The sequence below is a fragment of the Lagopus leucura genome, unplaced genomic scaffold, assembly GCF_019238085.1.
Source record: "Lagopus leucura isolate 7727_CA_CO unplaced genomic scaffold, USGS_WTPT01 Super-Scaffold_100002, whole genome shotgun sequence".
Lineage (NCBI taxonomy): Eukaryota > Metazoa > Chordata > Aves > Galliformes > Phasianidae > Lagopus > Lagopus leucura.
The window spans coordinates 31,209,258-31,281,346 of NW_024962263.1; the positions used below are offsets into that span (position 1 = coordinate 31,209,258).

The 72,089-nt window shown below is 38.5% G+C and overlaps 2 protein-coding genes across 3 annotated transcripts in view; one reads left to right on the forward strand and one right to left on the reverse strand.

The window, feature by feature from the left end:
* Positions 1-4,149: 4,149 nt before the first annotated feature.
* On the reverse strand, positions 4,150-42,889 carry ANKS6 (ankyrin repeat and sterile alpha motif domain containing 6). Of its 2 annotated transcripts, none has more exons than XM_042869842.1 (17): positions 42,543-42,889; positions 39,187-39,686; positions 35,564-35,608; positions 31,809-32,013; positions 30,195-30,301; positions 28,389-28,537; positions 22,856-23,060; positions 22,137-22,186; positions 20,917-21,120; positions 19,012-19,177; positions 18,250-18,431; positions 15,797-15,881; positions 14,366-14,479; positions 12,696-12,763; positions 11,379-11,495; positions 10,386-10,482; positions 4,150-4,806 (listed from the first exon to the last, which is right to left on the reverse strand). In XM_042869842.1, exons 1-17 carry the CDS (start codon positions 42,887-42,889, stop codon positions 4,757-4,759), a joined length of 2,691 nt encoding a protein of 896 aa, XP_042725776.1. In that variant the 3' UTR covers positions 4,150-4,756. The 2 variants fall into 2 exon arrangements, with proteins under 2 accessions (XP_042725776.1, XP_042725775.1); XM_042869841.1 differs by having other exon boundaries at positions 15,797-15,986.
* Positions 42,890-51,513: 8,624 nt separating this feature from the next.
* The window catches only part of GALNT12 (polypeptide N-acetylgalactosaminyltransferase 12), a 45,165-nt gene continuing 24,589 nt past the window's right edge, over positions 51,514-72,089 (forward strand). The window contains exons 1-5 of the mRNA XM_042870215.1: positions 51,514-51,896; positions 64,844-65,013; positions 65,687-65,876; positions 69,080-69,265; positions 71,535-71,652. Of these exons, the coding sequence (XP_042726149.1) occupies positions 51,514-51,896; positions 64,844-65,013; positions 65,687-65,876; positions 69,080-69,265; positions 71,535-71,652 (1,047 nt within the window). The remainder of the gene's footprint in view (positions 51,897-64,843; positions 65,014-65,686; positions 65,877-69,079; positions 69,266-71,534; positions 71,653-72,089) is intronic.

A 72,089-nucleotide genomic window follows, 5' to 3' on the forward strand; every position in this document is an offset into this window, starting at 1 on the left:
TTAGAAATGATGCAATCCAAACAGGTAGCTATTTCTAAGTTATCTGAGCCCAGATTCTCTCACCATTCTCTGCACTAAAATCCAAAGAGGCTTGAAGTTGATGGAATTGCATGGCATAAATCAAGCCAATATTTGGCTATTTACTACCTCAATTATTTACTGCAAAGTATAAAAACATGTTGCTTTCATTAGAACTTCTCAGTAAGTATTTTTCCAAAAGTAGCAAACTATTACTGTGTTTAAGCTGTGCTATCACAAAACCCAGCACATGCAGGAGTGTCAGAGGGGCACAGCATAATCTGAGAACATCATTGTCTTCTAAATCTGAAGAACAAAGGCACAATAAGAATGTTAGACGTTAACCTTGGCTAGCAAGGTTAAAATTTCAGGATACTTCAGAAGCTGCATCTCTCCTCAGGGAGGGAATAAGAAAGAGCTTGGCTGCAAGTAATTATTGCCATGTGGAAAACAGTATCTAGAGTCATTGGCTTGCTTGAGAATTGGATCCAGGTCCACTAGTCTAATGGTTCCTAACTTCACTGTCTGTTATCTGAAAACACCTGTGGCTAAACTAGTAAAAGACATTCTATTGTTTCAGGCTTTGCTATCTGTTTCTAGATCTTATAGCTCTTTTCCTAACTCTGAATTCATTTGAATAAATTTATTTTTATTGTACTTCTCAAAGTGGTGTCAAGAATGATAATGGGAGTAATGGGGCAACTGCAATCAGTTTTCAGTTTGTACTCTGCTTTTTCTCAGAATATTCAGAGTTCACCAAAGTCTCAGCATTTTAAAATAGACCCTCACTTACTTCATGATGATGCTTGTGTTCAAGATCAGGTTGGACTGGGGCCCTGGGCAACCCCGGTCTAGTACCAAATCTGGAGGCTGGAGGCCTTGCCTGTGGTAGGAGGTTGGAACTTGATGATCATTGGGGTTTCTTCCAACCCAAGCCACTCTACGATTTTGTGATGATTCTGTGATGTTCAGCTAGCTTGAATGCTAATAACACCCCCAAAGGTTAGCTGGAATTCATTCACTCACTTTGTCCAAGGAAATGGGAGGAAGTCCCCAAAGTTGATTGATTGCTGTGTAGGCTAAAAAGTAACTCATTAAGCCCTAAGAATGAGAACTACAAGTACAACAGTAATGCAATTGAAATGATAGGAAGCTCGGACTGCAACTGATTAACAGCCATGAAATGCACTATAAAATGCTGTCTATGAACCATCGAAGGGCTAACAGAGACATATGCAAAACCCATGGACATGCAGACCACAAAATATCCTTACAAGTTGATCCAGGAGTTATAGAATGATATACACAAATCCATGGGATCTGATGCACCCACAAATACTGATGGAGCTGACTGGTCTAACATTTTGTGATCTTTTTTTCCTTTCTGAGAACAAACTGGCAGCAGAGTAACGTGAAAAAGAATGTACATGAAGAATTTACATACAGAATTCATATGTGAACCCGCTGAGAGGAATTAGAAGCAAGCCCATAGTAATCAAATCCATAGCACTTACCTAGCTGTTCTATGCAAAGTGATTTTGTTCTGAAGCTCAGCAAAATGGAAAACTCTGCTTCATCTAATTGTAGGCCACTGATTCTGTGGTGCTACAAATGGCTTAGGCTTAATCAAAACAAGATCTTATAGACACATATGAGGTAAATGCAAGAACACAGAATATTTTTAAGCCATTTATAAGGAAGTGTCTTGAATGGCCATTTTCCTACATTCACCTTTATCTGTTTATTACCTTCAAGAACCATGCCTCAGTTCACTCTAACAGACATGGTATGGCATTCTCAAGACCAGACAGACCTATTTTGAGAGAGCTGTATGTATACTTCAAGGAGGACACTGCATTAACAGTTTATTTCAATAATACAAACTTTTGAAAGACTGGAAATTAAGTATTCCAAATGAGCTTTAAATATAGCTGAAGTTGTTTCAGGTTTAATGGACAAAGCCTGTTCCTACTACATGTACTCTTGTACTGCCAAGAGGGCTTCGCAATAAAATAAAATCTAGAAGTGGCAAGTTTGGGGCTATTAGTGTCAGAGCCAGACAAGCCAAGCAATTCCAAACTAAGATGATCTTGGTAGTAAAGATTTCTGTTTGTAAGAACTTTTATGTTTCCCTTCACTCTGGAAACCAAAGTTGTTCCCTTGAGAAGCTACCTCGCTTCTGAGGCATTTACTGAAGCATTTGCTGAAGCATGAAAAATACTACAGATGACTGTTTGAATCACTTCCAGATAATAAAATATCTCTATTTAAAATTTGATCTTGATTAATGCTCAAAGTGTAGGAAAAAAGAAAATGAAATTCCAAGTACCTTATAAGAGCTGTCTGCAAAAACACAGTCCTACTCTGTTAAATAAGACATCCTATGATTATCGACTACAGATTAGTCAAGTTCATAATCCTAGGCTAATCATAACAAGAACTATTTCTTCTTCTGTTTAATTATTCTACAAATCTTAGAAGATGTTTTTCATTATTAGGTAAGCAATCCAAACTTTGCTAACAGAGATTTTCATTTAAACTACAAAAGAAAACACAGTAAGTGAACAGCAAACGGGAAACAGCCTTTCACATTTGACCAATCAGGACAGGTCAGTGAAATGATGGTTGTAGTCTCTCAGTTGTCTTTTTGTTCAAGCAAATGCCTGCAATGAACAAATTGATCATAACCTTTGTTTTGCACCACTTTTTATAGGTAAAAACCAGGGTCAAGACAAAGGACATTTGGTGGTTGGGCTCTATTACAGGCTGCCTGATCAAGGGGAGCCTGTGGATGAGACCTTCTTGCTTCAACTACAAGAAGTATTGCATCTGCAAGCTCTCTTCCTGATGGGAGATTTCAACCCCTTGGATGTCTGCTGAGAAAGCAACACCGTGAGCTGCAAGCAATCCAAGAGACTCCTAAAGGATAATAATAATTAATACTAAAGAAATTAAGAATGGAGGCAATTTGGTCTGTAGTGACAATGCCCTGTAGAGAGGGAGACCTCTCTATCCCACCAATGCATGACAGCAGAAACAGCCAGAATTAGCACTTGTGAATGTGGACTGCAGCACTAGTATAACATTTTGCAAAGAAAAAAACCTTACTAAGCCACAAATTAATACCGAAGACTGACATAACAGGATTGGTAGCTTTTGTGTCACATGCAACCAATGGGAAGCATTTGATGTTTCAGAATTCATTGGACCCTTATTTGTTATCAAAGGCAGTTCTCATTTTCATATAGATACATACAAGCACAGTTGACATACTTTACCAACACACTTTTCTTCTTTTTCTTTTCCCTTCCACTTTTATTCCCTGCTATTTATTCTTTCATAAAGTCTCTGCAAAGATACCATATCCCACTTTTCACTTATCTTCCTCTAAAGAGCTAGTAGTACAGTTTCTCCTTAATAAAAATACTTGTTTCCCTTCTTAGCTATCTCACTTGACAGATAAACATATATTTTTAAAAAGGTTTAATTTCTGAAGGTTACTCTGTTTTGACATTTTTAATGTAAATAACACTGTAAGTAACAAAAAAGCCAAATCAGCACTCATCATTGACTTTTCCCTGGCATGGCTCAGCTGTTCTGCTGTTTGCTCTTGGCGCCTTGGCACAGTACCCCAGGTGGCCAAATCAATGAAGCCATCACAGAATCAGCTGCCCAACCTGGAGCAACCTTAGGGAAAGCAGAGCATCATTGCTTTCACTGCTGCTGTTATCTCTATTTATCACCATGCACACCTCTACCTATTTTTTTTCCAAACTCCACTAAAACCTGTACAGTGAGGAGGAGGAAGGCAGGACCTTTAGATGTGGAGGGAACTGAGATTAATCTTCTGCACTGGATGTTCTTGACTTTACCTGCATTAGTACTGCCACATTATATATACTGATCTCAAACAGTGGTCAAGTAAAATATTTATGAGTTTTCAGAAAAATGGAAATAGAATCTGAGTTTTCAGGTAACTTATACGTTAGTTGATTAATAGAAAATGAATTTACTAAACAGAAAATTACTTCCACTCATAATTTCTGTACAAATCCTTTCAAACATTAACAAAAAGTTCTCAAAACACTTTGAGGATCTGCTAGTGTTAGTGTTCAAGAAAAACGGCCAATATCACTTAAATGGTTTTATTCTCAAAACAACACATTGGCAATATAAAATATTTTAACAGTATTTATATTTAAATATCCATAACATATAATGAATTTTCTTAAATAAAGTGCTATTTTTACAAACAGGTATTTTGTGTTTACATTTACTGTTCTAATCTCTAAATACTGAGTAGATAAAGTGTATTTCAGTTAATGAAGAATGCAGCATTACTTTCCCTTTATATTCCTTCCCATGAAGCCATTACACTTTCTACATGTCTTTTTTCATGGTTTTGTTGCTCTTGATCTTGTCTACAGGGGTTCTTCATCTCTGGGCACTGAAGACTAAGTAGAAAACAAACATCTTCATTCTTCCCGCTTTCCTTTCTTATCTTAAAATCCAAACCATGGAAGCTTTGAACAATTCAACTCTTAGGTTGAAATACAAAAGCAATCTTTTCATTACTTTCTTTGAGGCCTTGTAGGACTGGAATCATTAACATTAATTCATAAAGTTCTATACAAGTGTACCAAGGACTAAAGTTTCAAATTTTCATTTGTATGCTTGGATTTACTCATCTGCATCCCAGACTTCACTGTAAGATCAAAATCTCTTTTTATTCCAGTAGCTACCTCTTAGGAGCAACAGCTTCTTGTGGTTTTATGGAGCAGCCAGGAGCTGTAAAAAATAAATAAATAAATAAATCTGACGACTTGCAGCCAGTGAGATTCAAAGCTTTACTCTAAAGAAGACCGACAAATTCCACAGTTACCACAAACAGGTTCACGTTTCCCAGTCTCACTGTTACATCTGACTCCAACAGCTTGACCCTATATAATTCATTTTACTCATCTTAAGCCTGCTCCTGTAAGAAGAAATCATTTTATTTTAAGTTTATTTTCAGTTCTTTTTCTTTTTCTTTTTTTTTTCATGCAATATCATTTCATCCATATGAGCTTTCTTCATCTTTTTATTTCTGATTTGGCATGTTTTAGATTCAGCTCTCCCTCCTTTCATGTCATTTATCTCTATGAACCTGCGGATCAGTGTCAGCCACATTCAGCCCTTTGATGAATGAGTGGATCTTGACCAACAAAAATCCCCTAAATATCTGTCCTGGCAACTGGGTATTCAAAAAGTTCTGATTTGCTCCTTTACTAGAATCATCTAAGCAAACACATTGCCTGAACATACTAATTCAAACACTTCCTGTGACAAGTACCATTTCTTCAATCCGGAGTTTTCTAAGAAAATCAGACTTTATACTGCTGCTTGCTATCTCAGTGAAGCAGAAATTTTTGTATTGCAGAGCAGTTCATCTTTCCTCATGCCTCCACTGCTCATCTGCTCTAAATCTGAACAATGAAGCAGAAATCTAATAGAGTGGTTTTATTTGTTCTTTTTGAAACATTCACTGGGTTATTAAAAAGCAACATCATCCTAGTATGCAGTTTCTCTTGTCAGGAACAGAAACCTGTCTGTTGTGATTAGAACACAGTGGGAAAATGTTAAGCCTTTTCTCTTCCTTGGAAATTATAAAGTCAAAATTTCTTTGAGGTTTACACTTGGAAAGAATTAATTTCAGCAGAATTTTCTGAATGTCATCAATTAAATTCCATTAATAAAGATACTAAGACAACTCTTCATGCAAGTACCGTTTGCGTGTTCCGAACAGGGATAAGAACCATGGTGTCCTAAATCCTACTGGCTTATATATCCAGAAGCCACTGCATTATTTATATCGAATAATCATTTGCCTTATGTAGTTCAGGAACAGATTTAAATGTGGAGCTTCTGCAGCCTGGACAGTCAGCCTGATCTGGTATCATTGGCAGAGGCAAGAAGGGAGGTCTCAATATCATTCTGACAGAAAACGATTATATTTTAGAGCCTATTGTTTTCTGCAAAGAAGAAACATCTCAGTGCCAGCCCCAGGGATAACACAGAACCTGATGCACAAAGTAATCTCTCTCCCAGTGGTGAACTTTACTAAAATTGAAACAGCTCAGCTGCCAAAACCCAATATACACTTGACAACTTTTCTACTTTCTTGTAGTGAATATCACAGAGAGCTCTGAAGCAGAGGCCTCAGCAGGAGGTGCTCAATCAGAAGGTAGCTGAGGTTCCAAAAACTAGCAATGGAGTATGAATGGCCAAAAATCCTTTAAGAAGAAACTGCAGTATCTTCTCTAACTAAGCCTGTTGCATGAAATTAGTTATGCAGTCAACCCTTTATTGCTAATGGCACTGCTTTTACCTTTTCTTCCTATTGTTTTTTTTCCTTCTACTGCATTTCTTAGGAGTGTAAACACAATTACTGCTGTTCTATTTTCCGTTCTTGAAACATTCATATACATGTTTTTCTGTTTCTATTGCTTGATATATTGAACAAGGCTGGAAAAGCACCAGCAGTTCCTACACCAGTGGCAGCAGAAGAGGAACTGAGCCTGGGCAGTGGGGAATGGGGCATTTTCTGGGGAACTGAAGCTGGGTGGGAAGAGTGTAGAAGTTGTAGAGAATCACAAATTTGGTGATGGCAGTTGGTCTGCAGGCTTCCAATAATTTTGAGCTTTTTTTTTCCTCAGGAAGTCAACAAAAAGTTAGTTTTGTTCCCCCACCACCACCCCCTTTTTTTTTCTTTTCTTTTTTTTTTTCCTAAGCCTTATGGATATGCTCAGATCGCAGTGCATTATCTTCATTACATCCCTAAAGGCTTCACAAAAGCAGAGCTACACTTGCAGCCACTCCATTTTAGGTACTAAGCTTTTAAAATTACTCAAAATACTGAGGAGGTCACAGTGATAAGTATGAAACAGTGACACTGACACAGTTGAAAGAGTAGGATACTACTATTACCACATGAGCTACATCATGAAAGGGAGAATCATCAAGCAGCTTTTCTTCTCATACAGCTTGATGTATCCGGAAAGAGCTCTAGCAAAAGCAGTGGTGGTAGGCCGTGCAAAAAGCATATTATTGTTATGAATATATTATGAAAAATATATTTCATATATTTTTCAAACATTTCTGAGGAAGTAACCAGTTTCAGATGCAATTATGCCATCCAACTATTAGATAGCAATAAGAGCAACAGAATTAAGTTAACACCAAAAACTAAGTGTAATTAATATGGAGAAGCTTGTGAAAGTTCCCATTTCACATAAAGAAGCCTTCTTTATGTGGGATTCCAAGGTCTCTTAACTTAAAGTACTGCTAAAAAAAGGTTATGAAAGAAATACACAAAGCAAGTAAAAAACTGCTAAGCCACAAGTTCTAGAGGAAGTCAATGATTAAGCAGCTCAACTTCTGAGAACAGAGAGCAGATTCTTGTTTATATTGCCAGGTAACAGAACTGATAAAAAATGATGCTCATCTTTTCAAAGATTCCAGCGGAGATCCAGGGAAACACAGACCACAGAGAAGGCAAGTAGTAGGAGGAAGGTAAGCATGAAAAAAAATTGAAATAATGAACCTCTGAAATGTTGGAAAATGTGGAAAATGTGGAAAAGAATCAAAAAAAGGGAATTGAATGTCTTGTTTCACTAGCCTACTGGAATTTCATGAAGGAGCCAACAGTATTGTACACACAGAAGAGATTCACTTGATGCCTGAATTTTTAAAAGGTGTTTGGCAAGTTCCAAGGCTGGCTTTTAAGACAAGGAATCCAGAGAGTAAAAACATTTCTTGTGTGGATAAAGAATAGATATGAAGGCAGAAGACAGAAGGTCAGAGTAAACAGTGACTTTCCACAGTGGAGAGATTCACCAGTAGCATTTCACAGAGGACTACATGGCCATTCGACTTATGACTCAGGAAAGGGCATATAAGGAAAATTTGACTCAAGTTATTCACATAAACAAAAACAAAGGCAAACAGTGTAGTGGAAAAAGGACTTTGTGAGACTTCAGTGACCAGACAGCATCAAGGTAGATGAAATCAGATGAAGATAAAAATGAGCTAATATGAAGTTAGGCATACAGGAAAAAAACCAAAAACGTATGAATGGTTGTATAAAATGCTAAGCTCTCAGCTCACCCACAGTAGGTGATCTACCATGTAACACACAGTTCCAATGAGTACCAATTCAGTCTTCCACTGTACTTAAAAAAGCAAAGTACTAGAAGCAACTAGTAGAAGTAACAGAACTGAAAAGGTAAGATACTTGAAAAGCAATTACTGTATCAAGTGTAAGTCAACAGCATGCCTACATCTTGAGAATTTTACGTCAGGCTGGTATCTTCAAGTCTAAAAGGATATAGTGGAAAAAAGAAATGAAGACAGAAAAACTATGGTATAGGGTATAGCCTCCAAGACTTCCATCTGAAAAAAAGAAACACAGCTAAGGAAGAATATCACAGATATCTATAAAATCATCTGTGAGATGGAGGGAGGCAGTGAAGAAGGAGCAAATCATCTGCTGTAGCTTCTGATCTGATAGGATAATTGGAAATGGACAAAGGACATGGTAAGTTCACAACAAATGAACGATGTGAAAGCAAGTAGCTCTTTACACAAATGTCAGATGAGACCAGATGATACAGCTGTACGTGACTGTGAATTTCAGATCTCACTCAGAACAGATGCTGTTATGTTCTAAAATATTACACCTTCCTAGAAATCACTTCAAGTTCCAGAGACTATGTAAAGGTCCCACTGCTACTTTTTAAAATAAAAAGCAGCTTACCTGGTGTGGAAATTTCTTCTACCTACATGTTCACTTCCTCTGCTATTGCTTCCACTGCTGTATTTCAGCCAAATCTACTTCATGGAGCTCTCACACACAATAATCCAAAAGCGAGATCTCTGATGAGCGGGAGTAACTGTTGCCTCATTCTTACAAAACAACATTCTCCCCAGCTCTGTGCCACAATAACTGTTTTCTGCTTACCAGCAAGTTGCTTGAAGACAATTCACATCTATATTTTTTCAGCTATTGAGTAATTCCTGTTCAATGCATCATTTTATCAAATTCCAAACATTGGCTTCTGCTCACCTAGTAGTACCTACAGAAGAGGCTCTTCAAGTCTGGGATGTTATCAAGAGACATCCAGAAGTTCCCACACATCCTGACTACTCTTTGAATGGGAAGAAAGCTGCACAGTGCATTCATTGACACCTGACAGTGGCTTTCAGTCATGTGGACTACACGGAATTCAGGAAGTTGCTCACATTGGCTAATGACCTCAGCAATGACCAGTTTTCACAAAGACAGCAGTGTAACTAGAGTTTTAACTTCCTTTCACATATTTAATGATATTCATCTGAATGAGATTGGAACAACTGGGACTCATTCATTACATAGGCCTGCTAAAGAACACAATACCTCAAATATTTAGCATAACCACAAAACAAGTGTTGTAATTTCATGAGTGGATGCAAGGTGAAAAATAAGCAACTGAAGGACAGTAAGAGGTACTTAAGTTTCTTAAAAGCCATTCATTGTCTCTATGTTCTTGCTAAAATATAGGTCCAGAAATACACATAGGAATAAGTTTCGTCCTATTCCTCGACCTCGATTGACAGATGTGTATCTGTCTTTGGCTCAGACTGCTAGCAGGGCAGAAATTTAAAGCTTTAACATCTAAGTGTGACTGTGCTGAATGTATTTAGCTGATGTAGGTCAGAACACCTTTCCATACATTTTGATTATATATCTAGAATTGAAAATGCAGTTTTAGTTTTTCTAGCCATTGCAATAGTTAGCAGTTAACATTGGGAGTTGGAATGGATGTATTCTAAACAAGGCACCTGCAGGTAGTCATATAAAAATATTACCTATACAAAATAAATGCATGCATACAGAAATACATAAGTAAAGTAGCTGTTAAAGCCATTATGCTAAATTTCAAACCTCAAATACGTTGGATCTACTTGATCACACTGAAGGAAATTGACTTATATAAACATTATGAAAAAAAGAACCAAATACCCTATATCATGTAGAAACTCACCTCTCACTGCTGCTCTTCAACATATACTTCACTTTGCTATACTTATGTCCATTTTCTGTGTTCAACAATAATAAATGCAAAACAAAAATCTTACACTCCTTTCAAATACTACTGAAGTGTGTGCACAGATCTTATAAATATCTCTTCTTTTTTACCTTGAAATCTTCTCTACAGTCTCAGTAAAAGACACAGATGCGCATCAAACACAGAGAATGGTTAACTAGCTTGTTTTCCACATTCTGTCCTCCAACTAGAATTAATTAGAAATAATAATATGCCATTCAGTTAATGTCAGGAGGTACTTACTCTGGGAATGACCAGGAGGCCGTGTGTTACTAACACTACTCTCAAAGGAAGAGTGGAAGTTGTGTATAGTTTCTTGTAAAATCTGTCTCTCTCGTCCCTGGGAAAACAAAACAAAACCACATTAAATATTTCTGTTTCAGGAAAAAAATATTCCAAGTTCACAAAAACATGGAAAATATGCATTTCTATGCCCAGAGAGTCACAGTGCATTATGAGGAATAATATAAAATCCTTTTCCACCATATATATAGAAAATTTTGCAGCCTCCTGAAACTGTCAGACATCAGTAAAAGCATTTTCAGGATTTTCTTCATGACTATAGCAGCATGGGAAATCATCGTTCTCTCCAAATTTGTAGCTTTGTCTCTGCTGCTTTTGATCTCACCTTGGGGAATTATCTTTATGTTTTGTTTATGTGAGCTTCCAATATCAGAGAGAGAATGAACCCTGAAACTTTAAAAAGCAGCTGAGTAGTTTAGCAGTCCAAATTAAAGAGATTCTCCAGTCCATAATCTCTTTGACATTAACAGAGCTTCTTGTACATCATCACTAGACCACAAATATACGTGACAAGGCAGAAAGAAAATAAGTGAGAAATGAGAGAAGTGATCATTTATCTAATTACAAAAAAATAAACGTTAGTGGGAAAAATAAAGGAGACATTTCACGTCACGTTCAACTTAGTGTCACTGAAATCACTGCTCACTAATCGTAACGTGGCCAACATTTGTGTTAGTGTCAATTTTTAATCTATCTGTCTTTGTAAAACTCTGTATAAGAGCAGTACAGTTACTGAACTAGGGAGGAGTTTATGCAATAGAACAGGTGGTACCAGAAAAGAAGGTATTCTTCAATAAGTATGTTAAATGTCTTCTTTGGAAAACATTTCTTTCACTTTTCCAGATAACATCTGCAATTTAATTTCCAAATATATATTCAATTAACAATACAAACGTGGAATTAACTTATTAAGTAACATATTTCAAAACCTACCTTTCCTGCATTCAGTTCAGAAATAGCTGCCAGAATTTGCTGCCTTGAACCATCAGTTTTAATACCCAGTTCTTTCAGATCACCATCAGTAAGAGTAAGGAAGGCTTCCATATCCACCTGCATGTGAAAAAGGAAAAAGTGTTTACCTAGGTAAGATTCACTGCTGAAGGATAGATTTTTTTTTTTTTTTTAATTATATAAAATTACTGGAAATATATTCTATATTGTGCATGCAAAAAACTTTAATAAATTGACAACTTCAAATGGTACCTACTTTTCCACCCTGCTGTTGAATATTAAATCTGCTGTTAATACTTCAGTTGTTTGTTATGACATAGTTTAAATGTTCATGGATTTTATTGGTCTTTAGAAAAACACAGTCTTTTCCTTACTGCAACTGTTTGTTGGTCAGACTAAGGTTTTTCTCACCTTTAAAAGCACAGCTGGATTTTCAGAATACTGTGTGTTTTTTTTCACTGCCTCCTAAGGAAAATTTAGGGTTTGTTCATAAATCAGTTACACTCTATCAGAACATCCACAAAGCTGTGATAAAAGCAAACATCTATAACTTCATATTGAGAGAAACTTCACACACAAGCATTTCTACAAAATGCTTTATTCCCTATCACTCTAGAGAACAATAATAAGCCCAGAGTACATGGTGCTGAATTTTGAACTCCACAGCAATAGCAATTTATTACATGTCCGTTCACTGCCCTCTGCCTTCCAACAAATAAACATGCAATGATTGTTTGCATTTGTTGATGCCTTAAACACTGAAATGAACTATTTTCATTTTCACTAATTATTTTTTTTAATTCCATCCTTCAGGTAAGTCACTGTTGCAGGTCTTATCTACAGCAACACTCAAGTTCTCCAGTTTAAAATCACCTTCTGCTTATTCATAGTGGATAAAGTAGGGAAAGCAACCATCTCAGCGACTCACAGCCTGCTGTTCTCTGGCTGCAAGTAAGGTTCCAGCTGTGATTTCAGAAGTAGTACAGCAAGTCCTATAAACTGTTCATCCCCATTGGATATGGACATATATAGAGAAAGTAGGAAGCAAAAATGGAAGAAAAAAATATCTGAGGCATCTATAACCAAAATGTAGATTCAGTGAAAAAAGCATTGATATGTTCCTGGAGAATTCTAGGAATATGACTTTGGTCCATGTTTCAAGGTCCTTTCTGCAACTAGAAATGGTTGTAAAACTTTAATTTTTAAGTTGAGATTTTGGATCATAATTTTAATGCAATGTGTGTCATGTCATACTTTTTCTAAAACAGCAAAAAAATAAACCTTTTAAAAAATATTTACCTCTTGTTCCTCAAAAATAGGTTGATATTTCTCAAGGGACAATTTTTTAAGGATGCCAGTCAGCTCATCTGTAATGTCAGAAAAAAAAAAAAAAAGAAAAAAAAAAGGGTCAGAAAAGATTAATTGTATTGATCTTTGCAATGTTAACTGCTGAGGATATATTATCAAATGATATATTCCACACAATGACATACTGCAAAATAAAACCAATAACATTTACTCTGCACCAAAAGTAAAAGTACTGTCTTATTGTAATTCTATCTAGTCATACCTTGGTAGGATAAAATCCTTTTGCTGTATCCTCCTTTCTTCCTCATAAAAACAATCTTTAATAAACAAACTTTTGAGGACAGCTTTAATGCCTAAAATGCAGGCGCTTGGCCCTGAAAGGCTGATTCAGATCAGGCTGTCTACACATCAAAACTTTTCAAGAAGGCAGTGAACTGAATGAGGAATTTCCATAGCATGATTCAAGAAAGTAAAATGTAGAGCAAGCACCTACCCACTCACTTATTGAAAACATTGATACAACAAGGGTACATGCAAATCTCTTCTGCTCAAGCAGCTGACATCCAGTCTTGAACACAGATAGCTGATGTCCAACTAAGGTGAAACTTGAGCAGAATTTAAGTTTCATAAGGTTACCTTCCCAGGCTAACAGGTCTGGATATTGGGCCTCCTCTCAAAGTCCGATCAACTTAAAAGCTGGAGGACCTGATAGCAACTCTTAAAACACTTTTGAAATATGATTACCTAGTTAAAAAACAAGTGCAGTTTTAGATTAACTCACCATTACCTCTCTTGATTACACAGTACTTCTCTGAACTCAGGATTCTGTTTATTTTTACTGTTATGGTGTCACAAACAATGCATGTATTACCACAATTATCATCTGAACTAAAAAACTAATGTAAAATGAAGAACATATCATAGAAAAATATCATAGGATCATAGAATGGCCTGGGTTGAAAAGGACCTCAAAGATCATCTAGTTTCAACCCCCTGCTATATGCAGGGTCACCAACCACCAGACGAGGCTGCCCAGAGCCACATCCAGCCTGGCCTTGAATGTCTCCAGGGATGGGGCATCCACAACCTCTCTGGGCAATCTGTTCCAGTGTGTCACCACACTCTAAGTGAAAAAACATGACCGAAAACATTATATCATGAAACTATATTATATTATATATATATATTATATATATATATATATATATATATATATATATATATATATATCATGAAACTATATTATATATATGTAAACTTGCTTTCATTGCAAAGACATAACCATTCTATTTTCAAATATACTTTGGTTTTATTTCCTTCTTTGTCTTTAAAAACAAGGACTTATTTTGACAACTTGTTTGATATGCTTAACTTGTAAAGGCATACCAATCTTAGACAATATTTTCAAGTTTTCCTTTCCTCTTTCTCTCTTCCTGTATTATACAGCAATTTCGAACAAAACCAGAAAGATGTCTCAATTTTGTAATTCCCACATTGAAAGTTGTTTCACCTTTGCTTTTTCTCTAAGTTTGCTTTACTTACACTTATATCTAGTCTCCTTATCTGCATGCCTGAACAAAGAAGCATAGGTTCTCTGAGCTCTGCTACATTTAGCACCTCTTTGGCACTGTTCTATAGGAGTAGAAGTAGGATAAAGTTACCTTTCTCCAAGTTGTCACCACCTCCTTTTGCTCTCATGTGGCTTCTTCTTTCATTATTCTCTACATCACTGGTTCTCAGAATAGGAAAAAGCTGATGGTCCACCAAGTGATTACCTAAGAAAAAACCATGCACACTTCTGAATCACGCTGCCTACTGGTCATTCAAGCCATAACCAAAGAAAATGAACTGATAAATTCATTTCAGTTTACTTGAAATAAGAAATAATTAACACTACATAACTACTCTTCTGATTACTGCTGGGCCTCTAAGCTGTTACTGATGAAAAACTAACAATAAGAGAAGACCTTGAAAGAAAGGACCACTCAAGTATAAAAGCTTACAAGCACAGTGAACCCAGAACTACTTCAGCTTCTGACAATCTATACCTCTGCAAGAAACTTGCTGTATCATAGCTCTAGTGGTGCTGTCATAAAGCGCTGCTTCTCAAGGTGAGATTATAACAGCTGATAGCTTGGGGAATTCCCTTTCTTTTCCAAGAATCAGTTATTTTCCTCTCTATATATTTCTAACCTGACAACTTTTTTGTTATCAAGTCGTTATTGTAAAATGGCACTAACTGAAGCGTGAAAGGATTTTCTCCAGTCATCAGTACAATATGTTACAGCTAGGACACAATAAGAGGATAGAAAGTGGGTCAAATAACACCTCCCTTTAGGGTAGACAGGGAAGTACAGTGCCAGCAGAAAGTTAGCGTAAATGAAAATAAAAATCAATCCTGACACTTTCCAAACAAATAAACAAAAAACAACCACAGCGAATATAGGACATCTGCCTCTTGCAGAAACTAAATAAAAGTATCCACATCTCTTATTTAATAGATTTTGAGTCATGTTATTTTTCTCAATTTTTGGAATGTTTACAGAAAAAAAAAAAGTAATTGATATTCTACTTCCAAATATCCTGTAGCAAGAGGACTTTTATATGTAGAAGTTGTAATTTAGACCTAAAAATTCAAGTTAAAAATAGATGATCTCACTGGAAAAGTATGAATTGTTATGAATCAAAAATTGTCTTTCCATAATGATGTGTTTCATTGAATTTATTAAAAACATTTTCATTTCAAATTTGGGGAGAAGTTTTCTACCCTTAGTAAGTGATGGAAAAGCATATTTAAGCCAGAAAATGGAGGAAGAAAGGATATGCCATAAAAGTGGCCTACATGCTCTATGATAGCTTCAGAATGGTAATTATCTCCCTCAAACTGGAAGCAATCATAGTTTTTGGACCATAAACACCCACTATTACTGCTGGAATGGAAATCTCAAAGCAGAAAAGACTAAAATATTTTTTTCTACGTAAGAAAATGTTCTCACTTTCATGCAGACAGACAATAGATCAGTACAATTATAGTTTTAAACACTATGTACTCTTGATAAATGAATCACTTGTAATTGCAGTGATCTACTCACCATCTTCTGTAATAGTACCACTGCTGGAACCATTGCTCTTGGCCTGTCTGTGAGAAGAGGAGAGAGAGGACTCCACGTTGTGAACCTTAGGAGACGGAGAGGGTGATGGGGAAGGTGTGAGAGTTGGTGATGTGCTTTTAGATGTAGATGAAGTTCCAGATGGAGGTCTTTTGTTCATCTCTGCTTTTTGCTACAGTTAATAACATAATTATTTAGGGAAGAAAAATTTTAAAAAGCATTTACCTATACATGACCTATATATATATATATATATACCTATATTATTCAGCTTTTAGTTTCCTTTCTTTAAATCTTGTACAGTCCCTCCCTCTCATGGACAGCATTTGCAAATTGGTCAGTGTAACTTCATGGCACTTTTTAGATCAGTTCCAAATTTAGACAACATAATCTTAATGGGAGGACACAAGAGTTTCCAAAATGGTTACAGACAGTACTTTTCAGCACTTATGCTGCTTATTACAACAAAGTGGGCTGCATAAGGTCTTGCAGCCAGTATGGATCCCTATGTAATTGTGTATTCCCAGCAGACACTGCTGTCCAGAAAATCATCCCAGAGGTGATATGTGAACATCTATAGTGAGATGCACACCAATAATATGTTTTATTATTGATGGGTAAACCTAACTCAATCTAGACATCTGAGCAAAGAGCACTAAAGAGTTGTTGCCTTTCTAACATACTAGTGTAATTTCTATTTGAAAATCTTTTCAATAGAATTAGGAACTGCATTCCCATGAGATTATTTACAGTGCATTATTACTCACTACTTCTTTATCCCCTAACATCTTCCACTGTGAGTGTGAATAATAATTAAACTTCTTACTGGCAGCAGTGTTGTAATGACAGGCCTTAAGATCAGCAGGTCAAAGCTCACAGGCACAGATATTATACCTTAATAGGCCAACTAATGGAACTAGGAAAAAAAGTATGATTTTTTGGATGTATAAGCAGTTCTGAAATTATTTCCAAGACGAAAATAAGCTGAGAGCAACTGCTGACAATTTAATTAGAAATATATTGTTCAGACCACCTCTGAAAGAAAAAACCTTTTGATACCTGTTCAGCAGGGGAGACTTTAAGGGGGGAAGAGGATAATAAAGTGATATTTTCTACTAGAAAGAAAGAGACAGATCATTTATAACCTGCAGAGTAATTATGTGGGGTAGAAAGGAAGGAAAGATTATAAGTCCATAGCTTTTGGAGTCCAGCAGAGTTATAGATTTTTAGTCTTAATCTTAATTTTAAAACATGACTGGTAGTCCATTTAGAATCAGGGCTGACAGATCGTACAGTGACTGTTCATGGAAACTATTTTGGCATTGGTAGTTGCACAATTTTCTTTTTCTGACTGTTGCCCTCTGAAATTTCACTTTTTAAATCACTGAAGAAGTTTGTGACTTTGTTTAACATCAAAATTTCACTTATTAAACATGCCTATTCCTTACTGTTCCCATAGAAGACATCACAGAATGAGAGAGCAAATGTAATTTTTGTTTCTTCAGGCAAAGCTCTAAGAAGAATCAAAAACAAAACAAAACAAAACAAAGAGTTGTCTAGAGATTACATAAGAAAACGTTGAGTTTTTCTCTTGGTCATGCGTACTAACAGTTGCAGAATAAAGGACTTCAGAACTAAAACTCCAAATTTCGTGCTTTCTTTCTCTTGCTGTCTGAAATTTAAACTTTTCCTGTGTGAACAAACAACAGTATATAACATCTTCTGCAAGGATGCTGCTCTCTAGCATGCTCCTGTGCAGAGTCTGAAGATTTTACATCTTCATCCTTGAAAATTTTGCTTTATGCAGCCATTAGCTGCATAGTCCATACACAGAAATGGGCGGGTCATGAGGGTAAAGCTATTTCAGGAAATCCACAGAAAAGTCAGCACAGATAAGATATCCAGCGCTCGTGAGCAAAGCCTGATTTTGATAATGATATCTTGATGTTCATGCTGTTTAAAAACAACATCTTGTGGACCAGTACCTGTATAATATTGGGATGAGCAGATCCTGGTACCCATTATCTAATGCTTTTCATTCAGGTTTGGAAGGAAGCTTTCCTCAGCTTTAGAGGAATGTTTAGGAATAACTAACACGTAAAACACAAGCCTCAGTTATGAGTCAAGGATGGAAGTCATAAGAATTATGAATTCAAAATAACAGAAAATACATGCCTCAAAATCAAGTATTACATTTACTGCTTGTAAAATAAAGTGAAAATAACAATAAAGCAAAATTGCATTTCATTATTAGGTTTGATCCTTTGTGTATTTGTAATTACAAGAAAGGTTTGTAAAACTGTGAAGTTTCCACTACTTTTGCAGTAAATTAATTAATTTTAGGCTTTGCAATGTCACACAGCTGTACTTATCAATCACTCACGACTGACATGTGACCTATTAAAATAAGTTAATTTAGAAGCAGAAAAACTTACATTCATTTGTATCTTTACTACGTGTCCATTACCAGCTGTTTGAGCACACTGCATATCAGACAGGGTGGATGAAGGAGTTGCCTGGACTGGACTATTGTGTTGGCTGGGCTTCTGTTCAGGTAAGCCTGCTGCTTTTCTTCTTTGGGCTGCAATCTGCGATAAAACATTGTCTGCACTGCCACCTAAGGAAAACAAACAAACAAAAGAAAAAACAACACACAGAGTCAAGGAGATCATCAGTTTTAAAGGTCTGTTAATACTCAATTCACCTGTTTTCATCATTCACTATCACTTTAGAACTGACTGTGTATGAGGGAACTTCAAGGTTCAGATCTGTTCCACAACTTTCAGCAAAGGAGCAAAAAAACAGCTATGAGAGGAGAGGAGCCAACCTTGTTTACGTGCACACACACATATGCAGCTGACTTTCATCCTCTTTGGATACATTTCCTGCATTGCTTCACCATATTTTCTTTACAGTTGGCAGATACAGTTCAAGCCACATATGCAAGCTCCATGAAATACATGCTGGAACATCCAGCTGGAACAAGTATACATCTGAATCACCATGAGTGGATTCAATAAAATAAAAAAGTTTTTCTGATAGAAGAGTTAACCTATGAGACTTCTGCAACAGATGTGAGGCTTTTGCTTCCTTATGTAGGTGTCCAAAGTTCACTTCTGTTCCAACACTTCATAGAAATGTAGATTGTGCATCAGGTTCAAGTGACTTTTATATTAAAAACGATAGCAGCATGGTACCTGATCTGTTATGCAGTTCTCCTCCATGTCTATTAATTCCTGCAATGTTATTGGATCCACCAGAAGAATGAGGAGAATGGTTGAAATTGGTAGAATTTGAAGGAGATGCAGGTCTTCTTGCAAATGCTGGTAATTTGACTGGTCTCGTACCTTTACTAACAGATGTCTGAAAAAGAAAAAAAAAAATTATCTTCCTCAAGCAAAACAAAAATTAAACTTCAACAGCTATTTTACACATTTTAAGTTCAGGATCTTTCAATGAAGAAACAGAAGGATATACAAAATATTCTTTCTTTGCATATACATGTATATTTATACAAACATATTTAAATCTCTATTTATATAAATGTATATAGTATATTGAATATGTCTTCAATGAAAAAAAAATGACATCATAATAAAGGTATTAGTCCTCCTTAACCTTTTGCCAACATGAAATGAGCAGATGCAATGCACCTGAGAAATAATATAGAAAAAACTGTGATTAGTGGCAAAAAAAAAAAAGTAAAACTTCTTTCATGCAGAATCCTTTTTTGTCTCTCCCATCTTACAGAACAGCTACCACCTCCTTCTCAGTCTTAATATCCTTCTTTCTTACTAATGAAGCTGCAACAAGCAACATGAACTTTCTCTCCTCCAGCTGCATATTCATATTCTCCTCAATGTAAACATCTACCTGCATCATTTTACTATTTCAATTGATGCAGTAAAGATATACCTACATGCTAGCCAAATGCTCAACCACGTCTGCAACTTCCTTGAATTCTCCTTACACACTATTGGCCACTGCTGACCATTTGATATATGACTCCTAAAGCTCAGCTTTTTTGTGCTTCTTAACTTGTTACTCAAATAACTTCTTCCAGCTCTGACTTACAATATCTCTCTCCCCTGTTCCTATTCTCTGAGTAACACATTTCTCATTTCTTTTCCTACAGAAATGTAGCTAGTGGCTAGTCCTCCTTCACATGCTTTGCTCGTCTCTTTATACATGTGAGCCACAATCATTTTTAGGATGATAAATTAAACTTTACCTTCCTGAGATCAATTCCTTCTAATCATAGAATGGTTTGGGTTGGAAGGTACCTTTAAGATCACTTAGTTTTCCAATCCCCCTGCTATACGCAGGGATACCTCCCTCTAGACCAGGTTGCATCCAGCCTGCCCTAGTGCACCACATTCCACTTAAACCTCCTTATTGGTGGTATTAAGCTAACTTTCACCTAGAACAGGAAGACAGAAAAAAAATCATTCTAAAATGTCTTCACTGTCACATTTCTAGAACTGACAGGAAATACACGTCTGGACTAATAAAATGAAGTTTACTACGATATTAGAGTCCAATTTTCAGAAGTAGGATCTTCTCTGTGAGCAACTAGGAGAGCAAAGGTTGTCAAGATTGTTAAGGTCACATGATCATTAATTGGTAAAACATTATCACTTACTAAACTTCCCAGCATATTTTTGCATACGACACATCTCAGCAGTTTTTCTTCAGTTCCTTCCAGTTCCTAAAAAACTGAGAAACCTTCTTCTCCCACAGCTTGTCTTCAGAATTAGAGCAGCTTCAGATATTCTAGAATGGCTATGCCTACTTTGGCAACTAATACATAAGGGTGGAAGCAATAGTCACTTTAGCAGTTTGCAGCAAATTCCTTATGTCTAGTCATTTGTTCCAATGAACATCAAATAAGACATTTTATTTCACAGGAAACTTCCACACCATTTACATTCCTCCCACAGAGGTATGTATTATTCCTAAAAAGCAGACCTTAAAAGGAGAAGACATTGCTAAGACAATAGGTTCAAAATCATTTCTAAACATAGAACTGATATGGTTCACCAGCCAGCATGCCCCAGACATAATAACACACAGTATTATTTTTACATATTTCATTTGCTTACTACATCTGAGTTCCCACTACTGTTAAAATCGTGCTTGATTGCTCTCTGTGGCCAGGCAGTTCTCATCTGTTCAGCTTTGCCATCTTTGCTGATTCGTGTTCGATCAGAATTCCAAAGCTCAAAACTGGAGGGTGGTAAGAAAGGGGGTATCACTGCTTTCAATTTATCGCTAGGCAGCCTGGTAAATGGAGCACTGCTTCTCAACTGAGAGAAGGAAAAATAAGAAAGGAAAACAGAAGTGAGATAGATTCTTCTTAGAATGTTACTGGGTGCTAACGATGCTGTTTCCAAGTTAAATAAAAAGATGGAGACAAATGCATTTTTAAACAAAATTAAATGGAAATGAGACATAAAAGTACCATCTGTGAAGATGCATAGCACATAATAACAGACAGAGTCCAAGGTGCATATTGGCATGAGGAAGTTCATTCACTCAGTACAAAGAAGTGGCACAAACTGTCCCTTTCTTCATCAGTTTTAACAGGAATGTTAACAAGCAACTTCCAAAGAAACAACAAACAGGATGCTTGGTAAAGCTGTCCTCTCTGATCTCCTAGATAAGACACCTGGAAATACTGAAAACCTGTTTGTTCCTACCCTACATGTATTCACCAGAAAAAAAAAAAAAAGAGCAGCACAAGTGATACTGGCTCCCTGGAGTTCTGTCAGTGAATCCTATCAAAATTTACTCAATCTTCTTAAAACAGAAAATAAAAGATCACCAACCAAATTTAATGACATCTCCATGGAGTAACCTGTAGGAGAACTTGAAGATAAAGCACAACAAAAGAAGAAACAGAATAATATAAATATACATCCTAAACTATTTTACGGTTTACTTTATTTCTTACTTTCAGATTGCTCTGTTTCATGTCTTCCTCACAGTGTACCACTTGTCAGTGAGTAATCAGCCATTCAGTCAATCTATTTTACTAATTCGTTGCTGATCACACAAAAGGATAGCTCATGAAAGAAGTCAGCATTCATCAAGAGCTGTCATACTGTACTATTTGTACTACTTCCTAGTCTATAGAACAACATATGTATCACAGCTTGTCAGTTCTGCTCCACTGACTACCAACCAGTGATAGTTCTATTTGTAATGTATATGAGTTGTATATCATGTAAAACAAAAACAAAACAAAGCAAAAGTAAAACAAACAACACAAGGAAACACTAACTGCATTATCTTCTGAACATGCCAAGAATGTTTAACATACCATGGTTGTCAATAATTCATCATCCTTCCCTCCTTTTGCAGTGTTTACACCTGAAAAAATACATAAATGAAGTTTTATTTTCTGCATGCTCCTGCTTTTTGTTCTTAAGGATAGCTTTTGTTTGCACAGAACTATAGAACCATTATGGTTCAAAAAGATTTCTAAGATCAGCTAGTACAACCATTCTAAAACATTCAGCAGCTGTAGCCTCAGTAAGCACAGAGAATCGCGTTTTCCACTGATGCCTCATATACCTAAATTAAAGTGAAGTCAGTAGTCTTTCTTCACATTATAAACAGTGGGACTTTTGCACAAAGAACTGTACAATTTCAATAAGTGTTCTTTATAATTTGGGCTTTTCTGAACTTTTCTTCTCAGATTGCTTTTAAACATACTGATTTTCACAATATAAATTATTTTATTGAGGATAGGAACAACTCCTGAGTGAGCTGTCCATTCCTTGACAAATTTAAGAGTTCCTGCTACAAAGCAGTACCAGTGTTACTGTAGCATTTTCCTGCTGAAAGAAGGTTGCCCTCAACATTCAGCACCATCAACAGTCAGGGGTACAAATGTATCTCTTTCTATACCATACAGATACAATTTGTGACCTTTCAGCTACACTAAACTGAACAAGAACTAATAAACCAGAAATAATATAATCTCAACTATCCCATAAGAGCTTACTTCCTATCAGACAACTCCAGCTTTATCACTACCTGTGTTATTTGTGACCCAGGCCATAGGAGCATCAGTAGTTCCAGAGGAGTTTGTGTCACTCTGTGGAACTGCTTTCATGGTGGAATTTAATGAAGATTCAGGTTCATCAGGAAAAGGCCCAAACTGATTGGAAGAAAATCCATGGCGCAATGTCTGAGTCAGCTTCAGCTTGCGGAATCGATTGGACATCCTGCTCCACCAAGACTGGATTGAGAAGGAAAAAAGAACAATTTAGTTCCAACTAAAATAAAAGCACGAGGAAAAGAAATGTACAACTAGGTAATCCTTACTGCAGTGACAAAGGAGTTCCAGAGTGAAACTACAAATGCAATCTTAAAATGATTTGCAAATATCAACAGAATCCTTCTTCATCAGGCATAGGTAAGATTAATCTTTGTCCTTATTCTTCATTTGGAAAATAGCTTACAATACTTTTGCACACTAACTCAAAAAATGAAGTAGACAACAATATTGTTTTAATTTGAGCCAGAAATCTTTACAGCTACATGGCAAATACTTAACCTGACAATCAACTTTCAACTTTACCATCCATTCCTCTGTTCTATGGCATCAATGAATGGGAATGCATATTTTCTTCTTCTTAGAGGCATACATAGAAATTATTGGAGCTGCATGGAAGCCTCTCCTTCAGATTTTGAAAATTAGTGGCAAACCAACAGAGTTCTGACGTATTACTGTCAAAATCAAGATTCACAATACATATAGTGCTGCTGTACAGGTAACTTTAACACTGTCAGACTGAAAAGAGACTATAGGCTGCCAAAGAACAAGGCAAGGAAATAAAACAATACAGAAAACAATACTGCCTAAGCACTACTGCACCTGGAGCCCCTACCTATGTAGGTATATCATATATAAGGATAATGTCCGAACTTTTCTCAAAACAGACTTTATCTAAATAGATTACAGATTTCTGTATTTTTGTAGATGGATGATGCAAGATGCTTCCAGTATGGAGGATGGTTCCCCTGTTACATTTCTCTAGGCTACACAGGGCTTACAGTTTATATTAAGAAGACCCATACAATTTGTATTAAACTTCATGTGGCTTGGAGGCAAATAAGTCAAGATTCTAAAGATGGTCTGATTAGATCTTAATTCTTTGCTTTCTGAACACTTAAAAAATTTAGTCATTTAAAAATTATAGTACTTCATCAAGACTGCTTTATATGATGTCCAGTCCAGACACGTACTTTTGTAGATTACTCTTTATACTTAGCCATTACTCTCACCATACATATCCCTCTCTCTCCCTGGCATTTAATAATTTTTAACTGCTTATTGATATAACTCTTCCCAGCTGTCATAATGTAGAAATAAGCAATATAAGCTGTAAACTTATTTCCCATAAATCAATCATTCTAGCAAATGATCATTAAGATGATTTTAAAATCCACACAGGGTATTAGTAATGGACAAAGTACTCAGACCTTTGTATCTCTTTGGAGCCATAACTAATAAAGATTTACATTACTTTCAGCAACAAAGACCTGAAGGAAAAAGGCAATGGAGACAAATGGTTCTGAGAAAGAAACAAAAACCACAGAGTTCAGCATTTATTCACCTGCCAAAAGGAAATCAAAGATTGAAAAAATCTCTCTAGTTCTAATGTGGAGAACAATGAGCTTACAAAAGGGATTGCTTGTACAATGTGGTTTGCTTGTAAAGGGATCAAAATAACTTCACTGAGCAAAAAGATCACGTCAGTTCCTCTCATATTTGCTACTCTTTACAGTGCTTTTGATTTCTTAACATATGCTCTCATCACAAAGTCACCTGAAATAAAGTAAGAGCAGCCACTACATTACAGTACAGAACAGCTGTACTACTCTCTGGTAAGAAAGGAATTCTAGCAGAGAGGTTCATTTGTCTTCTGGGCTTAGAGTACACTCATCTGAGCTTTGGAGTCTTCAGTGTGCTGCTGCAGCAGTTGTGGCCTGTCCATAAACCTTTTGTCTCACAGACATACAGAAGCTGGAATAAAGGGTTTTAAACTAGGTTGAAAAAAGCCAAGTAACATAAATGTATTGACAGATGAAAATAGCATCTGTCAAAAGGCCAAGATCTAGTAGCAATGGGAGAATGCAGTGGTATCAAAGATTAGAAAAATGGTGCTGCCACTTGAGAAATACCTTAGATGTTTATAGCAATATTAGAAAGTTAGCATGAGTTTGTCAGAAATAAATCACACCAAATCAATCTTTCTCTTTGTCAGGATAAGTGGTTAAAGTGGGCTGAAGGGAGGAGAAAATTTGACAAAGCTTGACATTAATAAAGCTCATCACTATTCCATGTACAACACTCTAAATGAATGAGGGAAATATGCTCCCAGTAAAAATAATCTAGGGAAAGCAACATGACCAAAAGACATACTAAGAAACAAATTGGCAACAATTTACTCTCAAACTGGGAGAAAATATTTAGTGGAATAAAACATGAGCTTGGAAATATTCATTAATAAAAGCAATGATGAAACAGAATTTATTTTGTATAGTTTGTGTAAGACATCTGAACAGATGCTCTAAATAATACTGATAAATTTACATTTTTCAGTAGGACTCAAGGTGATAAGTAAGAAGAGAAAATCAAGTGTAAAATACATAAAAAGGAATAAGCAGCAAAGCAGCTGCACTGTAGAAAAATGGAAATCAGAGCTGCATCATCCCACTAAGTATAGGTCCTGTAAGAACAGATCTACAGAATTCTGCTGCTTGATAAGAGGTATGTTTCCAGCCATTCAATGAGATACACAACTAGGACCCTAGTTAGAATTTCATGACTTGTTTTGGATACCTCATCTTAAAACAGATAAAGACATACTAGAAATAATATGAAGTTTAGGAACCATAGCCTGCAAACAAGGAAATTTGAGTGAGAAAATAGTAAATAAGAGGATGAAGAGAATTTGATACCTAAATATTTATGTAATTCTTCTAAAGATGAAGCTGGACACTTATAATTGAAAAATAATCGATCAGCATAGAACGTAGCAAGAGAGATTTGGATTAGATCAGGGGGAAAAAAATCTGACTTTAGGAATAGACAAGCAGTAGAACTAGGTGTGGAGGGAGATCATGAGATCATCACAGTGAGAGAAAGGAGACTAGAATCATAGAATCATAGAATCACCAAGGTTGGAAATGACCTAAAAGATCATCCAGTCCAACCGTTCACCTATCACCAATAGCTCCCACTAAACCATGTCTCTCAACACAACATCCAGTCTTTCCTTGAACACCCCCAGGCTCGGTGACTCCACCACCTCCTTGGGCATCCATTCCAGTGCCTGACCACCCTTTCTGAATCGTAGAATCATAGAATCATAGAATCACCAAGGTTGGAAACTTTGTAAGTAAGTAAGTAGAAACTTTGTCAAGGAAGCTCCTGTCATACTCATTTGTTCTCCTTAAAAAAAGGCAAGTGGGCCCCTGAAGCTCCCTCTCATTCTTCCATTTCCTGTGATTCAGAAGATTCCATGTTTTGTCATTTGCATTGACCTAGATAGAAAATTTATGTTTTGGTTGAGTCACCATAAATACCTAACTGAAAACTTCTGGGCAATTTGTTTTACAATCCTGGCTCCATGCAGAGAAGTTGTCCACAGGGAAGAACAGCTGTTGCAAAAGACAGATCCTCACTTAGGCATTCTCCTTTCACACTGGTCAAAAGCAAGATAAGTTTGATGACCACCCAGCAACTCTGAGAATGTCATTTTTACTCTCCAAACACTATAAGAAGAATAAGATGTGGAAAATACAATCAGACAAAAAAGTTAATAAAGCATTATAAGCAAGAGGAAGCTATCTAGGCTTACAGTTTTCTAACTATCTATCTGTTTAAACACACACACAGGAGAATTATATAGAATACAATTTCTGCTGGAAAAGTACTTGATTAAGACTTGTAGATAATATGAAGTTTTGTTGCTGTGAGACCAAACATTAAAACATTCTAAAAGTTGTGGAATATGGTCCAAGCACGACTTTCTGAAGAAGGGGAGAAATTGGGCAAGACCAGAGAACAGCACAGGGTGTGCCACTGAAGTACGCTGTAGTGACTGTCTTCTCTCTGGGTGAAATAAACCAGGGCTCAGGGTGTGATACACATAAATATATTAAATGTGAATATTCATATTTAAATCTTCATCAGTGACAAATCTTTCAAAATTACTTTTTTTCTACTTTCGCCTTGAAATCCTACATGACTCCAATTCAGGCCCTTGCCCCATATCTCTGCAGGAGTTGATCTGCTTTACACAATGTCAAAGACTAGGCAAAGCTAGATAACTGCATTCCTAAAAGGTCCATCGAAATTCATACCAAAGGATAATCATATGAAAATAACAACTTGTCACTTCAAGAATTGTAGAACAGATTCCAAAGTAGAACTGTAAATGATCTTCAAAATTCATGTCAGGAATAGTCAGGAAATTAGCACATGTGTTTCCAAGATTCTGGTACAATTTATGTAAAAATTGTGAGCTTAAGATGGAAAGAAACTGAGGCATATAATCACCAAAACATGTTCACCTAAGCAAATAAACACAGCAACAACAACAGAATAAACTAATATGTTCTTTTCTTCTTTTTTTGAGGACAGACCACATAAGTCACAATATCCTTATTCAAGTGGTACCCACTGTTTTTTCCTACTGCTTAATTGCTAATTTCTAGTTAAGGATAACAGCACTGCAGTTACTCTACACAGAGGACATGTAAGCTCTCCACTCTTGCACATTCCTCCACTTTTTATATTAGAGGTCTGCTATGACCTTCATAATTTTCAGTGCCAACTTCCATTCATGATTTAAATGAAGTCTACACATCCTCCTAGAAACTTGCTGCTTCATGATGAATCTAAACGCCTCCTTTTTATTATTCTTACATTTAGATGACAGAGACAGCCTCTCAGTTTCTTTGGCTGTCCTGCACACAATCACAGAATTTTTGAATACATAACCCTAATTTCTGTTACCCTCCTACATCATTTTTCTTCCTTTTTGTGTCAACTACAAAAGCAAAATATAAAGAACTACTGTTGCAATTTCTACCTAGAACAAATACATAAAAAGCAGCTTCTCAGTGTGTCAGGAGATGGAAAAAAAATCCAGTAACACATCCACTCCCATTCCAAAGAAGAGAAGATTAGTTGTGGGTACAGGAAAAGTCTATGAAAATTAGATTACATTGCATGATTTAAAACTAGGATCATAATGGAAATTCAGTTCCAAACTTATGAATGTATTACCTTCCACTATTTAATTATCACCCCTACTTCTAGGCACTGAAATATACTTTGATGCTGACTCTTCTTTAAAAGTCTTCTCTTTGCCTTGTTACCTGAAGAGGAATAAAACTGGACATATACTACATTTCATAAAACTATGAAACACTGCCAATTAGGAATTCAGAAAGGCAAAGATCCCAACAACTAGTTACAAATTAGTTATAAACTACTTCTCTGAAATGACCTTCTCTGCTTCACACATGAAGGATGAATAAAAGCATTTACCTTTAGACCTCCTTTGTCATCTGGCAGCATTGGAACATTTAAGGATTGCCTACTTCTGGAAGAAGGCAAAGATGATCTGTTGTTCATTTTATTCTTGTCTTTGTCTACTTGCATGCATGCTGATGCGAGTAACCGTACAAGTTCTGTGTCTAAAAGAAATAAAGATACCTTTTATTCTATTTTGCTTTGCCAAATCACAACTGATAATGCTGATGATTTTCCTGTAATTTCCACTGAAGTTTAATAATAAATCTAAAACTCTCAATGCAGATGAGTACTGACATCTTTGTTTCTTGTCCTGTTTCCCACCCCTTCTCCCCACACAATGAGCTGTAGTCTTACCATCACCTCTCTAAAGATATTTAGCAGTATAATTAAGAATATGATTCAGTTGAAATCACTGCTGTGACCAAGTGAACTGCCTGCTCTGGTATTCCGCATAAGTTCAGAACAGCATTGTGGTGCTCCCTTTTCTCACCTGACATAGAATAGAGCAGAGAAAAATGAATATTCTTTCTTCAAGTGCAGGTTGCAGAAAAGAGGCTTGAAATTAAATCCCAAAGAGAAAGGAGATGTTCAGCCTGGACAATGAAGGGACTGAAAAGACATGGTAAGAAAAAAACAAAAAAAAACAAAAAAAAACAAAAAAAAACAAAAAAAAAAAAAAAAAAAAAAAAAGAGAGAAAAAAAGTAAGAAAAAAAGGAAAGGAAGCGGCAGAAAAAAGAACAAACATGAGATGAGGACAGGAAAGTAAAAAAATATTCTGTAAAATTGTGTTTTACACAGAAATAAGGAAAGACTTTCAGAAGGGCAGACAGAACTGACCAATATATTCCTCTTTCTGAAAGGCAACAAGATGAACTATTTGGTCCTACAAGAAGTTAATCATATGAAAAATATATTCACTGTATTCATTTTCTAAAATTTCATACTATTAGTTATCAACTTCAGACAAAGCAAAGATAACATGCTAGTGACCAAAAACACTATCTTGAGTAAACACAGAGAAAACACACTAATTCCAGTAGCAGTATGGATTTTCAAATTTGGAAAAAGTAATTTATGTACCAGGTGAGGTCAATAATAAAGTCCCAAATTAGCTGGGCTAAAAAAACTACAATAAAATCTAATTGAGGTCTCTCCAAAGCATGCTGATTTTTCCAAAAGCAACTCCCGTAGCTAACAATTTGAAGACTAACATGTGACTTTTCTTAGTTTTGTATGTGGAAGTGATGCTTGCCTACCTACATTTTTCCAAATAGGCTCAAGTACATGAACTGGTGAATTGCTGTTGAGGTTTGTCATTCCTTTTTCTGCAACAGTGAAATTGATTAGTACTTCTTGGTACTGGTAATGGGAGGATGGTTGGACTAGATAATCTCGTAGGTCCTCTCCAACCTTGTGATTCTATGACTGCACTCTTTGTCCTGAGCCTACACTGCTGCTTACTCAGTGGAAACTTCTAGCTCCAGTTCCTAGTTCAGTGCTAAAGACACTACAGAACACATGAGCCACAACAATTAAATAACACTGAACAGGATCTGATGACAAAAGCACCTCATTTTGGAGTACCTTCAAAAACAAAAACAAGAGGAACAAACTCAATTTGCTCTTATGGTTATTTATCCATCTGAACAATTAATTCAGGAAAAATATTTTTCAGACACTATCCTTACTTGGTCCAGTAAGGCATGGACCTCAGCTAATCATCTGTAGGAACCTCAGTGTAACTTTCAGAATTTAAGAGTTTATCTGTTTATGTTGCAATTACAAACACTTCCTTGGTGCTCTCTGAAATAGCATACCTGGGTCATTCAGCAGCATTATCAAGTCAAAGGCAGTGTATCCATTTTTTGCCCGAAGATTGACATCAGCTCCTTGGTTTAACAAATACTTTACAACTTCTTTGTTTCTTCAAGGCAGAGAAAAAAAAAATGCATTGCTTATATGAGAGAAAGAGATAAAGAGAGAAGACCAGTGCTTCATTTCTATCCTTTTACACCATTTCTTCTCAATTACAGATCAGTTTTACCTTTGCAATAGCTAACCACGTATAAAATTTATCCACAATTTAGTCAAGAGCTCCCATGATTCCTTTGTCACACACCTTTTGCTTACTACAAACTGAACTAATTGGTATGCAGAAAGTCTGCTTTAAAAAACTAATTTAAATAGTTAGTTTCTTAAGCTGCTCTTTGGAAATAATCCTGAAACTTGTTGCCAATTTCCCAATGAAATTTCAGGCATAAAGCAGGTAGAAATACAAAGATCAGTCCAGAAATCACTATAAAGCATCATTAATAAACAAAAACAACTTCATATTCGTAACAGCTAAGAAATTGCATATAATAAAAGCCAAAGTGACTAAAAATAATTGTGAACTCCAGACAGTCTTCAATTAGAGATAGATATTTCATTGAAATGTCTGGAATGCACAAAAAGATCAGCAATAAGTGATATTACAAACATCTTCTAGCAAAAGCTCATAAAAGCAAGTTGCATAACAGAACATCCAATCCTCATCAATCCCTCTCCTTTCTCATATTCTTCAAAAAGTAAGCAGGACTTGCCTTGCAAATTAGAACCAATACTGTACTACAGCCTACAGAATAAGTCAACAGACTGCAAAGTTATGGAAAACATATTCAATACAAAATTCCTCGAGACTGACCTTGTATAAAAACAGTCGCATATAACCAACTCAAAAGAACAAATATTCTTAAGCAGCAATAGTTGACAACCAACTCTACCACAGAAGCTGACAAACAGATCTCAGCATCTCCACTTCAGAGAATTATTTCTATCTGAAGACACACCAAATAAAATCAACCTAAAATGAAGAACAAATGTTCTTCTTGTCTTCTAACAAAACCTCTGCATACTCTCAATGTAGCTCCTCAGCATTCTTCCCTTACTTTTCTTCTACTCCTTAAAAATGTGTTCTTCATCCTGCTTTCCCATTCTGCACCTTCAGAGCACACAGAGTAACTCGATCCTTCAGAGTTCTTGGCTCACATAGAACTTGCTTGCAGAGATCATCCCACCAACTGCTTCTAACAAGGGGTAGCAGAGATTCTTTTGAGTATAAGGATTTTCAGTCCTTGTTTTCACAGACAAGAGGAGTACCTGAATACAGGAGCCTCCTGCATTTAAATATTGCCAACTGTAGGACTGAGATTACACGTGAAGTACCCATCCTAACTTCTGGGTTTTGACTCTTTATAAAACAGCCTTAGAGAAAACAAGTTTTCTGGTAAACGTGTTTTGGCAAAGTTAATGAAAACTTCTGAAGAGGGGAATTGTAAGAATGGATTTTGGACCAGAAAACAGGGCACAAGCAAAGGTGACTGCCTCGAGCTTGGTATAGGCTTTCTAAGAAGATGGAAATTTCTGTTAGACCCGAACAGCACTTAACTTACCCATGATATGTGGCCTGCATTAGTGCTGTCCAACCATGAACATTATCTTGTTTGTCAACATCAGCATTTTTTTCAACAAGGAGCTGGACAAGAGGCAGCTGTCCGGTTACAGCTGCAATCATTAATGGAGATGCACCATCAACATTGGTAACATTGACTTGACTCGAGTCTTCATCAACTATCTCTTTAACCAGCTGAAAGTTGCCTGCAAAACAGTGATAAAAAAATAATTTACACATCAGCAGTAGATAACTTCTCAGACAGTGAATTAATACATATTTAGATTTGCTGACACTGGCCTACATTAACTGGAAATGCCTTACATAACTAAGCCATAAAGGCTGTACAAATGACAGAATATCTCATGCAGAGTATGTAATTTTTCCATAAAATTGTCCTGAGATAATGTACAGGAAACAGCAGCGTTGCTCAGATACAGTCATTCAGCACGATTAAGATCCCTGTTCAATTTCCATAGACAGAAATCACAGAAAGACACAATTCTAGAATCAAAAAGTACAGAGACACTCTGAAAGGTGTTGGACCTTTACTTAAGTAGAAAAAACAACATCCAGTGTCATACTGTCCCATAACTCCTTCCACAAGGGTGGTTCTTCTATTTAAAACCACTGCTATTGAGAAGCCACAGCCTCTGAGGGAAAGAGTCCATTACAGTGCTCAACCTTCTTGTATTCAGAAAGGAGTTCTTTTTTTAAACTCTGGTTCTGATATTTAAATCAAATCTCCAATCTTCCCTACTCCTTCATAAAAAATAATGCATTATTCCTGTCATCTTTTTTAAAAGCAAACCTAATGTTCACATTTCCACATAAAAGAGGCTGATAGTCACCAAGATTACAAAAAGCTATACAAAATATGGGTAGTTTTTTTTGTCTGATTTTTTTTTTTTTTTTTTTTTGTCTAAGTCATACTAAAGAGAGGAAAAGGAATTTTTAAAAAATGTATGAGGTTAGTCAGGGCCATCTTCTGAAGAGAGTTTAAATTCACCCAGCTCCCTTACTTTTTTTGATGTCGTATGGCAGACAAAAGATGGAAGAAGCTAAGAAGAAAAAAAGATCTCTGATTGACTATGTACCATTGCAGAAATTGCAATTGCATTGCAGAGGCAAAAAGAAACAAACCCACAACTGCTGTGCTGATGAAAATATTTTCACATACTAAAACAAAACAAAACGACAACTTAATATACTGCTTCAGGACATGGATTTCCCTCAACAGAATCAATGCTGTCAGTACTTTCCTTGGAAAGATTGTCAGAACTCCAGATAAGCCCTGCAGGCACCATGCCACCCACAGTAATAATCTAATTTCTTGGAAATAGAAAGCACAGAACTGATTTTTCATGTCTCAATTCAATAAAAGACATCAAGTGGCCTTTTTTAACATAGAAGTACATCACAGACTTTGTTAAACAGAAACTCTGGAACCCACAGAAACTTCAGAATTGAACTCTGGGGTCCTGTCACTTCTTACCGCAGCAAAGCTTTTTTATAACCAAGTAGTTTAGAAAGCAAACAAAAAAAAAGAAAACAACAATGCACTGACTAATATTCATTTGGCTCCCTAAAACTACTTCTGACCCAGCAATAACATTTTCAAACCTCAAACTATAGGTCTCACAAGTATGAGAAGGGCAGATGAATTGAAATCTGACTGACTCAAGGCTGAGCTGAAGCTTACTAATTCTCAATGTATGTACCACAGTCAGCAGGGGTACAAACAGTGTATATATGGATCACAGAATCACAGAATGGCCCGGGTTGGAAGGAACCTCAAGGATCATGAATCTCCAACCCCTCCCACCACAGGCAGGGCCACCAACCTTCATTTTTCATACTAGACCAGATCGTCCAGGGTCACATCCTACCTGTCCTTGAACACCACCACAGATGTGGCATCCACAACCTCTCTGGGTAGCCTGTTCCAGCACCTTACCACTCTCATATTAAAGAACTTCCCCTGACATCCAACCTAAATCTTCCCTCCTTCACCTTAAAGCCATTACACCTTATCTACTCTTTCAAAGAGTTGACTCCCCTCCTGCTTATAGGCTCCCTTTAGGTACTGAAAGGCTGCAATGAGGTCGCCCCTCAGCCTTCTTTTATCCAGGCTGAACAAGCCCAGCTCCCTCAGCCTCTCTTCTTAGGAGAGATTCTCCAGCCCTCTGATCATCTTTGTGGCCCTCCTCTGCACCCTCTTCAACAGCTCCTTGTCTTCCTTGTGCTGGGGGCTCCAGACCTGGACACAATACTCCAGATGGGGCCTCATGAGGGCACAGTAGAGAGGAACAATCACCTCCCTGTCCCTGCTTGGCCACCCCTCTTCTGGTGGAGCCCAGGATACCATTTGCTTTCTGAGCTGCAAGAGCCACTGCTGGCTTATGTTTAAGTTTTTCATCCATCACGATGCCCAGGTCCTTCTCTGCAGGGCTGCTCTCAAGGACTGCTACTTCCAGTCTGTATATATACCTGAGATTCCCCCGGACCAAGTGCAAAACCTTGCACTTTGCTGTGTAGAACCTCATTAGGTTCACTCAGGCCTCCCTTTTGAGTCTGTTGAGGTCCCTCTGGATGGCATCCCTTCCTTCCACTGTCAACTGCACACTCAGCTTGGTGTCATCAGCAAACTTGCTGTGGATGCACTCAATTACATCGTTGATGTAACTGATAAAGATGTTAAAGAGAACCAGTCCCAAGACAGACCCCTGGGGACACCACTCATTACCAGCTTACACCTAGGCACAGGACCATTAATCACCCTCTGTCTGCGGCCTTTCAACCAATTTTTTATCCATCAAGTGGTCCACCCATTGAATTTGGAGATAAGGATGTGGTGGGGAACCATGGCAAAGGCTTTGCTCAAGTCCAGGTAAGTGACATCAGTTGCCTTCCCTTTGTCCACCAATGCTGTCACTCACACATCATAGAAGGTCACCAGATCAGATTTTCTATGCCACAGATTGTGTACAGTTCCACACAGGCTTACTAAGCCCACTGCATATCAGGACTGTATTAGCCCCACTGCCTGGGGCATCTTAGCCCAAGTAAGGGAAGAATGACAGGAGAAGGAGGAAATCTCTCCTGAGACTATCATAGGTCTCATGGGACTCTTCTCATGTTGTCATCGGATGTAACATTTAATTTCCTAAGATTTAAAATTCTTCCCATGTTTAAGAAGATAAACAGGTAACTAGAAAACAGTTAGTCACCAGGAATGCAACCCATCACGGTCTGGATCAAATTTAAATCAACAGGATGGCTCTAGCTTTTTCTGTTTTCCACAAAATAGATTCATCAATGGTGCGCTCACAAAAGTCACTCTTCGTCATGAGAGAACAGACAAGATTTCAAGTACTTCTTTCTTGAAACAATTTTTAATAGCAATTACAATGCTTATATGGAGTAGAGGTCAGCATGCTGTTTGCAAAAAATTAGTAAATCTGTTTTTTGAACTTAACATATACAAGAAAAAAATGTCATGTTAAAGTAGCACAATCTTAGAAAACACTAAATCACACCACTGTGGCACGAAGGACATGACCAGGATCTCATAAACATTTTCTCATGTTAGAATGGGAAGAAAAATAAATTCAAACCACAGAAATAATTGTGCTTTTAAAAGTGAAAGGGAAGAAAGCAGTCATGAAAACAGAATGGATTTCAGTTTCCCATGTTAGCAAATAAGCACACTGAGTGGTTACAGAACAAGGCAATAGAAAAATCCTTCCATCTTACCCAATTTCAAAGCATGAAAGATGTCAGGTTGCCTCTTCTCTGTATCTGAAAAGCATAAATACTTTTATTAACAATATTTAAAATGCAAAAATTTCTTGTAAAAATTTACAGCAAAAACTTTTTAAAAATGAATTCTGCACAATTATACTATTAAATAAATATTTGCATATACATTTTATAAGAACAAAGAATGCACAGATAACTCTTATTCCCTTTAGTAAGAATCACTTACCTGTATGGTAAATACTGTAAACCTGTAGGCTAAACACTGTAGCACCATAGCACTGGTACTGGCTTTTTGCCTTTCAACTTCCATTCTGCATCAGGAAATTGTATTAGGAAATTTCTGTACTTCCTTCCTGGAAGATCTAAGTATCAATTAAAGAACCACGGTATGCTTCTGTGGTCAGGTGAGACCCTCTGCACAACAGTTAACAATCAAATACTACAGGATTGTTTTGGAAAGTGATTTAAAAAGAGTTCTGTAAGATGACCCATTTTTTCACTTTGTCTCAAGTACTGACAGGTTAACTTGTGAAGGTCACAAAAATAATAGTGATGATCAAATGCGATTTGCACATTAATAGAAATCCATCACTCCTAGATCATCATGACCAAAAAAACTACTGTAATTATTTCAGCTTTAATACTTCGAGTGAAGAATGTTTCCTTCTGTATGCCTTCCCAGTGTTTTGAAACCATTGATTTTGCAGCAGATGAGGGAAAAATAGTGACATGTTTTGCACTTTCCACTCAAACCAGAAAAATAAATTTCCTTCTGTCTTCCAAGGCATTACTGACACTAGAGCCAATGGGCCAAGAACACTTTAAAGAAAACAAGATGCTGAGAGGTCTCCCAGGACTGATTCAGAAAAGGTTAATGTTCATAGCTTGACTAAAAAAGTAACTTGAAAATGCTGAACAAAGGCAATTGCTGGAAAGTCTGAAATAACAGAAGAAACTGTGTCAGTTCTATGTTTTCTTCTGATTAAGAAACTGCTAACAGAAGGAACCATATGTAAGCACACTGTTAGAAAACATTTCAAAAGATTAGTTGAGGAAAGGACGAGACTTTGTACTTGGCATGCACGAAGTCTGGAAGAGAGGCAGCCTAAGGGAGCAGGGGACCACAAGGAGGTGCCAGAAGGAAGGACTACCGCCCGAGTAAGCTGAAGTAAGGACAAGGACTGTACACAGGCAACGCCCAGGCCTTCAGAGGCAGTACTGATTTTGTTACTGAAAGCATCCCAGAGAAAAGAGGTGCATTCATTTGGGATGCAATTTGTCCCGTGCACGGTAGTGGCCCAGAAGACAAGTTCCTTTTTTGTTGCCTTCCACAGGATATGCAGACTGCAGTGCTAGAGTAGACTAAAGCCATGGTCAAACATCACTGTGGAAATTTATTCAGATGTTTAATATTTTTCCTCTGTTCTCCATTGCAATTAGTTATTACTCTTCTGCTGGTGGAAACACCCCCTCAGATGAGGTAGCAGGAATACTCATCTGCTTTAATGCAAGTCCATTCTTCTAGCTTAAGCACACCTTTTCCATCCTTTAAGTTGAATGATTACAGAAGGCCTTCAAGACTCATCAAGCTAACTATGCATGCACTGAACTTACATGCAAAACAGAGGGTACTGCACTAGCAAATCCCACAGATGCCTGATTCTGTGTAAAGTAACCAATCAAGGTCTCTTTCTCAGAGGGTGGTCAAGAGCAAATGTCAGCAGTCAGCCAGTTCTACCTGGTAGCCTGGCTGTGAAAGTTGTTGCTCCAAACTTAACCTAGAAGTCAGCACCTGACTGAGTTCAAATCTCCTCTGAAGCATAAGGAAGTGTCAGATTTCTGTCCTTCCTTCTTGAAGTACAAGGGAAGCTTGACCCACAGGAATCAATTTAAGTAAAAATTAACAAGCTTTAAGTATGTGACTGGGATTGTGGGTTATCTACCCTGCACTGTAACAGAGAAATAATTAGCTAAGATTTAAATAAACCTCTCCAGGTATCACAAGCTGCAGAGAGCTTAGAGTGGACTAACACACCCTGAAGGCTTTCTACCACTAGGACTGAATGAGTGGAAGTACATGGGAAAGGTTTGTTAGGGTCAGTCCTATCCTTAGATTTCATTGCGAAAACTTTAGTGTTAGAAAACCAGAAGCCTATCCTGCCTTGCAGCTTTTACAAATCCTCTTTTGCTGTCAGCATAAACAAACTTCTGGAGAAATAAAATGAGTAAATCCAGAATATCTTAGCAAAACTAGTGTAAGGCATTTGTAACACTTCAAATTGACAGATGAAAACAAATAGGCTCAGCCTTTACCTTTAATAAAAAAGAAAAACCTAGGAAATTGGAGGAATAGTAACTGAATAATACAGATTAACAGAAAAATATCCTGTCAACAGAATACAAATTTACTTAGTAATTCAAAAAGAAAATTACTAACAGCAAATAATATACCGTTCTGCCCTTCTGGTTCATTATGTGGTACTAAACATAATGTTGAAGTTTGGATAAAAAGTGTTGCAGTCAAAAGTTTGCTCCCATCTTCCTTAGCCTTCAGATCATCTAGTAATAAGATTGTTTTATATCCTTCAATTCTCTTGGCTAAAGCTACCATCACATATTCATTAACAGCACAGTCACAGGCTGCTTCTTTATCAGTTCCTTTATCTCTTTCAGTGCATAATATATGCATTACAATGCAGAATAAAAACCACCATAAAAGCAAAATTTCTGAATGCCATTTTACTTGAGATTTGCTTTGAAATAAATTTCTTTTCATCCAGTTTATATGTGCGTTAGCACAGTCTGTGGACACATGCAGGCATGTTCATGTTTGAGAGGAGAAAGTTGCTTACAAATGTTGCAAAGTCCTGAAATTATTTAAGTATTCCCCTCCCTTGGGATCAGAAACATAGTGACTCTTCTAAGTCACTTGAGGTCTAAACTTCACCACTAAACACAATATCTTGTTTGCCATTTAAATTCCTCTATCTTTGAACTTTCAAGTTGTTTGTTTGTTTGTTTGTTGGTGGTGGTTTTTTTTTTTTTTTCCCTTCAGCTATCAGTCAAAAAGGCTCTTTAGTGTTGGAGCTCTTGTCCTTAATGTGGGCATTTTATTAATCACTTCTCTTAGTTACTTCAGGAAACTAGACAAAAGGAACACCTTTAGTCTCTCACTACAATGCATTTTATATTTGTAGATTTTGTATTTTTTAAGTTTTACCTCAGTTTGTGATATCCTTTCTTTGGTACCTTACTCTGTTTATGTCGCTCCTTTTTTAGACCTTTATTAATTTTCTTTCTAAATGAGCATCTATATCATGTGTTTTAAAGGTTAAAAAAAAACAAAGGGTTGAAAACATTATAGAAATTTAAGACATTCTGAATACTTTTTATTGCATAAATATTATTTTATTTATTAACGTTACACTAATGTGGAAGAAATCTGCCAAAGCCAAGCGTTCCTGCCTCACCCAAGGTAGGTGCACCTGCTCCAACATTTTCAGAAGTCCAGTTACAAATTTTAAAGAACACAAGTGTACATACAAATTAACTCCTTCAATTTCCAAATACAGGATCAAAACGTCAAGAAAGCAAAAGAAAAAAACAATGTTCCATACCTGTATGAATTCTAATCGTTGTGAGAGATTCCAGGTAGTCCTTCATGTCTTTATGCTTGAAGCCCACAGAGATTTCAAAAGGCGTTTTATGCAGTACATTGAGGTGATCAGGATTGGCACCTTTCTCCATGAGCTGCTGTGCTAAGCTCACCTTACCGCTAACTGCTGCCAGCATTAAAGGACTCCAGCCCATAGTCTTCACAGTGTAGTTGCAATCAGCTCCCCAGTCTAGTAACAGATGTACCACTGCCTCATGTCCATGTTGTGCAGCTGCCATTAATGGAGTGATGTCAGGAAGGTCATCTCTGCTGCTGTTAAGCACATTTGTGCTAAAATGGTCATAATTGTCTACATAAGCTCCAGATTCCAGCAATAATTTTACCATGCTGACATGGCCACCTCTACAGGCCATCGTGAGGACACTGGCTCCTAATTTGTTCTGTGCATTGAGATCAGCACCATTTTCCAGCAAGATGTGAGCCACGCTTAGGTGTCCAAACCTTGAGAGAAAGAAAGAGGTATGAAATAATCATAGAGGCTACTGACATACTTTGAAAACTGACATACTCCAAACACAAAAAATGTCATTACCAAATTGGCCTACTGACTAATGGAAAGGACTGGCCTACTGTGGAGGATTATAAGCAACTCAAAAAGGGTAGATTCAAACTTAAAGATGGTAGATTTAGGTTGGATATAAGGAAGACGTCTTCTACAGTGAGGGTGGTCAGGCACAGGAACAGGCTGCTCAGAGATGTAGTGGATGCCCATCCCTAGATACCTTCAAGGCCAGGCTGGACCAGGCTTTGAGCAACCTGATCTCGCTGTGGATGTCCATGTTCATTGCAGAGGAGCTGGACTGGATGACTTTTAAAAGTCCCTTCCAAGTCTGTGGACTCTATGATTCTATTATTCAATGCATACATTACTGAACGAGGCCGTGATCACCTTACTGGAGGGGAGCAATCAAAAGATGAGGACTGCACCTTCCTAAAATGTTTCACATGCACCAGTGACCATGCCCATAAACTAGACATCAATATAAGAGCTCTGGCCAAAGCAACGATATGCTACCTTCAGGCCATCAACAGAATAGCTTCTATAAACTACAGGCCTTGAAGTCATTTGCAACCTTGTATTCCAAGGCCTATATTAGCGTTGAGGATCAAAGTCAGTTCGCTTGTAAAGATCTTAAATAAATACCCTCTTTACTACTAAATGAGTAAGGCAAAAACTTCAAATAGTCCATGCTAAAGAAAAAAAAAGAAGAAAGAAGAAAGAAGAAAGAAGAAAGAAGAAAGAAGAAAGAAGAAAGAAGAAAGAAGAAAGAAGAAAGAAGAAAGAAGAAAGAAAAAAGAAAAAAGAAAAAAGAAAAAAGAAAAAAGAAAAAAGAAAAAAGAAAAAAAAAAAGCCTGGCTGTTTTATGAAATGGTTTACTCATCTTTTGTAACAGCATCATCCCCTGCTTTGTAGCTGGGAAAAATGAACCAACTCCCATAGTGAAAGAAGGGTCAGAGTGAGCACAGGCAAGTGTGATGTTCTCATAAGGCTTAGAAAACAATATAGCAAGTAGCCACTGTTATTATAAGGGAAGGGAACTCAGCACTGGGGAAACAGAGAAACTCTTCTTGTGTGAAACATTTGAAACTCGGATTCTGACGCTGGTTTCATCGAAAGAACATCGTATAGGCCACCCTTTCAATCAGCTCGCTCACAGTGAGGAGATGGGAACCTTAGACCCCTCCTCAGCAGAAGTAATCTCTCATTTTACTAAACATAAAACATTTACAGGATATGTACTTCTGCGCAGCTCATTGCAGCTACCATGCATTACTATATGCGTGTGCAGGGTTAAACACAATCAAATTTTGATGCTGAAAGCTCCTTTCACGTGCTAAAGAGAAACAACTGTTATTTGAGGAAATCCCCAGGAATGCAACCAACCACTAAGAGCAGACATGGGACCCAAACTCCCTGGTGTACTTGCAGAAAACACACAGTTGCAGAAGGAAGCCTCCGAGGGCTTTCTAGTGCTTCTGGTGTAACCTTTCCACTTCACTACATCACTACAGCAGCTCCTGCAGCCACTGGAAACATAGTTACTTTTATACATACATGCTATCTCACCAATTTCAAGACAACTAAACACAGCCAGAAAATTCAACATGCGCATAGTTTGAAAAGTATGTCTGCATGGTTACTGCATTTCCTTTTTAGTTATCCATTAAAAAAAAAAAAAAAAAAGTTTCGCCACTTTAAGCTTTCTCTGCAGATTTCTGTATCTATTGCACTTCTCAAACAGTAACAAGTCATTTCTTTAAAACAGGCTATGGTGATTTGGTTTCTTGTCTCTGGAGAAGGAATGTAAGGTTTTCATTAAAGAAAAAAATCTAAGAATGTTTTTGGTACTTTTTTTTTTTTAACCTTCACGAAATAACAGAACTGTTGAACCCTGTCTTCCTTGTTCTTACTGGAAAACCAGCTGTGTGACTCATTCTTTGGGAACTTTCTGTGGGCTTTAACTGAAAGGAGAATGTTGACTTTCAAACAGATCCTTTTCTTCCAAGTATTTTAATATTATGAAAGAAAAAAAAAAATACAAAAAACCTCTCAATCAAACATTCAATTCATACTGTTCTCAAATCTTGCAAAATATGTAATTCCACAGAGCATTCTGTACATGAAGATAAACACAAACACAAGCAGCAGCAATACCAGAGCCTTCTGCAGCCCTGCAGTGAATAGATGATAGAGGGGTATGATGCACAGAGATCCAGTGCTGTCATTAACATCCAAAGGAATCATTTTGTGTACGCTTATTGCTGAAGGATATCCTTCTCCATTTATTAAAGGAAGGAAAAGCCAGGCGAAATCAATTATTTCCATTTGCTTTAATCTACGTTATATCAGAGATGCTTTTTCAACAGGTAGATGTGAAAACAACAGAAAATGAAGCACGGCTGAACAAACGAGGGGCAGGCAGTGCTTTCACGTTCAGGTGAAGGCTTCGGGGCACCTTGTCTCTGCACTGAGTTTGCTCAAGCGTCAACCACCGCACCCCTTCATGCCCCTTCCATACCTACGCGGCCGTAGGAAGGGGAGGAAAAAGGAAACTCAGCACTTGACCAGAACACTCAACCCAACTCTTTCGGCCCACGGGGTCGCCATCTGGGGATTCGACAGGTGACCGGGGCAGAGGGGGCCTCTGCGCAATCACAGCTCCCCGCGGCCCAGCCCCTACGAGATCCTGCCTCGCTTGCTCCGCCCTAGGTGTCGGGGGCTGTAGGCGGCTGCCGCCTAGGCCAGTGTCCGCCCGCCCCGGGCCTGCGGCGCGGTGGGGAAGCGGGCGCCCCTACCTGGCCGCCTGCATCAGCGGGCTCCAGCCGTAGTGGTTCGTGCTCTGCACCGAGGCCCCCTTCCGCAGCAGGAACCGCACCAGCTGCTCGTGGCCGCCCGCCGCGGCGAACTGCAGCCCTGTGTTGCCCGCCTCGTCGGTGCAGTCCACGGCGACGGCGGGGGCAGGGGCGGCGGCGGCCGCTTCTCCGCGGGGCTCCACCGCCTCCTCGGTGCCGCAGGCGGAGGTGGCCGCCGACCCGGCGGTGCCGCCAGGCAGCCCCAGCAGGCGCCAGGCGGTCTCGCAGTCACCCTGCTCGCAGGCACGGAGGAAGAGCTGGACCTGGGCGGGCACCCCGCACTCCCCCATGGGCAGCGCCGGCAGGGCCCGAGAAGCTCGGCCGCCCGTGCCCGCCCGCCCCCGGCGGCGGTTGGGAAAGCGGCGGCGTGGAGGAGGGGACTCCGGCGGCGGGAGGAGGCAGGCCGAGGGCGGCCCGACCGTGCTCGCGACTTGGGGAAAGGAACCCGCCTCAGCTGCGCTCCTCAGGGCCGTGAGGGCCGGCATTGCCCTCTGCTCCAACCTGTGCTTGAGGGTTCGCGGCTCCTGCCCCTCATTCGGGGGTTTGTGTCCTTGCAGCTGTTTTTCCACGCCATGTTCGTGCTGCGGTTGCTTCCACACAAAGAACTAGCTTCGTGGTACCCGTGTTCCTTCCCCTAGCCATCACAGCAAGCCCTCGCTGCAGAACTGTCTTTCACCTGAAAAAAAACAGACCCCTCTGCTTGCACGGCTTCCACAACCCAGCTGCTCTGTGCCAGCCCAACTCTAGCTACATTGTACTTGCACCTTCCTGCTCAGCTTTTCCCTCTCTTCTTGACTCTCCCCTTCCTGCAATAAGGGATTTCGTTATGGTTTAACAAACGTATCTTTCCATCCTGATAATGCCCATCAGCTGGAGTTGGAGTAAACTCAGAGTTTAAAGACTCTGAGTGTAAAGCTGATCTCTTCTGGTGTTTTTAAATCGCTTTCTTTTCTAAGCCTCCAAGTTAACCTGAAACCTTTTCCAGGTCATACTGAACTACAACAGCTAAAGTGAGAAAAAAAAATGAAGCGCTGGTAAATAAACTACAATTGACTTGTCACTTAAGAATATAGTATTGTGCTTCTACAGTTTCCTCTAGAGAATCATGGAATATCCTGAGATGGAAGGAACCATAAGGATTACTGAGTCCAACTCCTGGTCCCTCACAGGACAATCCAAAATTCAAACCCTGTGTCTGGAAGCACTGTCCAGATGCTCCATAAACTCTGGCACTTGGAGCCATGCCCACAGCCCTGTGGTGCAGACCCTTTCCCTGACCCCAAACTGCCCCTCCCCTGACACAGCAACATGCCGTTCCCTCGGGCCTCTCCTCAGCTCCTTTGCTCTGCGCTGAGCCAACGCAAGGACTTCAGCCGATCGTCACACATCTTTCCCTCTAGACTCTTCACGATCTTCATAGTTCTCATTTGAACATAGAACACTCTCCAATAGTTCTATGTCTTTTTTTTATACTGTGGCATGCAAAACTGCACACAGTACTCAAGGTGAGACTGCTCCAGTGCAGTGGAGTGGGACATCCCTTGACCTGCTAACAATGCTGTGGTTAATGCACCCCTACAGCCTCCAGCAGGTTGTTCTGTTTTAAAATCTTTCACCTCAACAGCAGAACATGGCACTAATTACTATGGTGGAGGGTTTGGTGGACTAGGAGACATTGCAGGAAGTGTAGTGAAACACTAGATGTCACTAAAAGGACATGCTGGTTTCAATCAGATGCACCCATACTTTCCATGTTACATAGTCTTCTTCCTCTGATCCACTGGGAAATCCAGATCATGAGGCTGTCGTGGCAAAAGGTCCAACAAGTTGTACTTTGAGAAAGACTCCAGGAAATGAATACCCACTGTTTATGGATACTGGGAGTGTGCTGTTCACAGCAAAGAAAAAATGAACCTCTGTGAATTTGTCGTCACAAAAAGTACCAATTCCTAGATATGATAAATATTCAGTGATGATTCCTGCATTATAGATACCATGCATTAAATGATGTAAAATATGTAAACATTTAGCACATGCATTTATGCTAAAAAAAAAAAAACAAAAAAAAAAACCTGTTAAGCTTCAAGATGCTGACACTGGCCATTGACAAACTTTTGGTCTAGCCAGTACAACCGTCCTTACAGTGCAACAGTGTGAGGAGCTCACCATGATGAATAAAACTGGACAGTGCAATAAATTTCATGGAAAATTTTATAGTTTGAAAACTGGAATGGCAAGAGTGATTCATGCAATACATTATTCAGGATTCAAGAAAACTGGGTCATGCTTATCATATCAAAGTGCATGCCTGGATACAGTCAAATGAGTGATGGGATCATTCCAGTTTATCTTTGAGATAAGTTATGGAACATGTTCATCATACAAATTTGTGTTATGTAGCTGATAATTATGCTATCAAATTACCCTAATAGTTTGAAACTCCAGACAAACATATAATGAATAAAAGTAGAAACCACCTAGCAGCAAAAAGAGGCAACTCTTCTTTTAAGAAACTCATAAGCAATAGGAAATAGTTACAAAATGAAAGAAGCTCCTCTGGGAAATATGACTTGATTTCTTCAGCAAAGAAAGAACAATTTAAGTCTTTCAAACTGTGAAAAACACATTGTTTTTGACATGGAATTCCTTCACGATACTAGTGTACTAATTTGGATAAGTCAGTGTTGGATTGCACCAAGGTTAAAATTATTTGAAATGACCTGAGCAAATTTCTACCTTATGTATCATTCAGGGTCACATGATATCAGACTGTAAAAGTACCATAAAAAAAAAAAAAAAATCTGAGAAAAGAACATATGCAAGCAGTAAGAAATCTGTTGCAAAGGAAACCAGAAAACTGGAGATAGCTCAGTCATTATGAGAATCTGGGGATGATGGCATCTGAAATTCCCATTATTTCATGGCACTATTTCATGACAATTCAAAGAATAAAGGCTTATTTTCTACTGAAAGACCTTACTCGTGTGAATCAGAAGAAAATCATGACTGAGAAAAAGAGAACTGAAATTTGTAGTTTGTGTTTCATGTAAAGCCTCTTGTCTGAAAAATATAGACTCATATATTAGAAGTGTTATCAGAGAAAAGAAGATACTTCTCCAATATCAACCTTCTCCAGGCTCATAAAAGTTAACTTTGGTTTCTTCTGACAGAGAAGCAGAAATGACCTTGGTAAGCATGGGATGACTATGGTTAATTCCACCATTCAATATCACCTTGAGTTCTTGGGCCAGTTCTTTAATCATGGCATGCATACATATCAGCTTTGAAAGAAATGTCTCCCATTTTGTTATGTGGGCTCTTGATGTGAGAAACAGACATTGATGGTATGGCAGTAGAGGTTGAACCTACCCACCAATATCCCATTACATTCTGTTGCCGTGCAACAGATGGCAGCAAAGGGGCAGTCTGACAGAATGGCATCTAACATGGAAGTGTCAATGAAGCAAAAGTGTGGAGCTGAATTCCTCCATGCAGAAAAAATGGCATCCATCAGCATTCACTGATGCTTGCTGAATGTTAATTGAGACCAAACAGTGGATGCAACCACAGTGAAGTGGTGCAGCACCTCCCAGAGGTGCAGATTTTTATGAGCGCAGCATGCAGGCTCTTGTTCACCACTGGCAAAAATGCATAGCTAAGGGTGATGACTATGTTTATTTATTTATTTGCTTTAGTGGAGAGTTTGCTATATTAAATAATATTAATGTGCTCTTTGTATCTGTTGTAATTTCCGTGGAAATAAATAGGAGGCATTACTTTTGGAGCGACCTACGTATACCACGTCTCCACTTTGTCTACTGCAACAGCTGCTATAACTTTATGATGAAATTACTTCACCTGTGTTTCTAAATATGAAACAGTTTTGATTAAATTTTTAACAATTATTTGGAATCCAGTATTTCAATTCACTGCATCAATAAAAAGTGTAAGAGATAGCAGATTTAAAAAGCAATAGACCTTGAACAGTCTCCTTCAGTAACAGGTCCTGTTACACCATACTGTGTGTGCAGAACTGCGGTTTTGTTCCAATAGTTTCTGGTACTTATGCTTGCTAGCCATGACTTCATATAAAGGACCTCATTTACTGCCTACAGTTCATGCTATTTACCTTAAAAGAACATGTATGTACCAACAGTACATACCCACAGGAAGTAATCCACTGACCAATGTCTTTGGCATGCACATCCTTACTATCTTTAAGCTATCTTGGCTTGCATATAGTTATTTGAATAAGGTATTTTGTATATGTGTTTATGTACATACATGCGCATACTGTATTCTGCAAACCAGTACAGGTGAGGTATTGTACCAGCAGCACTCCCCAAATCAGCCTGTTTTTATTGACATGTCAATATCAGCATTACACAGCATTCACTCTTCAGTCTGGTACAAGATGCCTGAAATAGCCCACAGTTTCTATCTCACTCAGTACGTCTGTGTTTTTAACCCATTTTATTTTTAGACCTCCACACCCACTGTTCTTCCTTTTAAATTCCTGATGTGCATCCTTGCAATGCAGCTGGACTCTCTCCTACCTCAGAGGCTGCCCTATAAAAACTAAGGTCCCCACAGAAGCAAGAAGGGCTGAGCACCCACCTCTCACATAGACCCACAGCAGGGAAATGAGCACCTGGCTCCTTTCAAGTTTCACTGGCATTATGCAACTGTGCCAAGTGATGACACTTTCCAGGCAAATATATTAAATAGAAAAAATATCCTTAGCCCTGGTTAAAAAGAAAAAAAAAAAAAGAAAAAAAAAAAAAAAAAAGTGGTATGATTAACAATATTTAGAAAGAGACAGGCATACCTGTGCTGGTAAAGGAGTGAATAAGCACGCAAGGTGGGAGTCAGGAGAGCTTGCAGGGCAATGTTGTTCTACACCCAGTTAAAATGACTGTGAATAATGACCCATCATCAGCCCACAGCTACAGCTGTATGTATATTTGATTATTTGCCTAAATCTTCTCCCTGAGCAAATTTTCTATCCACCTGCAATGTATTTGTACACTGTCTTCTGTCATCTATATATTTTTTTTCTTTTTATTTGAGAACACCCAACCATTGGTTGTTACTGAAACAAGGAACGTGATTCTGAAAGACATTCTTTGGGACTTTCTTTTCCCCATAAAGAATGAATTTAGGAAGCCATTTGAGCACACAGTTTATTCAGAGTTCCCTCTTTGTTCCTACTTTTGTACACTCCATTTCCAGTCTTTAATTTTGCTTTATTTTGAATAAAAGTACAGATCTAATAAAAACAACAAATATATATATATATATATTTAAAATAAAACTTTGCATGAGGAAAATTTTGAAGCCTTTGCAAAACTTAATACTTCTATTTTTTTTTAATGATTTTAATAAATTTTTTTAATTCATTGTTATAAGGGAAGAATAACATTTAGTAACAGTAAACATGTACAATAATTCAACTTACGGATTTTTCTTTAACAAGTTCAAGTAATTTAGGTTAACTAAATAATTGCCTCAATATATTTCAGTGAGCAACAGATATTCTCTCATTTTCATCAATTATGCTCACTATAATACAAATTCCAATGGACAGTCACATATAACATCTTATTGTTTTTTAGTTTTTTCTTTTACTGCTTTTTGAAAGGTTTAGTTAATACTTTGTTTCCTTTCTTTACCAAAAAAAAACAAAAACAAACAAACAAAAAAACAACAACAACAACAACAAAACCAAACCAAACCAAACCAAAGCACTTTTACTTTTTAAAAATAAACTCCTGGAATATATTAACTATTCCATCGATCTTCTGTTTTAATTTTGATAACAGAGGGCATGTTAGATCTTCCTAGGAAAGTAATTATAGACTTCATATTACTTATATGGTTGCACTACTTCTGTATAACTAAAACTCTCAAAGCAATTTGTAACTCAATAAACATTCTTACTAATCTGAAACAAAATCTCAAAATCTTTTTTTTTTTTTTTTTTTAAATTTCATTATTAAACCTGGAAAATACTTCTCAGAGTTTCTGAAAAGTAATTTTTCTGTTAAAATGTTGATGCAAGCTTTATGGATAGTAGAACAGTCAATTACCTTATTAATGCTCTATTTTTTTTTTTCTGGGGCTTTTTTTTCACACTTAGAGCAGAAGTTTTCCCCGTGTCTTTATTCCTTAGGTATTTCAGCTCAGAAATTTCAGTCTTGATTAAACTGTACAAACTCTAACAAAGGCTTGAAACAAGTGTCCTTGACTACATATATTTTACATCTTGTCCAAACTTTTTTGTGAATGCAAATGATTCATCTTCAGTTATTTTTGCACTAACATCATTACTATACATTCTCTTTCTGAATTTCCTCAGATTTATGTACTTAGACAATACCTCCTGGGAAACTACCGTACTAGCCTTATATTCATTCCTCATAGCAACAATAACCACAGAAAGTCAGCTATGTGCCTTATTGAATTATTGCTATGGAGAGCTGACCTGGTGTGTTACCTACTATAACCTTTCCTACCTCTGTGAAAGCACGTTCCTTGCTGCATTGGCCGCCCCTCTTGATGCTACCCAGGATACAGTTGGCCTTTTGTACAGCAAAGCACACTGTTGGCTCATGTCAAGCTTCTTACTCACCAGCACCCTCATCAAGTCCCTTTCCACAGGGCTGCTCTCAAGTTTTTCTCCCACACATATGTGAGATCGCTATTATTCAAGTGCAACACCTTACGCTTGGCCTTATTGAACCTCATTAGATTCATGTTGGTCCACTTTTCAAGCTTCCCTAGGTCCCCTTGGATGGCATCTCTTCCTTCTGTTGTATCAGCTGTACCACCCAGCTTACTGTCATCAGCAAACTGGCTGGGGGAAAATTGATCCTACTGTCTATGTCATTGATAAAGATGTTGAAGAACATTGATCCCAAAATTGATCCCTGTGGGACACCACTTGTCATTGGCTTCTACCTGAACATAGAGCCACTGACAACAGCCCTCTGGTTGTGAACATCCGACTAATTCCTTATCCACTAGTCTACCTTTCAAATCCATATCTTCCCAATTTACAAATGTGGGCTGCACTTTTGGGGTTTACACTTCCACCACCTAGAAACTAGGGAATCCCTGCTATAACCCCAATACCAAGGCTGCCTTTGCTAAGAAAGTCTGGCAGGCAACAAGAAAGCACAATTGCTGGGCATGCTGTCACAGGTGCTACCCAACTGTCTTGCTAGATATGTCTTCCTGTTTAAACAACATATGTTTTGATGTCCAGCATGTTGGTATTTAATAGTTGGATGGAAAGCATTTTTACATACATATACACCACTACCCTTAAGTTATTCCAACATGTACATATGTTTTGAAACAAGATTTTGTGTATATCTGACTATATTAACTGTATTGCTAAATAAGAAAAAATTAAATTATACCTATACACACACACATTCATCTGCAAATCCACCTAAACTCCTTGGTTACTGGTAGTTTGCCAGCATTGGGATGAGTCACTGTTATTCAGCATGCTCCTGCCCAGAGCAAGGCCTCCAACAGTACTTGACAAACTTAATGTTTGTTGCCACATGTAATATTTATTAGCTCCTAAAATTTAAAACAGCTCATAATGGCATGCAGTCACCCTGCCTAGTGGCAGCCAGGTTTTCCCCTCCCTTAGCACCACACAGAAATCTGCAGTTCTGTTGATCACACCTCACAGGGCTGGCTAGATCCAGTTCCCCTGGGTATGACCAGTCCTGGCACGGCTGATCTTCATAGGCCTCCATAAGCTGAGGATAGCCACTCTTTGTGGTACTACAAAAACCTCCATTTCAGCTTCCTGCTACTCTTGAGAGAGGAAATTAATCACTTATGTTACGCTTTTGTGTTTTTTCAACAGCAAAACCACACGTTCTTATATACCCTCATGTCCCCAGGATCTTAAGCTTAGAGAAGGAGGGCTGAATGCCACTAAGGGGTGAAATGAGCACAGAATTGTTAAGTATAAAATGCACAGCAAAGTTGAGACTAAATGCTATAGTTGCTTCTTTAGAATCAGAACCATTAAGGTCAGATCTCTAAGATCATCTAGTCTAACCATTCACCCATCCTCACCATGCCCACTGACCACATTCCTCAGTGCCACATCCACATGTTCCATGAACTCTTCAGGGACAGTGACTCCACCACCTCCTTGGACAGCCTGTGTCAGTGCCTCATCACTACTTGTTCTTCTCAAGACTTAACAATCCCAGTTTTCAGCTGTTCCCCATACAACCTGTGCTCCAGGCCCCTCACTGCTTTGCTGCCCTCCTTTGGACACACTCCAGGATCTCAATGTCTTCGTTGTAGTGAAGGACCTAAAACTGAACACAGTAAACTGAGGTGCAGCCTCACTAGAGCCGAGTACAGAGGGACGATCACCTCTCTGCTTCTGCTGGCTGCACTGCTCCTGACACAACCCAGGATGCCGCCGGCCTTCCTGGTGGTATCTGGGCACGCTGCTGACTCCCGTCAGCTGTCAGCTAACACCTCCAGATCCTTTTCCTCCGTGCAGGACTTGTGTCAAGTCACGAAACGGACTGCCCGTTATGGGGATAATACATTTAGATTTCACTTGCCCCACCAAACGCAGCCCTAGGCGAGGCCTCGCCCCGGGAGCCGCTCCGCCCGCCCCAGCAGCCCCTGGCCGCCACGTTTCCCTACCCCGCGGGGCGGCCAGGCGGGGAGGAGAGGAGGGAGGAGCCGCGGGCGGCGGAGCCGGGCGGGTTTCCTGGCAAGGCGGGGAATTGGCGCTGGCTGAGTTGCGTGGCTTGTGCAGGTTCGCGAAAACTTGGCCGAGTTCGCCCGAAGCGAAGGCGTGCCTGCGCCCGCGTCCGGCAGAGTGCCCCGCCGGCCCTGCCCGTAGCCCCGCAACCCGCTCAGTATGGCCGGCTTCGTCGGCCGCGGGATGTGCCGGGGCAAGCGGGGACGGGGCTCCCGCGGCGGGAGCGCGCTGCTGGCTCTGGGGCTGCTGGCCGCCCTCGGCTTCCTCGCCTGGCGGCACGGCCCGTCGCCCCGCCGCGCCGCCCGCGGGGCCCCGCCGCCACCCCCGCCGCCCGCCGACGCCGAGCAGCTGCGGAAGCCGGTGTACGCGAAGCCCGATGCGGAGCCGGGGGCGCTGGGCGAGCTGGGCCGGGCCGTACGGCTGGAGCTGAGCCCAGCGGAGAAGCGCCGCCAGGAGGAGAGCATCCGACGGCACCAGATCAACATCTACCTGAGCGACCGCATCTCGCTGCACCGCCGCCTGCCCGAGCGCTGGAACCCGCTGTGAGTACCGCCGGGAGTCGAGAGGCGGCTGCGGGGCGGGGCGAGGAGCCGAGCCCAGCCTGTCCTGCACGGCACGGCTCCGTGCGGCGGCTGCTGCGGGCCAGCAGGTGCCCGGTGACGGCGTTCAGCAGGGCACAGCTCTCAGCTCCCCACGAAAACTCGAGAGCTGTTGGTACAGTATCGTAGTATCGTTTTTTTTCTGCGGACCGCTTTAAAAGCACCGCGTATCTCACAGACTGGAAGTTGTCAGCGCTTGTGCCACTGCTCTCTTCCTTAAGGTAGACGAGGGCACGGCGCTGGCCATGGCGCAGCCCAGGAGGGGCCGATCTTCTCTGCAGGGTGGTGTCAGCCTTTTCTCGTGGCACCGCGCAGATCCCGGTTGTCCCTCGGTTAGGTCACTGCATGCAGTGTACTTTTCCAGCCACTCCCAGCTCTACAAATATTGTACTTCCCAGAATTCAGCTTCACACTGCACTTAAGTATCTCACGCCACACAATGTGAATTGAGCTGTTCTGTCACAAAGAAAGTTCAGGTATATGTTTACTGGGATTGTGCAGCTCTTTCATGATATCTAAGTGCCCACTTAGATGCTGAAAGTTTGTCTAACTTCACACTTTCTTTGTTCCTGGATAATTTGTTGTTGGGACAACTTACCAGAGATAATGGCACCAGCAACTTTAATATAACGATTAGATACCTTAGATGGTTTGAGTTGGCAAACCACAGTTTGGTGCAGTCGTGATGGTGGTGCTGAAAGTTTGACTGTATGGTTGCTTCTGGCCTATGCAAATGCTTTGTTTGATTCAGAGGTTCACCTCCATGTGGCTTATCCTGTAAGCAAGCAGACAGCTGCTGAGAAGGATAGCCTTAAACAAGAGAAAAGGGGATCAACCAAAAGGGGACCAAGAGTATGTGCCTTCAGCAAACTCAAGTCCCTTCCACCTCAGCCTCAGCCAGTTGGTTTCTTTGCAGTGGGCTTGTGGTCACAGGAAACTGAGGAGAAGACAGGGCCCTGTCTCTGCCATAAATTTCTTTCTTGTTTGTGTCTTGAACAGCTGCTCACTCAATTCTACTTACAAGTGTTCTTGTAATCTAAAACACACCCTAATCTAAAACACCTAACTTACAGTAACAAAAAATTGCAGTGAATGCAAGGCCTTTTTACTGTAACTGTAAGCCTGACAGCAGGCTTGTTTACCTTAGCTAGCTCATACCTTGCTCATACTGCCCCTTCTGAAGCAGTCTATAGATGGGACTATAGCATCTACAGAGGCTTAAGTTGTGTTTCTACAGGAAGAGTTTAAGTTGTTTCAAAAAATCACTGCAATTTCTTCCAGACCTTCTGCTGGAGGAAGTGGAAGATTGCAGTTGTTGAGCTGTTGAGATAGATAGAGATTGTTGAGTTGTTGAGATAGATAGAGGGGACAGATTCTTGAAATAATATAAGAAGGCATTTGGATCTTGCTGTGGTGATGTGTTGTTTTTGATTTTAGTACTTGGATGTTGAAATGATGAAGTATCTAAGCCAAAGGATTGCAAAGTGTTAATGACATAATCTTGGAGATTATTGTTTTCTGAAGATAGGGCTGTGTTGTACTGTTTTAGTATCTACCTAGTGGTACACTGAAGTTGTTCATGTATTTCCACACAGTTAAATCTAAATTTGGCAGAAGTATCACAGAACATCTATCCAACTTCCACAGCAAATGTAAAAAAAAAAATTCCCCAAAGACAATTTTGCAATAAAGTTATTACTACTTTCCTTAAGAGGGAAGAACGTTAAAGAGATCCAAATCCAAAAAACACCCCCAAAATATTAAAAAAAGGTATCCACAAGCCTGTCCACCAGAAAGTTCTCTGTATTTCGTTAGAGGCTGTATGGATTGAAATGTCAAGGCTAAGAAATATCTGGTTTACTTTATTTTATTTTGGTAATGCTTGACCAACCAGATAAGCATTTAATGATCTTTATGAACACTGGGGTGATGGGAGAGGCTGTGATGGTAGGAAATGTGTAGTAATGCTTCAGCTTTCCCAAAGTGGTGTGAAGACTATATTTCTAGATGTGATCAGTGAAACTGTTTGGGTACCTAAGGTCCAGAAAGTGACAAATATGCAAGCTTTTTTTTTTTTTTAACTTCATTTGGTTGTTTTTTTTTGTTTGTTTGTTTGGTTTTGTTTTTTTTTTTGTTGTTGTTTTTAAGTGGAATTTCAGAGGAGAGGCAGAGAACTGTGTGCTAATAAGGCTTGGGTCTCTTCTAAGCTTGTTATTTAGAAACTGATAAGGAATAGAACTAGTAATAGGTAGGTGTGATCTATTGAGAAAGACTCAACCTGGCTTTTACCAAGCGTGGCATGTCTCAAACCTATTGGAGTTCATTGGAAAAAAAAAAAAAAAAAAAAAATAGAATATGCTGTTGTCTTCTTGTGATGAGTTCCTTAAACACCTGGGGAGTAAGGTGAAAATTCCTAAATTCCTTGCATTTATAGATAATTGGATAAAGAAGGAAAACAACTGTTTTCTTCTTCTTCTTCTTCTTTTTTTTTTTTTTTTTTTTTAGTGAAGAAGGGTTGTTGGTCAAGTTTCACAGAGACCTTGTTGGACCCAATGCTGTTGGACCAAATCAGCTTATAGCATGATTTCTGTAATGAAATGACTGATGTCATTTTCCAGGCTCTTTGGCCTGAAAGACAGACAAGCTGCTGAAGGGTGCCTACTGCTGAGCCACGGCACTACTAGCTTGATGCATGAGGAGGATGAAGCACCTTGAGCCACCACCTTGCTCCATGAACCTCTTGCTGTGAAGTATAAGGAAGTCCATCTGCTGTAAAGTTCAAATCAAGCATTCATCAGATATTAACAGTACTGTGGCCTTTTTGGTCTGTTCCAGCACATTTTTATGTGTGTGAGGCAAGTCTTGAAATTTAGACCCAAGGAAAATGGGGGGATGGAAAGAAATGGGAGTAAAGATAGGTAACAACCCTTGGATGCTCCTCTGCTCGTCTTAAAATTAATGTCCTTCCACATTCATCAGTGACCAATTTTGAAGGTGTTGCCACACAGAATTTTGACTTGTAAGACTGAGAATATCTAAACTAGTAAGTTTTTAACCTGTTCTGCAACATTATGGATACAAGGTGTTGCTTTATCAGAAACAGATTGCACAAAATTTTCCAAGCTGTATCTGGCAATAGTTACTTATAAAAGATGGAATGGAGCTGTAGAGGCATTCACTGTTGTCCAGCAGTCATGAGCAGGAAGAGGAATGTGGCCTGAGTTTAGCCCTCAAAATAATGTCATATTTGATTATGAATTCCATCAGATGGCATGTACTTTAAAATAAAGTTTCTTCAGCATGAGATGTTTCTCATATGAATATGTCCTTGCCAATATAAATGTTCATATCTTTATTTCTTGTTCTTGCAGACTGCCGTAATACATTATTCTGAGAACTGATTCTTTTTCACTTGAATTACAGACCAGGAAAACGTGACAGCTTCCGTCATTCCTTTATTTCCTTCAGACAGTTACTGCTTCCTTTAACTGTCTTGGCTTATTATCAGTATCTGATAATACCGTGTTTCATCATGAAGAAACTTTTTAGTTCTGTTGACAGCTAGAAGTATATGCATGTGCGTATTTGCATGTGTATACATAAAATCAACCTATGAAAAAGTACTATTTTGGTTAAAGTATTGTGAATAAGGGTGTACAATTTGCCAGGAAATTATGAAGTGGTGATGCAATTTGTAAAAGGCTAGGAGCAAAATATGTGATAGGACTATGGAGTAACAGTTTAGATTCAACTCTTCAGTGGTTCTTCATGTTCAGTGTTATAGTGTGTTCCTGCAAGTTGTCTTTGTTGGGTCCAATTTGGATGGTCTCCAAGGCTGAGTAGTCAGCAGCCTCACTGGGCACTTCTTCAGGGCCACAGTAAATATTTTTTCCAATCATCATATTATCTAGATGAGACAGATTTTCTTCCAAACAGCTATCCTTCACTTCTTGCATTTTTGTACTTGTGAAAAATGAAAAAATGACAAGCAAGCATCCAGTAAGCTACTGACTCTTTGAGAGCCCCTGTGCATGCAGCACAATGGGCTTAGGATAGTGTGTTTTGCCTGCGGCCACTCAGCCTCCCCACAGGCTGTATCTGGTCCTTCAGGGCTTCTCCTGGAAGCTGGGCTGAGGGTCTGTGGAATGGACTGTGTAAGCAGCCATGGGGTCTCTTGGTCAGCTTCACATGATGAATGAAAAATACATTTCCAGTTTGTCTGCTGGGGTTCTTTCAAATTCAGAACTGTTCATAAGGATTGTTCATGATTTTAGACACTCTACCTTTTTTGGAGGAGGAAGGCTGTATTTCTCGTGATGGGATGCTTTGCACATTCATTTCAGAAACGGTTCCCCTGAAATCACACCGGCCTTATTTTGTCTGATTGTAATTACAAAAGGAGAAAGGCGCGGAGAGGGACTTTTGTGCTGACTCAGTATTTTTCACATATTTGGCACTTCATGCTGTCATTCATGGTGGAAGCCTGAATAAGCCCTGTCTTCACAAGCTGAGGGAGTTGTCTTTTCCATCTCCCCTTACCTGGCAAATGATTTTGAATCACTAAACAACCTCCTCCCTCCCTCACCCCCCAGACATTGGAAATGGTCTGCATAATAATTGTCAGCTATTAAAAAAAAATTAAAAAATAGAATTTTTATTTTGAGATTCTGTGTTTTGGAAAGAAAGCTTGTTTTAAGCATGTGTATATATATATGTGTGTGTGTGTGTGTTTAAATACACAGATAGCTTCCTCTATCACTATCACTCTTTATGCCTGTTGGACATGGAACTGTTGAAGCAGGTCCAGAGGAGGGCCAGGAAGATGATCAGAGGGCTGGAGTACCTCCCCTATAAGGACAGGCTGAAGGAGTTGGGGTTCTTCAGCCTGGAGAGGAGAAGGCTCCGAGGGGACCTTCCAGTGCCTGAAGGGCCTACAGGAAAGCTGGGGAGGGACTTTTTATGAGGGCAGGTAGCAATAGAACAAGGGGAAATGGCTTTAAACTGGAAGAGGGTAGATTTAGACAAGATATTAGGAAGAAATTCTTTACTGTGTGGGTGGTGAGACACTGGGACAGGTTGCCCAGAGAGGTTGAATATATTGAAGGCCAGACTGGATGGGGCTTTGAGCAACCTGGTCTAGAGGGAGGTGTCCCTGCCTATAGCATGGCTGTTGGAACTAGGTGATCTTAAAGGTCCCTTCCAACCCAAACCATTCTATGATTCCATGATTCTATGCTATCCCTGAGTTTAGGGCAACAGTGTTGTGCTAAGATTTTTCCAACTTTGAAAACTGCTTTTTCTGCCTATTCTTGAATTCGAATGTGAGTCTCACACAATCTGTTTTCGTACTGTGCTTTGTTTTGTTTACTGTGCTGTAAACATCCAATTCCATTGGCTGCCCATCTTGCTAGCAAATTCCCAGAACAATCTTTGAGACTGGCTTTTCTCCCTCTTCTGCTCTGGGTAGATGTGGCACCGAGGGACATGGTTTAGTGGGCATTGTGGTGGTGAGTTGATGATTGGGCTAGGTGATCCTGGAGGTCTTTTCCAACCTTAGCATCTGAGTGCAGTGGGCAAGCTGCTATTTCCAGGAGCCTCACTCGCCTGCTGCAGTAGCAGCCTGGGCTTTCCTCTCCACCACACTGGAGAGGAAAGCTTCCCACAAGCTTCCCAAGTTTTCCAGTATCTTTAGATGACAAATACAGCACTGAAAGTGGACTCCATGGCGTATTTATCTGTAGAAGCTTGAGCTTGCAGGCACGCTCCTTCCTTGTGAATGCAGTATTTGCATGCAGGCTTCATTTGTTGTAGATGTGTTCTTGCTTTACAGCTCAGCAGAGTCTGAACAGGTAATACTTCTACATACAGGCAAATGTTTTGCATAAAACACTTGCAGCTTTATATGCTTTTACTATCTTCATTATGCTATGGTCATTATTTTGGTGGTTGTTTTTTTTCCCCCGAGCTTTTTTTTTCTGGAAGGGGTAACAAGTAACTACATAAATTATAATGCCATTTAACTACATTGGTCATAATGCCTTCTAGTTATTACTTTATCATTAGTTTGCAGGATTCTTCACATTTGTAAATAGGTTTGGACCCACACAGCTGTGTGTGACTGGGATTACTCATTCCTTCCTCCTGCGGTTATGTGGAGGAGTAATACATCTGCTGCATTACTGTTTTGTTTGTTTGTTTTAAATCAGCAGGCTTGTGTTTTGTAGCAATACAGAACACAGGGATGCTTCCATGCATTTGGTATTTTAGCATGCACGTGCTTTGGTATTTTTGTATATTTTACTGGTCTTGAGATATTGTTTCCTATTTTCCTAAAAATGTGCAAATTTTCTTTATAGAATCATAGAACGGTTTGGGTTGGAAGGGACCCTTTATCATTTTGCTTATATTTAATAGTTATCCTCCCACATTTTCCAGTAGAAATCACAGTATTATCTCTTGACTGTTCTCCTTTGCAACTTCTTACAGAGTTCTTCATCTTCCTCTGACCTCTAGAAGACTGCTTGCTTTGAGTTGGTTTTGTTTTAATGTGATGCAGTTTCCAGATCAGTGGCAGTTAAGCACAACAGATGATTTTTTCTTCTCTATTTTTTTTTCAAACTGTGATTTCACTATACACTGTGTCTCAGAAGTCCAGGTGCATCTACACCCTGCTGCTTGTGATGATTACAGTAACTTTCAGCTAATGTATTGTCTTACAAAATGCTTTTCTTGTCTTGAATCAAATTACACACCTAAAAGTATTTTTTTTTCAGTGTAGGTGTATGAAATCACAGTTTTCACCTAAAAGTAAATTTTTGAATATAAGTGTGTGGAATTGTACAGCTTGGTACAAATGTTAAGTGTGTCTCACAGATTTGGAAGAAGATTGCAAGCATGGGTAACCATTTGAACAAAGAGTAACACAGTTTCAAATCAGCAAAATAAAAATACTTAACAACAACAACAACAAACAAACACATTTTTTTCCTCATATATACATGTGGCAATGCCTTCTTACCTACATCCAGAATCTGAGCCAGAACTTCTACAGGTTTCTTAGAGGACTGTAGAGAATGTAAGCTGTACAGGTGAGCCTATGGATGTTTTTGAATCTGTAGATTTTAGGACCTGATTGCATTACAGACTCATAGACTGTGTTGTGATCTTGGGGGGAAAGGGGGTCTTTGCATCATAGTTTGTTCCAGACGGGAGCAGGTGATGAGTGGTCTGATCTCTATCCCTGGTTTGTCCTGTTGACTCATTTCAGCCTTGCCCAATTAATTTGGCTGTCCTGGCAGTTATCAGCAGCAGCTTGCAGCTCTCTGCTTTGCTAAGCAGGGCAAGGCACACCTTCCATAAGGTGTGTGGAGGTGTGCAGAAGCAAGTGCAGTCTTTGCATTCTTTGCCAGGATGAGGCCTTGAGGCTTCTTAATTTTTAAGCAGAACTGACACTTCCTCCAAGGTGCTTTCATCTGAGAAAATATATTGGGCTGAAAAAGTGAGTGATGTTTGAAGGAGATAAGAGTAACCTGATTTATATCCTTTAATTGCATTGAAAACATTGCACTTACACATCTAGGATTTTGATTTAATAGAGCTTTGTGGCTTTTGGCTTATAGATTTTATCCATAGGTTGCACTCACCTAAGGAGGACCAAGGAGGGGCCACTCAAGCACAGATTCATCCTGGAGGAGGTCATAGCCTCAGTAGCAGTTCAGGTTGGCTCAGAAAGCAGGGCTGCACTCTGTGTTGCACTGAGGAGCTTGAAGTGCTCATGGTTGGAGGGGAGAGAGATGGAGAGCAGGACCCCAGCAGGGCTTAGTGCTCTGCCTCTGGGAAGCATTTTGTCTTGGCAGGCTCTCACAACAGTACTTCTGCAGTTTATGGAGTGGAAGTAAAGAAGATGAAAGGGGATTTGGATGCCTGCAGCTGTTGCCATAGGTGTGGATCAGCTGTATTTTCTCAGAGCCAACAAAGTGCTGCTTTTGAGCATACTGCTCACTAAATGGGCACCCTTTAATTCCACACCTCAACCACGTCCAAATTAGGAACTTCTTGAGAGAAGAAGAATCTTGAGCTTCCCTATGGTTTTGGGCATTCATATAAAAAAAAAAAAAAAAAAAAAAATGTCAGCAGTCTAGAAGAATTGTATTGATGCAGAGAGCTGAGAATAATTGCAACATCTTGATTTTCACCGGACAACCTTTTTTTCCGTTAAAAAATGTTCAAGTCTGTCAATTCTAAAAAAGAAGTATATATTTACAAAATCTTAAATAGCTTGTGAGCAGACTGTATTCCTAACAAATTTATGAAAACTTTCACTTACATTTTTTTTCTCCTTAAAATATGAGTAGCTGGGCATGTAGAACATAAAATTTGGAAATGTCTTGCACTGAAGCGTGTCAGCAACCCTACTTAAGTCATGGCAGCGTGCCTGCTGTACACACATCCACACTCTCTCTCCCTGCTTAGAGATACACATCTCTGAGAACAGCTCCTTACACTGAAATAAATTGAGTAATTACGTTAATTGACATAAATGTTCTCCAGAATAGCCCATTGAATTTTTTTAGGCATTTCCTGCCTGATGTCTCTTTAGTTTCTAATAAATAACCTATTGCAATGCTTACTACCAGAAAATTTTGTAGTGTAGTAGATGCCAAGGTTAAATTATTAAACTCATCAGCCTCACAGTCTCAGACTGTGAATTGCAAATGCAGAAGGAGAAAGCCCAAACCTCACAAGACGTTTGATTTATGGTGATGCATCTTTACTTGCATTGTTTTAGGTTTCATTTGGGGAAATTATATGTTTGAGTAGGTGCAGTAGGGAAAGATCCAGGAGAGATGGAAGACAGTGAATGTTGTTCTAAGTTTGTGCTTGCTGAAAGAAAGATGTGTACCAGCATTCTCTCTCATCTCATCTAGGAATATAAAAATTCATGACTGAATACCATTTAGATTTTACTTTTTTTTTTCTCAGTGACTGATCCAGGTGTTGTAATTTTTTTTCAAAATCACCCTGAATAAGAGACATCTGCTTTCCTGAAGCAATACCCTCTCAGATACACACTTTTAAAATTTTATTATGTTTTTAAATATATACATATATGTAGTGCTTATCTCTGTAAGTATAAACAAAGTAAAATCCCTGTAGTTGAATAAGGTAATGAGAGAGTAGTTGTATAACGTATTGGGTGTGTATTGTTTTCATGACAGACCTATTTTGTTTATTTTCCATGCTTAGAAATGTCAAATTTACAAGCAGCAGCTCATTTCTTTATGCCTACAAGGTGTTTCTATGAACTGTTTGGTAGTTGTGATAGCAATGTTCTGGGTGGTGTATCAGCCAGCAGTAGGAACTGTGGGTAGTTTCCTCTCACTTATCTTTAGCCATGGAAAGTGAAGCATCTGCCCTACAGTTAAATCTCTATTGACAGAGAAGAGGTGTGGGCCTACAAAGACCTGTTAGTCTATCCTGGATAAATAGCCTAAGAAGGGTGAAAGGGATTGTCTTTGTGGACGCGCAGAGCTGGCTGAAGGACAGTAGAAAGCCTTCAGTTGGCTGCCATGAAGCACGGTTAATCTGCTGCTATCATGGAACCTGTCCTGGGCCTGGTCAGTGCTGGGCATTTGGGGGTAGCACTAACGCACGCCTTAGTCAGGAACTGAAAGCAGCTTGCAGTATAGATAGTATAAATATATGTTCTCTAGCTGCAAAAACATATTTTTGGGCTACTGTCACCAGCTTATATCTTCCCTGTCATTTTAATGACATATTGTAACTGACTTGGGTTTGTTTTTCTCAATAACCCAAAGTAGGAGTGAAATGATTCACGTAGAAAATAGATGCTTGGATACTTGGGTGACACATGGGGAATAAAAATACATCTGGAAGCTTGCAAGGATGAATACAGAAGATACACTGTGAAGATGGTTCTGCTGTAAGTAGGTGCTGGAAAAGGGAGAAGATGACCGGTTTTGATATTGAGTTTCCTATCCTTAGTCTTTTCTTTTTTAAGCTTCTTTTTCTTTTTAGGTGTCAGTGTTTACTGTAGATACGTCTCCTGTTTAATTATTCTGCAGCAACACCTTTAAGTGTTTTTATTTCCGAGAATTACAATGATTTCCTTACCTCGGTGTATTTCCAGGATTTAAATGCTTTAGGTTTATGATCTTCACAATGGCATTATTTTCTAAGTCTGAGCAAAACTCTCTGAAATTTCCTTCAATACAGAAAGATAAGGAAAAGAGCACTTCATTTTAGCAACAGTGTTTGAGACTAGTAGCGGTTCAGTAGTAAGCTAGTAATGGCTATGTGTCTCGGAAATAACTTACAAGGTGAACGTGTGATTTTGCACAGTAGCTGAATGATGATGATTTTTTCTAATTTTTTTGAAGTTGCAAAATGTCACTTACTGCATATGTGGTGATTATTTTTTCCCCACAAATGAACGTAATGCACTAAGAAGCTGAACTTTGTACTGCTCTGCATGTTGGAATATGCCAACAGGTGATGGAGGCATTCCTGTTAGGGGGATGGAGAGCAGGCACAGGCAGCCTGAGCAGTCAGCTCTCCTCCTTGCCGTGCTGATAATAGGTCACTCTTCTTTACAAAATGCTTTTCCTCTTAGCCTCTTTCTTGACTTTAGCCTCTTTCTTGAGAAATATGGGCTCTGGTCTGCTCCATAAGAGGCTGACTTTTTTCCACAGCCTCAGTAACACTTGATGGAGGAGGCAGCAATGCATGATGAATCAGGAGCAGTCTGGGGACTGCTTTGTTCTCTGCCAAATTATGTTTCCTGTCTCCAGCATGTGATTTTCAGGCAAATTCATTGAAGTCTTCAATCTATAATTAGGCTTATAAGCTTCTTTAGACCTTTTGGATTTCTTTTCTCTTTTCGCATAAGGGAATGCGACTTTAATATTCCATGAATCTTTTTGATACATTTTCTGGAGAAAACTCCCCTGGAGGTTTTCTCCTATTTATTTCTTCTTTCCTTAATTTTTCTAAAATGGGTAGGTAATGATCCTGTTTCCATCAAGAAATGAACTGAAATTACCTAGCGCAAGTGATTGTGATATATAACGGCATTTTTTTTTTTTCTGGCAGTAATGGGCATAATTGCTTTACAGTAGGCTAAAGAAAATATGTATTTCTAAAATTGGATTCGTGTGGTTGGATTTTCTGCGTTGATCTTAGAAGAAAAAAAATATATATGTTACTCCATGAACATCTGGCAAAATAAACGACTTCTGTCACCAGCCATGAGTGTGAGGCAGCTCTCTGTGTGCAGCGTGTCTTAGCACTGGTGCGGTCTCGAGGGATGAGTGCTCTTCTTCGTTGTGTATGTATGTGTGTGTTTGTGTATGCATGGATATCTTATATAAAATGAATGCTGTTACATAGCATTCTTGTCATGTTTGAGAAGCACACGTCTGTGTTCCTCCTCCACCCAATCATCATTTCTCCTATTTGCTTCCTCATTTTCAGGTATTTATTACAAAAGTATTCTACATCTTTTTTTTTTTTTTTCTCTTGAGAATTGTGATTTTAGATTTATTTACCCAGATACAGACATTTTCTCTTAAAACACCCCAGATACTAAAAAATACTACCTAATCTTTAAATAAATCTACAAGAATTCTCTTTTTATTGCTATCACAACAGCATTGCAGTTAGTAAATGTAGTCTTACTGTGCTCAAGGTAAGCAGTTTTCATATCACTGTCTGTGTGTTTTGAGGAATTTTGCCTCTTGTAAATGGGACTCATGGATTTTGCTGCCACATTTGCTCCTGGTCAGCTCTATTTTCTCCCTTCACTGTGCTTTGGATAACTTAATGATCACCTGTTTTGATTGGAGGGATACCCTACATGTTGTTGTACCTGTTGGTACACAGTGATGTACAGAAATATGTCTTTCTGCCCCTCTCATCTTCCAGGCAGTAAGCTGAAGGCATAGGAAGCCTCTCAGGTCTCTAAACTGCTTCTGTTGCAGGGTAGTAAAACTTTATACGGCGCTTGAGGGAAAGGGAAACAACCATGCTAAAAACAGTCATTATTTTAAAATTACTTCAGACTAGGGGAATCCTTATACTCTTGGCTCATCCAAAATTCTCTTGGCATCCTTACGTTCATTTAGAGAAATGAATATATATATATATATATATACACATACATACATACATGAAATATGAAATACATATACATACATACATATATATATATATATATATGTAGGAAATCCATTCTGGAACTTAATCCAAAGGTTTGCAAATGTGCTGGCTCTCCACAGAGCCAAAACCGTGCATTTTTATGACTGTGTTTTTGTGATTTCATTATTATATCTTGGCAGTTCTGTGGTCTTCCCAAGTTATGCTTTGGTGTACATATTTCATACTTACATGACTAGTGTGGTTTTTTTGTTTGTTTGTTTGTTTTTAATATGTTTCTGTTTCTTCACAGTTACATTTTTACTGTCTGGCACTTATTTTATTTTCCAAAACACAGGTTCTCAATAATTTATGCTGTTTTTACCGTACTTCATGTTTTTATTTTTCCTTTTTTTTTTTTTCCTTATTTTTTTCTTTCTGTAATTTGCAAGGCATATTTTACCCACTGCTTGCTCCTGAACTTGGAATAATTTTATGCATAGACAGCTACTGCATACACCAGCCCAGAATGCCTCCTATTATTTTTCTATTTAGATAATTTTGGGAGTTGCAGAATTCTACAGATATTTGCATGACTACTCCTTGTACTCACAGTTTTGTTAAGTTCCTGTAGGTATTCTTCTTTTTAAAGGTATAAACTATTCATTTGATAACAGTTTTCTAAAAACTGACAAGTGTTTTTGCACTTGTACTAAATGTTGTCCCCTTGCTTACAGGTGCAAAGAGAAGAAGTATGACTACTATAGCCTGCCCAAAACTTCAGTTGTGATAGCTTTCTATAATGAGGCTTGGTCAACACTTCTGCGAACTGTTCATAGCGTTCTTGAGACATCTCCAGATATACTTCTAGAAGAAGTTATCCTTGTGGATGATTACAGTGACAAAGGTACAAAGAATAATTTTAAATAATGCTGATTTTGTTTTGTCCTTCTATTTTTTTTTGTCATCTAGTCCATGGGCGAAAAAGATCTGGTAAAGCACCATAACACTCTGCAGCAGAGGTATCTAGCTGAAAAATGTTTTGTCTTTTGGAAGCCAATGAAAATTTCAAGTTCTGTACCACATTTAGTTTTGAATGGGGTGTGTTTGCTTTGTTGTAATGTGAATGCTTCCATATGTGTATAACTACAGCCTTGTTGGAGGCATTCCACCTGTGCTCATTTGAGCACGTTTCAATTGCTCCAAGATTGTTCTGGTGTCAGTTATAATAAGGAGCATCCGAGTTGTCTGTTTCTATGTGAATTATGGAACACGTAACAATGCTGTCATTTTCTATCACAGGTGGATTGTGTTAAGAATAAAGCCATAATAATAAAACCTTGTGTTAAGGTAAAACCTTCACATTTGAGACAAAATTAACAACTTAGAAGTGAGAAACAGAGCAACTATGAAGCATTCAGTTTCTTAAAAGGAACCAATTTTTGTCCATTCTTATCCTTTCTTTGTGTAGATAGAAAAGCACCAACCATGTCATATAATGCTCAAAAAAGAGCGCTCTTTAACATGCTATAAACCAATCACTGCAGAACTGTATATATGTTTTTATGTCATCACTATAGACCATTTAAAGGAGCCTTTGGAAAACTATGTGGCTGGCTTACGCAAGGTGCGTCTTATCCGTGCGAACAAGAGGGAAGGACTGGTTCGAGCTCGACTGCTGGGGGCTTCTGTAGCTAAAGGGGACATTCTGACCTTCCTGGATTGCCACTGTGAATGCCATGAGGGCTGGCTGGAACCACTTCTGGAAAGGTATAGTTACATTCTATCCAGACTTTGTGCTGTGGCAGAAGGAAAAGAGTCATTTTAGCACATTTCTGTGCTTCGCAGAGGAAAAATCACTCTTCACAGACTTTTGTCAGAGGTTATCACAGTCTGGTCCCTCAGGCAATTTTTCTCTTGAAAGAGAGCTAGAAAATAGAAGTCTGGAGCATGAAGAGTTTGTTTGTTTTCTGTGTGGACCAGGCTGCTTTTTTTTTTTTCTTCAGAGGAGTGAAAACTTTGTTTTCAAGGAGGAGAGTCCACCTCTAGCTGTGAAACTGCCTTGAGAAATGGGGATATCAGCTTGAGTGGTGGATAAGAAGATCATCTCAAAAGATGATCTGAGTCATCTTTTTTTTTTTTCAGGACGAGGTGTACAGAAGCAGATTGGAGGAGAAGTCAGTAAACTCCATCTTCCTTGTCTGAAGATGAACTAGGCCATCTTTTCAATCTGGTTGTGATACAAAGCATCAGAGGGGTAGGTAGAGTAGAGAGGAATTAATGTTATGTCAGCACACCATCTGTGCTGAGATACTGTAATTTGAACTTCTGTTGTTTTTCCTCTATATTGCAGATCTGCATAGTTTAGAAAACTTCCATTAATAATAAATATGTTTGGGGAAAAAATGGCAAAAAAGAAACCAGACACCACAAAACCAAGAACACAGAATACTGGTTCTATGGTAAAAGTATTTACGTTATACCTTACCCATACATAGTCAGTAGCCAAATAACTCCTTGAAGAACACTTTTCCTACTGTATATCCAGCCAATGGAGCACCCCACTGCCCCATCACAATTGAACAGTTTCAGTACCTCAATCAGATCGCTTAGATACAGCGTAAAGGAAATGAACTCTCTCAAAAACATTTTAAAATGAACAAATAAAAAATCATTTGCTCAAGGTGAGTGGCATGATTTGCATTCTGTAAAGGTGCCTTCTCAGATATTGTAGACCTCAGAGAAAGGCTAGAAAATCTAGCATTACGCAAAAGTGGGGTGAGATTGTCAAGAGGAAAACCCCATTTTGCATTTGAGATTGTATCTGGAATAACTATTTTATTCTTAAAATTGTCATATTTATTCTTGTTTTTGTCTAAATTTCATGACAGGTACATTCCAGATAAATTTCGGTTAACTGTACAGTACAGATAATGTGAAGAAAGACACAAGTATAAAAATCAAAGAATAAGTATGATTTTAATGACTGCTCTTTTAAAAAACAGCATATAGCAGTGGAGTCATTTCTGTAATGTCTTCACATTCTTTTTGCGAACCACTAGATGGTAGTCTTGAGAAGCAGTTTAGGTAATTGTGAGTGTAATACATTGCCTCCTGTAAAAAGTTAGTTCTCGATATGTCTTGGAACCTGTGCCCTTTTTGCTCTAGCTGCAGATGTCCATCTCTGAGCAGTTGTTTACATGGCACTGGCTCAAATGTATGGAAGCAATACGTCAGTGTTAGAATTTTGCAGTGCAACCATCTCTCTGTTTCTACATTGTACCATCTAGTTAAATCTTACTTTACAGAAAAAAACGATGGCTTTTCACTTATCTGATTCCTTTCATAACTGCAATCATGTGCCAAATACATATTTTTTCACTCCTCTTAAAGACCAACTAAGCTCTTTTACTTTCAAATGGGAGTTTTTTTCTCTGTATTTATATCCTTCTCATTGCTTTGTGCATAACATCTATGCAAGTGAAAGTGGAGATATAAATATATTGTTAAGCCCTTTTGTGCTGTCTGCCAAGTAGCACTTCAGTGGGGGATTTTAAAGAAGAAAATGGCTGTGTTGTATTTCCCCGGTGGCAACAAGAAGGGACCATTTCATGTTTAAGGCAGTCTTTTTCAGCTCAGACAATACTCCTCTGGAGCCACTTTTGTCCTCTGCAGTATTTAACCACCACAAGCTGCTCTAATTTCAGAGAGCTGAGTGTAACAGAGTCAGATCCCCTTCTTCAGCCTGCAGATTTTAAGCTTCATATTCCCATGAGAAATGAACTGCCCTTGAATGATGGATACATCAGGTCTTGTCTGACCATCTAACATGTTCATTTTTTCATCTTACTGTGGAATGCGTAAATCAGAAGATGCAGGGCTAAAACAAGACTCAAAAGTCAAACAAAGCACTTCCTGATTGAACTAACCAGAGATTTTTCAGAGTAGTGCAGAGAAGACTACTAAAGAGTGATTTAAGAGAAAAGCCTTTGCTTGAGTGTGCATGCTTGTAGTGATCTATTGTAGTACTAAAAGAGTCCTTTCCAGAATTTGAGACAAAAGCAAAGAATCTTCTTACATTTTTTAAGGGCAAGTACTTTTGGAAAGGAATTCAGAAAACCCTGAATGATATTGAGAAATGGGAGGAAGTTTATCTTCTTGCCAAATCCTGCTTGCAAGGAATGTCCTCGCTCTGATGTGTTCCTAGTAGTGATAGAGATCTTAACTATCTTTAGATCAGACTTGCTGATAGTGATGTCATTCTGCAGAACTATCTTTTTCATCCTTTTAACTGTCTTGTAGTGTTAGGGTTTTTTGAGGCCATCTTCATGATATTTTCACTATTAGGGATCTAATATCATATGATGGGTTGTTTTTTGTTTTGAATTCATGGTATCTTTTAAATTACTGTGCTAGTGTTTAGTGTAACTTTTTGCAGATTATCATATTTATAAGAAAGCTCTGTGGCCCTCAAAATCAGTCTATCTTATTTATCCCCGGAGGATGATAATGGTTATGACAAAAGATTACACAGTTTCGCTCTTGATATGATCCAGGAATCTTACTTCATTCTTCTTCTCTCTATAAGTACCTCAGAAGCAGCTACATATAAAAAGCAGACATTTTTGTTGTGATTGTGATGTTGAATATGGCAGCTGAGCCAGGTGCTGAATATATAATCACAAGCCATCTGGCATATCACACTTCCACTCTCCAGGAAGTATGGTCCTTGCCAGATGCCTGAGTCCATCCTAATGCATCCTCAACAGCAACAACAACAAAAAGATTATTCTTGAAGTCATTTTTTCCTTATATTGCAGCATGAGTTGAGAAATCTTGGTTGAGAAAGCCATTGTTTTCTTTTCTTGACTACTCTAGTTTTTGAGAGTCTTGTAGTAAAAGGAATTATTAGAAGCTTCTCTCAGTACTATGTTCTCTCCTAATGTGTTTATTTCTTCTTTTAAAAACATTAGGATCGCAGAAGAAGAATCAGCTGTTGTATGCCCTGTTATTGATGTTATTGACTGGAATACGTTTGAATACTTGGGAAATGCTGGTGAGCCACAGATTGGTGGATTTGACTGGAGATTGGTCTTCACATGGCACACTACCCCTGAGAGAGAACAGAAACGAAGAAAGTCCAAGATTGATGTGATCAGGTTAATTTTTCTGCATCCTTTTCTTAAACTGTGAATGTTGTGAGTACTTTTCACTTCAGTTGGAAATGTCAGAACCTGAAAAAACATATTGTGAGTGCTTACCACTTAGTTTGAAATTACACATTTTGTATGGTTCCCTTTTTTTGGAGTAGCTTCTGTCCAGGAAAAATACTGCTCTAGAAGCTGAAATTCTTGTAATCTATTGTGTGAAATCCTTATTGCGCAAGTAGTCACTTATTCCTGTAGATTCACTCCCAACAGACATTTAGCAGCACAAGGAAAGGTTGTATGTTCTTAATTAGTACTGGAGGATATCCTGTATGCAAAACAAAGAGATCAACGTTGTGAAAAAACATGTCTTGGTCAGCAATGAAAAGAAGAAAAAAATCGTCAACCAACAAGAGGGCAGAAGTCATTCTGAAGACTTTCTCTCTGCTGTAGCAATAGGGGTGGCTTCTTGCTCTGTTTTCCAAGGTGAACCAGTTTTCAGATTCCTCATTTGGGTTGAAATGGTTTAGCTTTGCCTACCATAATTTCTGAGGGACTAACTTGCAGGAGAGAGTGTCTTCCTCATGGTGGGTTTTAATTCTGTTTGCAAGAGTTGAAATCCATAGGTGTTATTTATCACTCTGTATTGAATTTTAAGTTAGCTAAGGAAAGTTCAAAGAGTGCTTCTAGTAAATGGGTATTTACTGTAGACAAAATCCCTATAGCTGAAAGTCTGACAGGGAGGTTGTTGTATTTCAGCAGTGCATTGTGAGAAATGAAGCACCTCTTCAGTATTTTTAACATCACGTCCTTGCCTTTGTTTAAAAATTGTCATCTTACAGCCTACAACAGATATAGAATGATTGATTTTTTTTCCCCAGTCTTTTCTAGGCCACTTATGATAATAATACCCAGTGCTTCACTAATAATAATGAATTTATCCTCAACTGTGAGAAAACAGGATTTTTTTTAAATGGGAAAAGTGCGACAGTAAATCAGACCCTTTAAGCATACATTAATACACATATTCAAAAAAAACTTTCAAGTAAAAGCCTCTAGCTTAAATACAGTGTTTTTCTTCCCAGCAAGAAGGAATTGTCTTTGGAATGCCAAGGGGGAAATAATGATGAATCTTCAAGGTGGATCAGTTGCTGAGCTAAGTGGCACAGTTATCTGGAGAAAGCAGCAGTGCTTGGAGAGTGGTATCACTGACTGTTTGGAAAGACTAGAGGAGGGGTGAGGCAGAAGAGCCTGACAGCTTATGGAGTCTTTTTCTCTTCTCTGTCTCACCTCATCTCTTTCCATTCTTTGAAATAACGTATGACAGTATAAGACTGTGTTGCGTCAAAAAGATGGCTGGTAAAATTAGTTTTGACATGTTAAGAATAAGTGATGGCAGACCTAGCATTTTTTAATTCTTATATCAATTGCAATTTAGTAAAATTCATAAAGTGTCAGGTGAATTAAGTTCCAACCAGCATAATGAGGTTGGCACTTTAAAGAGGGTCATTTTCTGAGGCTGTAAACAATTAGGAGCAATATTAAACAAATTCAATTTTTCTGTACAGATGCATGCACCACTCTACGGAAAGTACATCCCTTAAATGTGCTGTTGATCTGTGTCTTGTGCCCTTTAAGCATTGCCCTGCCAGAATGGTTCCAATTTGGACTCTTTTTTTTTTTTTTGTCAAAGATAGTAAGCAATTAAAAGAAATACGGATGAGCAGGTCATCTTTGAAGAAAAAAATCTCTCTGAGGCTACATTTACTTAATTTTGATCAGCTAATTTCTGAGTTTTTCCACTTGTTATTAATGGAATCAGGAATATTGTTGTTAATTACTAAGGCACAGGTTTGTGTTTACTTTCAACTTAAGTAAAATTTACAAATATACTGCACTTAAAATTTCAGAACTCACTAAAATAATTCTACCGCAAAAAACATATGTTCTGTAATCTAAAGTAACAGGTAAGTCATTTAACACCAGTCTCAAAGACATTACAGTTGCAAAAATCTATCCCTGAATAATGTTTGTCTTCTCATATTTCACTGATATTTTTATTTTAATATATTTTGAAACTCATTTCTGATACGTTTTTTTTAGCAGAACATTAAATTCAAATGGCCTCACAGTAGAATATTTAGTTGATCAGTAGCTGCCTCTTACTCTGTATCCTGAAGTCTGAGAAAATAGACAGTGAAAATGTATTTCTAGCTCATTTTGTTGTTTTTAAAATTCCTTTTCTTTTAACTAAATTTAGAGTTATTATTCTCTTTTACAGGTCTCCCACCATGGCAGGCGGATTGTTTTCTGTGAGTAAGAAGTATTTTGATTATCTTGGCTCATATGACACAGGAATGGAAGTCTGGGGTGGAGAAAACCTTGAGTTTTCATTTAGGGTAAGTGACTTTTTTTTCATGAAAGTAAAAATAAGTTTCTTATTTGTTTCATCCTGCCCTTTTTATTCAGTGAGATGGCTGTGACATTAGCAAATGTAAAGAAGAGAATCTTTCAGTGTACATTTACATTAATCTTTTTTCATCGTTCTCACATTTCATTATAGCTATATTTTCCTTCAGAATAACCATTTCAAAAGACATCTTTTTAAAGTATTTATTTATTTGGAACGTCAGCGTAAAATGTAAGCAGTGGTGTGACATTAGAGTATGAAGTTTATGTTCTGTGGCTTAAAGCAGATAGTTGGAAAGACACATTAGTAGTTCCTACATGTGGTGCTGGAGTTGACAGTAGCAGCTGGTAGAGTGAACAGCTGGCAACTGATGGAAGTTATCAGTGGGACAGGGTGAGCAAGCCTTTGCTTCTGTAAGGCTTAATT

Coding starts and splice junctions, on each gene's coding strand:
- ANKS6 (XM_042869841.1), bottom strand. CDS start 42,889: ATGGGGGAGTGCGGGGTGCCCGCCCAGGTCCAGCTCTTCCTCCGTGCC. Junction 18,432..19,011: donor AGAACTGCATAACAGATCAG/GTACCATGCTGC, acceptor TGTTTTCCTTAG/GTGGCAGTGCAGACAATGTT. Junction 11,496..12,695: donor CTATTTTTGAGGAACAAGAG/GTAAATATTTTT, acceptor TTTCACATGCAG/GTGGATATGGAAGCCTTCCT.